General features: G+C 44.7%; 6 protein-coding genes and 1 long non-coding RNA gene across 8 annotated transcripts in view; 5 read left to right on the top strand and 2 right to left on the bottom strand.

Annotated features, from left to right (window-relative positions):
• The first annotated feature begins 6,565 nt into the window (after positions 1-6,565).
• Positions 6,566-16,408, top strand: LOC101803804 (von Willebrand factor A domain-containing protein 5A-like). Of its 2 annotated transcripts, XM_038172248.2 has the most exons (18): positions 6,566-6,803; positions 7,821-7,879; positions 8,289-8,536; positions 8,643-8,865; positions 9,219-9,361; positions 9,572-9,683; positions 10,129-10,256; positions 10,565-10,653; positions 11,067-11,211; positions 11,513-11,592; positions 12,075-12,186; positions 12,526-12,690; positions 12,835-12,938; positions 13,269-13,450; positions 13,629-13,835; positions 14,330-14,550; positions 14,731-14,857; positions 15,052-16,408. In XM_038172248.2, the coding sequence occupies exons 2-18, from the start codon at positions 7,831-7,833 to the stop codon at positions 15,186-15,188; spliced, it is 2,472 nt and encodes an 823-aa protein (XP_038028176.2). In that variant the 5' UTR covers positions 6,566-6,803; positions 7,821-7,830; the 3' UTR covers positions 15,189-16,408. The 2 variants fall into 2 exon arrangements, with proteins under 2 accessions (XP_038028176.2, XP_071884984.1); XM_072028883.1 differs by lacking the exon at positions 14,330-14,550 and having other exon boundaries at positions 15,052-15,193.
• An 8,138-nt stretch (positions 16,409-24,546) lies between these two features.
• LOC119715081 (olfactory receptor 6E1-like) lies at positions 24,547-25,488 on the top strand. Its single transcript, XM_038172247.1, has one exon. It carries the CDS (start codon positions 24,547-24,549, stop codon positions 25,486-25,488), a length of 942 nt encoding a protein of 313 aa, XP_038028175.1.
• A 1,050-nt stretch (positions 25,489-26,538) lies between these two features.
• LOC119714025 (epimerase family protein SDR39U1-like) lies at positions 26,539-30,658 on the top strand. The gene is made up of 6 exons (XM_038168581.2): positions 26,539-26,569; positions 27,519-27,625; positions 27,962-28,044; positions 28,718-28,839; positions 29,435-29,578; positions 29,777-30,658. Exons 1-6 carry the CDS (start codon positions 26,539-26,541, stop codon positions 30,190-30,192), a joined length of 903 nt encoding a protein of 300 aa, XP_038024509.2. The 3' UTR covers positions 30,193-30,658.
• Positions 30,659-34,854: 4,196 nt separating this feature from the next.
• Positions 34,855-35,826, bottom strand: LOC119714026 (olfactory receptor 4N2-like). The gene has a single exon (XM_072028648.1). It carries the CDS (start codon positions 35,824-35,826, stop codon positions 34,855-34,857), a length of 972 nt encoding a protein of 323 aa, XP_071884749.1.
• A 10,684-nt stretch (positions 35,827-46,510) lies between these two features.
• LOC119714027 (olfactory receptor 4D1-like) lies at positions 46,511-47,470 on the top strand. The gene has a single exon (XM_072028649.1). The coding sequence runs from the start codon at positions 46,511-46,513 to the stop codon at positions 47,468-47,470; it is 960 nt and encodes a 319-aa protein (XP_071884750.1).
• A 4,916-nt stretch (positions 47,471-52,386) lies between these two features.
• On the top strand, positions 52,387-53,337 carry LOC113840637 (olfactory receptor 10A7-like). Its single transcript, XM_072028781.1, has one exon. It carries the CDS (start codon positions 52,387-52,389, stop codon positions 53,335-53,337), a length of 951 nt encoding a protein of 316 aa, XP_071884882.1.
• Positions 53,338-58,132: 4,795 nt separating this feature from the next.
• Positions 58,133-63,013, bottom strand: part of LOC139999716 (uncharacterized) — a 6,080-nt gene continuing 1,199 nt past the window's right edge. Inside the window, exon 3 of the long non-coding RNA XR_011805220.1 lies at positions 58,133-58,532. This is a non-coding gene — a long non-coding RNA (uncharacterized lncRNA). The remainder of the gene's footprint in view (positions 58,533-63,013) is intronic.

A 63,013-nucleotide genomic window follows, 5' to 3' on the forward strand; every position in this document is an offset into this window, starting at 1 on the left:
ATGGGATGGCCATAAGGCCTTGCCTGGCTCAACTTGCTGCCTTTGGATGGGAGAGGGTACAGTCCAGAGGGCACCAATCTGTTGGTCGGGGACTCTTCCACTCCCAACAGCACCAGAGCGGTAAGCAACTCAATGGTGCAACACCAACCAGAGATGGGTGGGGGGCAGCAAGAGAGAAGGTAGTCATGGAAGGCTGAGTATTGACCCCATACAAGTGATGCTCCACCTGTTGTGCTTTGAAGTACACAGTGGGAACCCACAATAAACACATGCAGACATCTGACATCCAGTAAACTATCTTTACTGACAGGTGATCAGAGCTAAGTGCACAAGGAAAACCTTTTGAGAAATATGGGATCTAGCCAACATTGGGGGGATGTTTAAATCCAGTTGTGCACTTCCAAAATACCCCATAGAGTGAACTACTCACCCTACTTCTTCATCACTGTTTGTCCAGGGGTGAGCTTTTTCCTTGAAGGGTCAGTATTGAGATGCACACCTTCCCCCTGGGGTATCCCCACTTTCTTGTCGGCATTTGCCCACAGATGAGCATCTTCCTCGAGGATTCAGCCCTGAGAAGCACATGCTCTCAGGGGTACCCAGCTCAGGGGGAAATCAAGAGTGCAGCCCACTGTGGTTCCTGTGATGAAAGGCTAATGAATAAAATAAAACAAGAAGACCATAGTATGAGTCACCAAGAAAGAACAGTACGATCTTGGGCATGCACACAAATAAATAAATAAATAAAAATTACAGACAGACAGACTTAATTCCAAAAACCAGGAAACCTCACTTGGCTATATTCTATAAAGTTACCCAAGTCAGCTAGATGAACTTAATTCATTATAATGTGAAATACTTTGAAAATCACGCCTTCTGAAGGCAAGACCTCTCCTCACATTAGCCCCCTAGTCATAAAAAGACCACTCCTCGCTTAAGACCATTCCTTATATGCACAGGCATAGCAGATTAAAACATTACTGCATCTTTACATGTTATTTAGAAATATAGGAACTAACTTCTATTCATCAGTTGTAATAATTAAGCAATAATAAGGAAATAGACTAGTATAAAGAAACTACAATTGGGACAATCAGTGTGCTAGCCCTGTGGAGTTACCACTTAACACCCATCTTTGTGCAGACATGAAATAAACAAATATCTTGACTATGTGTGTTAACCAGCTCCTTGCATACCAGGTAAAGAGACCAGTTTTGGGACAACACCTGCAGATTTCAAGGGACTCTTCTCTTAGGACTACTAATTATAGAACCATGAGATGATTGACTATTACTTAGTACCATTCCATCCTGCCCATGATGGTATGATAAAGCAATTTTGGTATTTTCCACCAACCTTGCTATTCTGGTACCTTCCAGAATGCACAGTGCTGGTACTCCCCAGAACCCAGGCTGCAGGGTCTAAGATACAATCAAGGAGTGCCTGTTCATATTCACCTGATTCACTCATTGCTTGCTTCTCCAGTTACTTTCATCTGGTCTTGTTAAAAAGCACATGTGGAGAAGCAGTTTCTGGGGTTCTTCCTAAGAAGGAAACAGGAAATTCAGCTGCAGTTAAAAAGAATATTTTATGTACCAGGAAGCTGTGAATGAGCTGACTATAACAGAAAAAATCAAGGCCATTTTCAACACACCTTATTTCAACACCCTCATGTATCATACTGCATACTGGGATGTTGTTTGTGGTTCTGCTTTCCACATTCTTTACTTGGTCCCATTCACTTGGAAAAGCAAGTTCACAAATATCACACCCTACATTGCAAAGATTTTCTATTTTTTCATATACCACAGAGAATTGCTCAATACAGACAGTGGGGTCTGGAGAGTACACCATCTCTCTCAGAAGCAATTCCCTGGCAAGCTTAAGTGATCTTTATACACTGCTGAATCTAATGACAAAGGTCTAACTTCAGCCAGCCATATATACTGTTGATGCTACTTTATACACCCTAGGATGTCTCTCCTGTCATCCAGCTGTAACTCCAAAAGAAAAAAGTTTATCACTATACTCATAATCTTCAAAGACAGAAAAGGGGCTTTTCTAGAACATGTTCACAGAAAAGGCAAACAAGATTAGTTGCTAGAGCTGTCTAGCAACAGAAATTTCCAAATCTATAAAAAGAACATTTCTGGAAAACAAGTTAAAGTTTCTAAGCCTTCATTCCTTTTGCATACTTGCATACAAACAGAATTGAGGGTGAGAGAGGAAAGAAAGAGAGAGAGAGATCTAATTCATTTATCTCATGGGTGGGCCAGAGAAATCCCAAAGAAGGCCTAGAAAAAAATATATATATAAAGGAATTATATGAGCTTGTGGAAGAGGATCATTTTTCTCTATTTGTCACACAAATTACAGGATAGTTGAGGTTGTAAGGGACCTTTGGAGGTCATTTGCTGCAAACCCCTTGCTTAAACAGGGCTACCTATAGCCAGGACCATGTCCAGATGGCTTTTTAGTATCTCCAAGAAGAGAAACTCCACAACCTCTCTGAGAAATCTGTGCCAATACTTGGTCATCCATACACGAAAAAAAAATAATAAATCTTGATGTTCAGATGGATCCTCCTGTTTGTGTCTTCTGCCTCTTGTCCTGACAGTGGGCATGACTGCAAAGAGCCTGGCTCTAGCCTTTTTGCAACCTCCCTTCAGATATTTTTATACATGGATGAGATTCCACCTAAGCATTTTCTTGTCCAGCTCTCTCAGCCTTTACTCACAGGAGAGGTGCTCCAGTCCCTTAATCACATGTAGCCACTTGTTGCCCTATGTCCAGTAGCTCCATGTCCTTGTACTGGAGAACCCAGAACTGAATACATTATTTCAGGTGCTGCCTCATCAGTGCTGAATAGAGCAAAAGGATCACTTCCCTCGTCCTTCTGGCAACACTCTTCCTAATGCAGCCCAGGATACCATTACCCTCGCAGAGCAAGCGCTCCAGCCCCAGCAGTTTCAGTGGCATTCCACTGGACTTGCCCCAGTTTATCTATGTCTTTGAGAACAAAAATGGACATTAAATCCAGGTGTGGTCTGATGAGTCCTGAGGAGAGGGGGACAATCCATTGCCTTGATCTACAGGCTCTGCCCCTGTGGGGAGCTGGATACCCTCGCTGGACATTCTCTTCTGCATATGTATTAACCTCTTCTTAATTTCTTTCTGTTCATTCTTTTATTTAATTATTTTTCAGTCTAATTTCTCCTGAAAATTTCTATCACCTGTCCACCTCTCCATTGAGCCAGCTCTTTTCAGGGTTCATGTCCAGAAGAAACTGGATTTTGTCAGACCCACAGGAAAAAGGATGTCATTTAAATAAAAAAAAAAAAATAGACTTTCTTACTTTCACTAAAACAAGCCACAAGACTTGAAATTTTTGGGTAATGGTGATGAATATTCCTCCTGCTTCTGTGCATTGTTAGTACAACAAGTAAAGACGGGGTAATTAGAGCAGGCATAGACTCTGCAAATAGCTGTGGCCCTGCTGTGGGCTGCAGTAGCAAGAAAAGAGACTGTAACAAGAATTGCTTTATTCCCAGAACATGAACCAAAGGGTGTCTCTGGCCACCAAAAGATACTTTCTTCTTTCTGCCTAATTCCCACCAGGACATAAACCAGAATAATTTCCTGTCAAAATATCTTCATTTTCCATTCTTGCAATACATAGTTAAAACAAGTGACAAACAAAAGTGATGCTGTATTTATTCACTGAAACACATCTGAGAGCTCCCTAATTAGCTACACAATGTTTACAACTCTGAAGGAAGTGGCTGGAAACCACATGCAGAACTCATTAGAGCTGCCAGCATTTTAATGAGTCCCTTGAGGAATGTGGTGCTAAAGTCTTTGTTACTTTGCAGCTCTGGTAAAATCTGGCAAGGTGCCTTGACAAAATGACAGGCAGAAGCAGAAAGAAAAGTTAGTTGGACTTTTAATGGAGACCAGTGTTAGATGCAAGACTGGAAATGGAGTTGGACAATACGTTCCCACTGGAGCTCATCAGAGCAGAAATTCACAGGCTTTGATTACAGACAGAACAGAAAGTCATGGACTTCTGTATCAAACTTCCCTTACAGAAGTCAAACAGCTATCTCCAGGTGTTGGGAAACATGATCCTTTCAGTCAGTAATCCATCCCACACAGAATGTGGAGAGGAAATTCCATGGATCCACCTACGCAAACTCATGTTTCCAAGAGACTGGCAGATACACAGGACCTGCTCTCCAGGCCTCCATCATAGTGACCAGCCAAGACACTCTGATGGCAATACATGTGCCTGAGATGTTTATCCCAAGCCTGCTGACAGGCTCCATCCTAACTCACAGCTCCGTCCCCTCCATCGTGATCCAGGTCATCTCTGGATTTATGTACGGGCTTAAATGTTGCATCTCAGCCCCAGTCCACTGTTATATAAGCCTTTGAACACCCCTTTCTCTGCTCAGTGCAACCAAACCCATAGGCTTAATGGCTTTTCTTGATGTCCTTCTACTTCTGAGGATGTTCCAAGTAGGGAACTACAATATTTCACTTTATGACTGGTATGACAACATAGTGAACACAGTGTTCTTTATCTCCTGCCCCAGCCCTGAAAGCACTTAAGGTCAGGTTGGATGCGGCTTTGAGCTACCTGGTCTAGTGGAATGCTTCCCCCCTGGGGGGGGGGGGGAGGGGGAGAAGGGGAGAAGGGTGGGGGGTAGGGGGAATTCGATGATCTTTAAGGTCCCTTCCAACCCAAAACATACTCTGATTCTATCATTCCACAATTCCTCATTACAAAGGAGACGAAACAGACTAAACAAATGGCTCCTTGGCACTGACCCTCTACCTCACAAGTTCTTCTCCCTGCCACTTGCTGAGTACACTCACACATCACAATCCTCTGATCACCATTGTTTTATCAGCATTTGTTTATTCTTTTGGAGTGAAACCTCAAGTTTACCCTATAACAAAAATAGGATACAGGCTTGTATACAGTTTGAGATGCCCTTGAGTTCCCCACCTGGCCAATTCAGAAGAGTTTGGCTTTCTTATACTTTCTACATCATATTTACTGTTGATGCAGCCAAGGATGCCCTTGGCCTCCTGGACTACAAGTGCACACTGCTGGCTCATGTTAAGCTTTTCATCCACGAGAATCCCCAAGTTCTTTTCTGCATGGCTGCTCTCAATGAGTTTTTCTCCCAGTCCGTGCTCATATCTGGGATTGCCCCAACCCAGGTGCAGTACCTTGATGCAGGTGGAAGATAAGGTTTAATTTTTAAGAGTCCTGTGTGGAGCCAGGAATCGGACTTAATGATCCTTGTGAGTTCCTTCTAGCTCAGGATATTTTATATGATTCATTTGCACCAAGTCAATTGGAGACAACGTGAGGTGTTCAACCGGTACTTGAAGGTAGTAATCTCCCAATGGCATGTTCACCCATTTCATTAAAGGACTTGATCTCTATAAGTGTAATGAGGCTGGTCTCACTGTGGCACAATTTGAAAAAAGGGCAACTAGAATTGTCTGTGATGATCAAGGCTGTGACACCATCAGCATAGCCCTTGATGTCATCTTGTCTGAGGAGCACACCAATACATAGAGGCAGTTTTGAAGAAAACTGCCCATGTTTGGTTGACAATTGAGAGTTGTGCTGCGGGATCATCTGAAGTCAAGTGTAATTTGGCCTCCTAGGCATCCATAGACCACAAATGAGGTGTGTTGTCTCAAACTGCTGCCTGGGTGGTATAAGCATGGAGCTATATTATGAGAGGAAGGTGGAGTCAGAGTATTCCAATGCCGCAGAGGCAACATACCAGTGAAAAGGAGGTGTGTGAGTCTGAGCTTGTCTACCAATTCTCTCCCTTATTCAGCTAGCCAGAATGTTGGGTTTGAGGCTTCACAATCTCTAACCCAATTAAACAGCCTGCCACTAATCCATGTAAGGACTTGAGACAATCCTCCAAATCTGCAGCCAGTGCTGCAGGCCTGGCAGTGGGACAGGACTGTGGAGGGAGGAGTGCTGTCACACAAGACACCAGCCTGGCTGCACGAGGCCTTTGGCAGCTAATGCTCATTGCACCAGAAGTGAGGACTGAGCTGAAGAGCTGGGCAGTGTGGGGAGGTTTGGCAGACACTGCTTGGCCAGGAGCAGTTCTGCTGAGGGATTTGCAGCACTGTCCTTCGGGGCAGCGAGTGCTGGTCACAGCCTATACAAGCCTGCGGTGAGGGATGACGTTCCCTGCCCCGCTTACCCTTCCCGTTCAGGCGCTGTTGGGAACAAGGCGTGGAGGCTGCACTGGCTGCAGCAACGCAGTCTGTATGCAGACGCTTCCTTGCCCACCGCCACTTTCGCTTCCGAGGTGGGACTTGGCGGGAGAGGGGTCCCCAGGGACCCCCACTAAGTGCCGTCCACCTGGGGTGTCCCCGCGCCCCTCCTCGCCCCGCAGCCCCCCAGGCTTCCCGAGACGCACGGCCCCGCCCGTCCCCAGGGCAGCCAGACCCTCCGGCCGCACGGGAGGAGCTTGGCGTCCCCGACGGCCTCTCCCCGCCCCTGCCCGCCTTCCCCTGCCTGTCCATCCGCCCTTGCGTCCCTCCGACTCTCTCCACATCGCAGACGCTTCTCCATCTCCGTGGCCCTGCATCTTCCCGTTTGCCTGAACATCTCTTGCTCGGTCTCTCCATCTCTTCCTCTTCCGTCCCTTCCGTTTGCCTGTTGTTTGCCTCTTACTGCCTCTTCCCCTTCCTCTTCTATCTCTTCAGTGCATCTGATTGTCTGTCTCTCCCACCTGACGACCCCGGCTGTTATTCTGGTGAGTGCCTGCTTGTTTGTTCTACGTTTTGTTATTTTCTCCCTGTTGTCTGTTCATTGTCCTCCATCACTGGGAAGAGCTTGCTCCTGTTCAATCCATCCCTCTGCCCATCACTCAGCCCTACTTCCGCAAGGAAGAAGAAAGAAAACACCCTATTTGGTTTCTTTGTCCATACTGTCAGCATAATGGTGGGGTGGGGATTTTTCTGATGCTGCTGACCCTGCCACCCCAGAACAGGAGAAAGTGAGGCAAGTGTATTGTAATCAGAGAAACTTATATGGGTGACTTTGGGATACAGGTGGTGGAATCCCATTCACCTCTAGGCACTTGGGCAGAAGGCAACCAAACATAACTTACCTGCACACTCCCCCCAGTGCCTTTCTGGGATTTGCTCTGTCACCATGGAATACCTGACCCTGCCTTCATTTCTCTCTCTGCCATTTCCCCCCACATTGCCTGGCCTTTCAACCTGTCCTTGCAAGCTACTCCATGAATATATCCTCACAGGTGCTGTCTCTTGTGCAGCAGCATTCACACAATACTGCCTGTGGTGGGTTTGCACTCATCCCTTCTAAAATGGACTCTTCCACCTATCCATCCATTGTTCCATCTATTCATCTACTTCAACAAAAAATCTCATGTCTCTCTTTGTCCATCTCTTCATCTGTCTGTCCCAAAATGGATCCCATCTGCCATCCTGTTCATCCAGACATGGATTGTTCATCACAATAAAATTACAGACAGCTACACTTGCTTTCCTCTGTCTCCTGTTGCTATCCCTCAGTTCTCTTCAAGATTCTCCCATGATGGGAATGAGATGCAGACCTCTTCACTGCAGAGTCATTGCACAGTCTTTACAAACAGGGATTTCTGAATCCCTGGGTTTGCTCTGGCTGTACCTGGTGGGTTAGGGCCTTCAGCCACATACATAGGACTGGGGAAACAGCAAGGAATCTTCACCAGATAAAGGCTACCTGGTGGTATCTCCTCTTACAAGAGACCCCTTCCTGTCTACAGGTCTCCAGAAATGTGGCGTGAGAGCTTTGGACTTCTAGAAAAATCCTACGTCAGTGGCGGTGAGCTGTGGGTCAGACAGGGATATTTTGGGAATGCTCCCAAAGGAGGGTAAAGAAAGAGGGAGAATAGGCTGGATCTTCCCAGAGGGAAACACGGATTGGAATGGTCAAGGGGTCTACAGGATCAGGGTGGGGGACAGAGGTATGGAGGAAAAAGGAAGCTGAGATGTAGAAGTAGACACTGTTCTGTGGCAGGCTCATGCTAGACCTTCAACAATGTTAAACATGATCCATGGATAAAGACTTAGGATCCCCTTTTGCCATTAGGAGGGGAGAATCTGTCATTGTGTACTGTTCATTGGCCACCTAGTTTTAATTTCCTGGGTGGGAACACACACTTGAAGCAGCTCCAACTCTCTCCTTGTGTCATTCATGTGTTCTGATGGAAAGGTTGCATCTCTCCCAACAGCACCAGCATCCTTTTTGCTGGGGAAGGATCTCCATATACCCCTGTGCCCAGTACCCCTTTGTAGTGCAGTGGTGGATGTTGCCATCCAGGACTATGTGGCTGATGTGGCCTCTGAACTGATCTACCAGAACAAGAGTCGTACCTCCTCAGAAGTCATCTTTGTCTTCCCCCTCGCCCCCCACATGACCATCTACTCTTTCCAGGCCTTAAATGAGGATGCCAAGGTTCAGGCCTTGCTGCAGGATGAGGTACCAGCATTCAGGAAGGAATGGGGGCAAACACCAGAGGGGCATGGAATGAGCAGCCCATGGTCTGCCTGGGGATCAGCTTTTTGTCCCTCCCCTTTCCGTCCAGACCCAGCAGCTGCACAAGGCTACAAAGGGCCAGGAGAACTGGGAGTACCTTCAGCATCAGTCTGAGCGTTCAGGCGAGGTGTTTGCCTGCTTCCTGGGTTCCTTGTCCCCTGGCAAGGAGATGGTCGTGACCTTACGCTATGTCCAAGAGCTGCCACGGAAGCTAGGTGGAGCAGCCCAGTTTTTGTTGCCAGCCACGCTGCATCCTCACTGGAACTACTACAGTGAGTAACCCCATAAGGAACCTTCCCTCCCAGTCACACACTCTACAGAAGGACCAGAGCTTCCCCATATACTTTACAAGCAGATCTAATGCAAACTTTCTTTGTACCCACAAAGAAAGAGACACACATTTTCCCCCATGCAACCCATGAACAGATCCACTCTTCCTTCCTGTGTCCCTTGAAACGGATCCACACCTCCCCCACACATTTCACGTACACAGACAATGGAACCCCTCTGTACACTTTATCGACAATCCCTAGTTATTCCCATATGTCTTATATATAGATGCCAAATCCCACATGCACTCAAGAGAGAGACTGTGTCATTGTCAGTACCATGTTTCTCCCTGCAGCCTGGAATTGTCACAATAACAAGCCTTACTACAGCCTGCTGCTCACCGCCAGCCTGCAGTCACCCCGTGGTGTGGTCAATGCCGAGGCCAACTGTGCTCTTACTCCTTTGATCTACACTGCCCAGGACCACAGCGCTGCACAGGTATGGCCTCCTGAGGGCCAGGATCCTGGAGATACTGGGCAAGTGGCGTCATCACTGATGGCCTCCTGAGGGCCAGGATCCTGGGGATAGTGGGCAAGTGGCGTCATCACTGAGAAAAAGGAGATGCGCTGGGATTGGTGCTTGTGCTCCTGGCCTAATGCTGGGCCTGGGCCTCCTCCTCCTGTGTATGACCAGGCATCCCTTCTCTAGGTCTCACTGGCTGAGACCCCTCCAAGAGATGATTTTGAGCTGCTTGTGTATTATGGAGACCCCACTGAAGTCAGTGCTGTGGTGGAGAAGGGAGACCCTGGGGCCTCCGTTGGTGAGTTCATCTGGGGAGGGAACGTGGGGGCACCTCTGAGTAACAGGAGTCATTGAGGCACAGGAGGACACTGGGGATTGTGGGGTGAGAGGCTTCATTGGACAAAGATAGGAGGCATTCAGATGGGATAGTGTGTGTCCTAGGGTTCCACAGTGAGGTGCTGGGGACATTGTGATGAGGTATTAGATGTACCAGGATGGCTATGAGGACCCCTATATTAGGGCTTACTGGGTAACCTGTGTTGGAGCCACTGGGCTGGAGTACTGGGGGCAATGCGTTGTGCAGCTTGTGTACATTACAGTAGGGTAACAAGGCACCAGTGTGGGTTATCAGGAGCTCTGGGATGGTGTAAGCTGAGGGCACAATGAGGATCAGAACCAGGATGAGGAGAGGGGTCTCTAACTGGGCATAATTGGGCTTTATCCCCACCCTATACCTCCTCCAGGCTCCCTGCTTGGTGACCCCCTCGTGTTGGTGACTCTGTCACCCAGCATCCCTGATGCAATGCCTGGGCAGTGCCAGTCTGGGGAGTTCATCTTCCTTCTGGACACCACTTTCCTTGAGCGTGCACAGGTACCTCCACAGAACAGGGACCAAACTCGATTTGGGGAGCAAGCTGAGAGGGAACAAAGCCAGGGCAGGTGTTTGAGACACAGACATGGGGGGGGGAGGGGGGTGGAGACAGGGGGAAACAGGGTGGGTAGGGGCAATGGTGGGCTCTGAAAGGGTCCTGGAATATCTTGGGTGCCTGGGAGAGGTCAGGACACTGGCTGGGGTCATCCAGAGGAGTCCAGAGGCTTTAGCCAGACCAAGATAAGGGCAAGGGCATCTGTATCCACCACTGGTACCTCCTAAGACCTGCCTGCAGTTTCTTTCCACAGGAATCCCTGCTCTTCCTTCTCAAAAGCCTTCCCCTGGGCTGCTACTTCAACATCTACTGCTATGGAGCAACATCTGTGGGCATCTATCCGTGAGCAAACATGGGGCAGGCTGGGTGTTATGTGTCTGGATTAGATGCTGGCAAGTAGGGCTGGATGCTGTGGGGCTTGACTGGTTGCTGTGAGGCAGAGCAAGATCCTGGAGGATAGGTCTGGATTTTCTGAAATAGGCAGATTGGTATGGGGCAAGGCTGGGTACTGGAGTGCATGGCTGGGTGCTGGAGGGCAGGACTGGATTCTGGGGACAGGATCTTTGTGGCACCATGGGAGAGCATTTATTGGGGTTCTGTTGAGCAAAATCTTGTAGGAACTATGAGGCAAGGTCTCTTTAAGACCTCCTATGGGGCAGGATCTTGCAGAAGATATAGCTATGGGGGTGAGTCTTAGGGAGCACCACGGCCAGCACAGGGTGATGTGCTCTGCAAACATGTTGTGCCTGCTGCAGGCAAAGTGTTGAATATACCCAAGACAACCTGACCAAGGCAATGCAACGCATCCCGTCCACCAGCTCTTGTCTGGGTGATGCTGACCTGCTTGGAACTCTTCGCACAATCTACAATACGCCCCAGCCCCACGGACATGCACGACAGGTCTGGGCACAGGAGCATGGAGGAGTGGTGGGATAGGTGTCCCCGAGGAGCACAGAGTGTGTGGGGAAGGAGTGACACAAGGGGTGTCCTGGTCCAAGGTGAACAGACTATGTGGGGGAAAGGAAAAAAAGGTGGGTCCATATCTCGGGGGGGTTCTGTCCCCTGAGAGAATGGATATCTCTCCTTGGGGGTAGTATCTCTACAGGGTCTCTCTCACCTGGGTCCCTTTTGGGGACCTGCTGTCCCCATTTTGGGGTCTTGTGCAAGGTGTCACCATTCATTTATGTCTCCTATCTCCCAGCTCTTCATCTTCATGACTGGGCTACCTCCTGACAAGGAAGCCATTGCTGCTGAGGTCTGCCATCATCGCAACAGCCACCGGTAATTGGAACTCTCTGCCCCCAGTCCTTGATCCCCTCCCATCATTGATGAGGGCCCCTGTTCACCTGTCTGAATCCTTGAACCCCTTCAGTGTCCCAGAGACCCTTCCCACCCTGCGCAGCTCTGTCCTGTGTCAAGCCTCCACAGGGGAGTCTTTACTTAATACTCCCACACCCAAGGCACCCATCACAAAGTGAGGAGGGATTTGTACACCCTGATGTGCCCCCAAGCTCTGCCCCAGCCCCACCATACTGGTCCCAGCTCTGCCCCAAGCTCCAGCTCTTCCCTGCCACCTCCTGTCTAACCCCAGCTCCAACCCCAATTCCTCACTCCACTCCTTACTCTTCCTCCTGCCCCTTGTTCTGCACCCTAGGTTTGTTCCCCTGCCTAAAACTCCAGCCTGTCTTCTCCAACTCTTTTTCTACATGCGTGCATCCATCTCTGGCTCCTATTTCTGACACCTTTCCCTGCTTCCACCATAGGTGTTTCTCCTTCTGCTTCTCTGAGGACAGTGCTGCTCTGGCCATGACTCTGGCCAGGGAGACAAGGGGTGAAGCTACCTACGTCAAATCTGACAAAGAACTGGCAGTTGTGGTAGGAACCCAGGAGCCCTGGTTCGTTCCCTTCTTTCCACAGATACACTACTTTCCAGTAACCCTGGCACCTGGACTGCCCACCTGTGGTAGCCAAGACCCAGCTGCCCCAAGGAACCCAGGCACCCAGTCTTTCCCTAACTCTCTACCCCACTGCCCCACCCCACAGAAAACCCAGATGCCTGAACTTCTCCCCCCCATGGCACAGACCTGTCTGCTACCAGGGAAGCCATCTGGCACCCCACACATCCCCGTGCTATCCAAGGAATTCAGACAGAGGGGCCGTATGCTGAACTCTAATGGAGCTCCCAAAGTGTGGTGTCTTGCCCTTTCTACCCAGGTGCTGAACTGCTTGAAAAGAGCCCTTAAGCCAGCAGCTGAGGGAGTCTCTCTGAGCTGGACTCTGCCCCTTGGCCTGGAGGCTGAGGTGCTGGGAGGCACACCTCGGTCCATCTTTCAGGGTGAACACATCCATCTCTATGCAAAGATTCGTGGAGAAGCCCAGGTGAGAGCTGCCACTATGTTTTTTTCCAGTTGCTTCCTAATAACCTTGCATTAACTACTAGTAATCTTTGAGTAATTTCCCAGTACCTCCCAGCAGCAATCATGTATTTCCAGTAACCTCCAGTATCTTTCCATGTGTTACCAGGATAAGAAAGTGGCCACTGGTGTCTTGACTTTGCAGTTCAACCTGAATGGCCAGAATGTCGCTCACACGATCCCGTTCCCACTATGCCCACAGGGAGATGGCCGGTGAGAGCCTGTCCTACACATGGACTCCAGCTGAGAAAGGAAACAGATAGCTTGTTTATTCATTCCCACCTTCCACGTACCATCCCAAACTGGGAGAGAACCCAAGTGTCCAAGCATGCTCTCCTTCCCTGCTTTGAACCCACAGGGATAGGACTCATGCACCTGGACCTCATTTCACTGCAGACAGGGGACCCATGCATCCACATCTTCACTCTACCCATTCTTACCCCTGAAGGGAGAGAACCTAGGTGTCCAGGACCAATCTCTGTCCACCTTTCTCCAGCACGGAGAAAAGCCAGGTAGTTGGGCCTCACCCCACTCTGTCCCCAGGCTGGCAGGTCATCGTCTGGCTGCAAGGTGCTTGCTCAGGATGTTGTTGGCAGACGCTGTGAGTGGGTCAGGGGATGAACCAAGGCAACGTGCAGTCGAGATCAGCCTGACTTCAGGGATCATCTGCCCCTTCACCAGTTATGTGGGGGTTCGCACATCTCAGTGGGTTACCTGGTACCAAGGTAAGGAAAGATGCTTGGGGGAAAGATCTGGAGGGGTGTCTCCATGGGATGTTCTCATTCCACAGGAGCCAGAACCCCAACCACAGGGCACCCCCAGTCTCATGGGGTAGGCCCCATCACCACCAGGTACTCCGTTCCCATGGGCTTAATTCAGTCTCTTTCCCTGTTTCCTTCAAAGGGCCCCTGGCACTGCTGCCACCCCACCAGTCACTGGTTGCCTGCCAGATCCTTCAACTACGTGGCTCTATTTGCAGCTCTTCTTGCTTTCCTAAGAGCATCTTCATCCCACCTGGCTGGCTGACTGCAGTACAGGAGTCATGGTTTGCCATCCAGCGTCTAACCCATGACATTGCTGCCTTGGCTCAGAATGGGGCTCACTCAAAAGGTATGGGATCTTGATCCAGACAGGAGATTTAGGGATTAATTAAATGTCTGACAAGAGGGTTATGTTGTCACTCTCCATGTTTGCTCTTGGTCTGAAAACTAATGAATTTTGCCTTTAACCTTTCCGCTAATCATGCTTAAAGCTTAAAGTCCTTCAGCAATTATGGGACCCAGGTCAGGGACACCCAGAGACAGGTCAGGACCAGTGCTGCATCATGAATGCACATTTGGATGAGATATGTTCTAAGGATATCAAGAGAGGGTTTGGGGACATGGCTGGACAGGAAAGCTAGGAGAATAAGGATGAATTAGGGACGTTCAGAAAGGGTTGATGATAGGAATATTTTGGAGATATGCAGGGAGGTCCTCAGCCTGCAGGTAATTGCCCAAAGAAGATCACAGTGTTCTGGGCATTTTCTCAGAGCACAGGGGAGTAGAGAGGGGCCAGCTTTCCTGTGATTCCTCAAACCCTCCAGTTTACATTTTTTCCCACAACACCTAAACCACCGCCACCATCTATTTATTCTCTCGAGAGTGTGGATCCCAATTTTGTTTTGTCCTCTCAAATTTTTTGGCCATGGGTCAGCAAAGCCATTGATGAGTGTCAGGAGCTGGTTGCACTGCAGAATGTAGATGGCTCTTGGACCCTCAGCTCAAGCTTAGCTTCTGCACTGCAAGTCGATGAGGCTGAAATCAAGGGAAAGATGCCTGGTGAGGTAAGGAGATAATCCTTTGTGGTGCCAGGGTGTAGACTTGGGGCAGTGGGAACACCTTGGCTGGTGGAACCCCTTGGAATCCCAGGGCACCCAGAGGTGAGTGGAGGGGTCAGGAACCAGAATCACAAAGGAAGAGGTGCTCAACAATGTCAGCGGGTCTGAGTCATTGTTCTTCTACAGGTCACAGAGCCAAGCATCTGGGCCACAGTACTGGCTGTGACCTGGCTGCAGAAGAAAAACAGGTATTATCAAGGCCTATGTGAGTTGCTGGAGGCCAAGGCTGTGACCTGGCTGTGCAGCCGAGCTGGTGAGTCTCGTTTTCCAGATCTCCACAGAACGGCTTCCTCCCTGCTCTCTCCAGTGAGGCCTACTAGAGGCCTAATAGTGGACCTCTTCAGGACCACTGTTTCCTGGGAGTCCTGTGTCCCCTTTCTTCTTTCTGCCTGTGGACCTTTCTTCCTGCCTTACTCCCATGGTGCCCCTATCTCTCCCTCATTGCAGCGTCCCAGCTGGACAAATGCCTGGAGGCAGCCAACACCCTCCTCGAGAGCAGCGTGGAGCTTGTTGCAGGAAAAGCGGCCGAAAACTTGACAGACACTAGTATGGTCAGATCATGCTCCATTTTATTACCCGAATAGCCTGACTTTTATAGTGAACTTAACAGGGGCGGATAGTGTCTCACACAAGATTATTGGTCAAAAGCACTCAGACAAACAACTACAAGAAAACAACCCCCTTGTGATTAGCAGTCACGTAGACCTTGTCCTTGAAGCCAACTACTGGCAACAATATTTTTCTAAATTCCTCAGCTGGGTGATGTGGGAACACTGTCATGGGAACTTCTCTTAGTCATCCTGGTAGCTTGGTTTGCTCAGATGCAGCAAGCCATGGGATCTTTGCTGTTTCAAAAATCCCTCAACAGGAGCTGAGTGTTTTTAGGCTCTGAGCTCAACACATGCCTTGTGCTTCAGACCATCAGCATTCGTGTAATAAAACAGGACCACAAAACACAGCTTAAATTTACCTGCCATGCTGGGATCCCACTGCTGCTGTCAGTTGGGGTTTTACATAACAGATGAACCCTCACTGCTTTTCAGATATCTTCTACTAGGTGAGCTGCATTTGTAGCATGCTGAACTCCTGAACAGTTCACAGCCTCCGGCATGTTTGGTTTGGGTGGGAGTGAGAGTTGGAGATAGCCTCTTCTAATTGTGCCTGTCATCAGCATCTCCAGACACGGTCCATCGTGGCCTAACAGAAACATGTTAGAGTGTGGGTGAATCACCATTTTGAGTCGCCTATCCATCCCAGGATTTCTATGGACCACCTAGGTGTTTTCCTTCGTCTTCATTTCCCTCTAAAGTCTTTACAGTCATGGGGAGGGAATCATCAGGGTTATTATTATGCTCATCTGCAATGCTGGGAAAACCCTAGGAAGGGGCCCGTTTCTGTGTCCTTGTGTCGACTGGGACAGAGTAAATGTTCTTCATATGGTATGGTGTTGTGTTTTGAATTTAGGATGAGAATAATGTTGATAAAACAACAATGGTTTAGTTGTTGTGGAACAGTGCTTATACTAAGACAAGGACTTTTCAGCTTCTCACTCTAGCCTGCCATTGAGGAGGCTGGGGGTGCACAAGAAACTGGGCTGGGAGTGGACAGAATTAGGACAGCTAACCCAAACAGCCAAAAGGGTATTCCATACCGTATGATGTCACGCTGAATAATAAATATGGGATGGCTGGCCAGAGTGAGGGCTGGGGCCGCTGCTTGGGGATGGCATGGGAAGGGCATCAGTCAGCAGGTAATGAGTGATGCATTGTGCATCACTTGCTTTCCATATCCTCTTATCATTATTATTTATATTTGTTAATACTATTTTTACTACTATTACTATTATTATTAGTTTTCCTTCATTTTCTCTCCTATTAAACTGTCTTTATCTCAACCAACAAGCTTTTATCATTTTTTTCCCCAATTCTACCCCCCATCCTCCTGTGTGTGTGTTTGGTGTGCGTTTTTGGAAGGGGGGTGGGGTGGGAGGAGGGTGGTGAGTGAACATCTGTGTGGTCCTTACCTGCCTGCTGGGTTAAACCACAACACTCCACACATGGACTTTCCCTGGGCAGACAGTGAGGCACATTCTGGGTATTTACTACAAGAATGCGCTAGGTGATGCTCCTTGCCCACTTAACCATCACTCAGCCACCTACTGGCAATCCTGAACATAGAGCCCCAAACCTACAGGACAAAACAGACGATAAATGCAGCGCCAATTCTTCTACTGATACGAAAAAGGACATCAGTTATGATATGACATCACTTGGGGAGCATGTGAAGCATTTACTGTTACTGGAAAGTGTGAAGCGTTAGCTAGTGAGGAAAGAAACTTGGGACTCTATGAAGAACATACTTAATGATCTTTAACAGCTTACGTAAATCATGGCACATAGGTATGATAATCACAGCAATAGCAAATACATTCAGGACAGTTATGTTTGTTGAAATTTGTTAGCATGTGACTACAATATAACTGTACTGCGATTAATTCTGATAATTGTCAGTAAATGCCTACCAGAAATGTAGCTGCACACAAGCATGGTTAGTGATAGCAGTATAATGTTGTTTGTCATGTCCCCCTTAACATATTTGCACTGAAAAGCACTGAAAAGATCAGGTAACCCTACTGAACACACCTTCCAAATACCTTTGCAGTCAGCACTTCCAGACACTTTGCTTAGCAGCTGCGTTTTTTAAGCAACACCTTCATGTCATGTCCCCAGAGACACTGTGTAACTTTGGTTTGAATTGACTGCTAATTCCCCCTTTCATGTAGTTCTTTCAGCAGGCTGGGCAGTCAGATGAATCCTCCCAACTGGACCAAGGACAGGGAATCCTTTCTATTGTCCTTTCCACTTGAAAGACACAAATCTTCACTCTGCTCCTGATGATTTAGCTGTTCACTCACCTGGGGAGCATGGTCATCATTTCCACAACCATTTGACCACCAGTTCCACACTTCAAAAGTATTTCTTCTTCAGCAACTTGCCCTTCTTTGATATTCTTCTTTGATATTTCTTCTTTGATATTCACCTTGGTGAATTCCCCAAAAATCTGTGTCAGCCTTATATTGGAAATGAAGATGGGGTGGCTGCTCATGATTCTCAACCTTCTCCTTCATCCGGATTCTGCAGCTGGGACAGGGCAACCCTGGATATTCATACAGCCTAGGGGATGGGAGGCTGAAGAGCAGCCCCATGGAAAGGTATCTGGAGAGTTTGGTTGATAGTAAGTTGAATATGAGTTAACAGTGTGCCCTGTCATCCAAAAGGGCCAATCATATCCTGGGGTGCATCAAGGACAGCATTACTAGCTAGTCAAGAGAAGCGATTGTCCTGCTCTGCTCTGCACTGGTGCAACCTCACCTTGAGGACTGTGTGCAGCTTTGCATGCCACAATACAAGAAAGACATTAAAAAAAAGACATACCTGCTATCCTAAAAAATAATCCACTTTCTGTCCATGTAGATCATTCTATCGCTCTGTGCTTTCTGCAACACTATCTAGAACAGAACATTAATAGTGTGTGGTGGTTTTACTCGGGTGAGCAGCCAAGCTCCACCACAACTGCTCTCTCATTCCCCTTCCACAAAGGGAAAGGGGGAGAAAATACATTGTAAAGGGCTCATGGTTTGAGATATGGATGAGGAGATTGCTCAGCAATTATTTTGATGGGCAAAAACAGACTCAGAGTAGGGAGATTAGTAAGTTTTTTTGCCTATTACTAATAAGCTAGAGAAGTGAGAAACAAAGGAAAGAAACCAAAACCACCTTCCCCTCATCCATCCTCTTTGACTTCCTCTCCCCAAGTGGCACAGGGGAATGGGGGTTGCGGTCTGACTATAGCACCTGGTCTCTGCTGCTCCTTCATGGTCACTCTCTGCCCCTGCTCTACATGGGGTCCCTCCCATGGGATGCAGTCCTTCCCAAACTGATCCTGCGGCAGCTGCTCACAGGCAGCAGCTCTTCAAGAACTGCTTCAGATATGGGCCTGTACCACAGGGTCCATCCATCAGGAACAGACTGCTCCAGCCTGGGCCCCCCATGAGCAGCACCTTCTGCTAAGTCACCTGCTCCTGTGTGGGCTCCTCTCCATGGGCTACAGGTCCGGCCTTAGAATCTGCTCCAGTGGGGGCTCTCCATGGGCTACAGCCTCCTTCAGGTCAGATCCACCTGCTCCACCATGGGGTCCTCCATGGGGTGCAGCATGGAAATGTGTTCTACCATGGTACACCATGGGCTTCAGAGGGACAACCTGCTTTACCATAGTCCTTTCCACAGGCTGCGGGGGAACTTCTGCTCTGGCTCTTGGAGCACCTCCTACCCCCTCCTTCTTCATTGACCTTGGTGCCGGCAGGGCTGTTTCTCACTCCTCACTCTCCCAGCTGCTGTTGTGCAGCAGTTTTGTTATGTTTTGTTTCTTAAATATGCTTTCACAGAGGTGCAAACAACATTGCTTATTGGCTCAACTCTGACCAGGGGTGGGACCCTCATAGGGCAACTTTTGGATTCTTCTCACAGAAGCCACCCCCGCAGCCCCTTGCTACCAAAGTCTTGCCACATAAACCCACTACATAGAGTTATCAGAGAGTGTCCAAAGGAGGGCAACAAATATGTTATACAGTCTAGAGGGGAAGACATATGAGAAGTGGCTGAGGTCACTCGGTTTGTTCAGCCTAGAGAAGAGGAGTCTGAAGGGAGGCCTCATGGGGAGGCCTGCAGCTGCAGCTTCCTCATGAGGGGAGCGGAGGGGCAGGAGATATCTCTGCTCTCTGGGGACAGTGACAGGACCCAAGGGAATGGCATGGAGCTGTGAGAGGGGAGGTTCAGATTGGGTATTAGGAAACGGTTCTTCACTAAGAGAGTGGTCGGGCATTGAAGCAGACTCCCCAAGGAAGTGATCATGACACCAAGCCTGCCAGAGTTCAAGAAGTGTTTGGACAATGTTGTCAGAATTATGATTTCATTTTTGTGTGGTCCTGTGTGGAGCCAGGAGGTGGACTCAAAGATTCTTTTGGGTCCCTTCCAATTCAGGATGTTCTGTGAGTATATGATCTTCATGGACATCCTTCAGCTGCCTTCATACGACTTCCATTGATGTATTTTAATTGTTAGTGGTCACTTGCAACCTGTTGCACTACACTGTCAATTTGAATGGCTGATCATTCTCCACATTCCTCCTTAACTGAATGATGACATATCAGTCTGCACTCAGACCCACCATCATGTAAACCAAGCTAAACTTCTGTTCACAAGAGACACAGCATTTCATCTACAACATGATATATTTTGGAGCAGAGATCAGTCCATGTATGCATCAGTCAGCTTGTGTTGAAAATAAATAAATCAATATGTATATGTACACACACTAAGGAATTATTGACCACTGTCATTGGAGTGTTTAGACGACAGATAAATTAGGCCTGTTTTAAACTTCAAAACAAAGCATAACTTGGTTCATGTTCATTAATAAAACAGAGAGACAATGGTAAATTTTTAATCATTCTCATTCAATATCAGCATATATGAAGGCCTTAACAAAGTTATTCTATACCTGTTAGAGTATGACACAACCAAAGCTGCTCCCTGGAATTGAGGAAAGTTACTGCTGCTCAGATGACACTGATAATAATTTTCCTCAGCTCTTCCATCAACCGTATGTGGAGAAATTCCTGGAATAAGCTTTCAAGGGGACATTTTTTCCTCAATAGACAGACTCCTGATGTAATCTACACATTTTTTAAAAGGAAGGTAGGAAGAAATCCATGGATTGATGATGTTATTGATCCAGAGACATTTGATACGTTTTTCTTCCTGAAGAGACTTTTAGGTGTACTCCTTATCACTCTTTCCCAAGGATATTTCTGCTTTTGATTTATTGTTTTTTTCCTGGGTATTTGGCTAGGATAGAGTTAATTTTCCTCCTAGTGGCTGGTAAGGTGCTGTGTTTTGGACTTAGGATGAGAATAATGTTGATAATACACTGACAGTTTAATTGTTGCAGAACGATGTTTTGTAGACATTCATAGTAGTAGTGCTATTATCACTATTATTTTCCTTTCTTTTCTGTCCTAATAAACTATCTCACACAACACACGACACACAACTCAACACACAAGCATTCATTTTAATTTATTTTTTTTAATTCTCTCCCCCATCCCATGGGGCGTGGTGCTGTGTGGTGCTTAGCTTCTAGCTGGGTTAAACCACAACCAAACTTTGGTGCTTCACTCTCCTTCTTCACTGTCCAGAAGGTGCCATGGTCCTTCTGCATGACTTGTGTGGCAAAGTGCTTAATGACAACTAGTTTCAGCCACAACGAATAATTATCTTTTACAGCTAAAGGAGGAAACGGCCTGTAGTATCCTTACTGCATAAAAGTGTAAGGCCTATGCTGCTTCCTACTGACATCTCTCCAAGTTTGAGAGAGAAATGCTACTGTGACTCTGACCTGAAAGGAACCTTGTAAAAATGCATTTAGGCATTATGGTACCCAGAACTGCAGCATGCAAAAGTGTCATTGCCTGAAACTAAAGTTCACAATGCTAAGATATGTCTGCCCCCTGTTTTGATAATAAACTGCATACATTCCCAATGAATGGTATATATATAAACTGAAAAGCTAAGGTCAAATGAAGCACAGTGCAGGTAATGGAAATCCTACACAAATTTGTATTTAATTCAGATGTTGACAGAATTCCAGATCCCTCCTTCTGTATTTTTTTGATACGCAGTGCTATGAGAAGGCATGTTAAATCTACTACTTCCATTTTAACGTGTTCACCTGGGGAGCACAAGGCAACTAATCCCATTCTTGTTTCATTGCGGTCATTTGGGAACTCTTCTCTAGCATGTTCATAGGCAGGTCTACTGTGTACAGTTAGCTGAAATCGTTAAGTTGTTCTGTCCAACTCTTCCTTTTGTTCCAAGGAATAAAGACATTATCCACTATCTTACTATACGCATTAATGATGCTTAAAGAGAGACTCCATCTCTTGCCTTCCTCTATACCATACCACCTTGATTCCACCTATTCATTCATCCACCTAGTAAGTCTGATGCTTCAGTTTCTGTTGTATACTCTATTATATTATAAACCACAAGGAAATCATTCCAGTGATCTTATTTCAAAGCCACCAGACAGCCATGCTAGCAGTCGAAATACCTACATCATGGTGTCATGGATGCATCCATCCCTCCTAAATTTCCTTAAAATACTTAAATATAGGCAGGAGAGATGAGGATGCAATTCATCTCTCCCTGAACACCAAAAACACATTAGATAAACCTTTCCTAAGACATTAATTCATAATCTCAACACCTATATAGTCTGCTTTAGCCATCTCCATCAGGACAGGCATGGTAAACAACATTAGATGTGAAGACTTTCTACTTGCATGATGTTTCTCCCTATCATCACGTACACCCATCATCACAAATGTTAGTCTAGCTAAACATGACAGACAATGAGATGAGGTTCAACAGGTCTAAGTGCCAAGTGCTGCACTTTGGTCACAACAACCCTATGCAAAGCTACAGGCCTGGAGCAGAATAGCTGGAAAGCTGTGCAGAGGAAAAGGATCTGGGTGTGCTGGTCAATGCTCGCCTGAACTTGAGCTGCCATTGTGCCCACGCATCCTGGCATCGTGGCTTGTGTCATGAATCACCCCAGCCAGCAGGACCAGGGAGGTGATCGTCGCCCTGTACTCTGCTGTGGTGAGGCCACACCTTGAGTACTGTATTCAGTGCACAGATGCCTGTGCACAGTGCACAGTGAAAGAACAAGAGTCACGGCTGAAACAAGGAAACCTCCACTGGACAGAAGGAAATTACACCTCACAATGAAAATGGTGAAGCACAGGCAGTGCCCAGAGAAGCTGGGGGATCCCCATACTTGAAGGTATCCAAGCTTATGTAGATAAAGTCGTGACCAACCTTGTCCATCTTGGAAGTTAGCTTGCTTTTAGCAGGAGACTGGACCTCCAGGGGTGCTTTCCAACCTCATTTTCTCTATGGTACGACTATGTTCTTGCTGCTCTTTAAACTCTCAGAAGTGTTTTCCCAGAAGGTATTTGGCAGATTTCGATACCAAATTGGTCCCTGAGGTTTGACTCAGTGAGGAAGTACAACAGTGTAAAATACTGACAGCATTATAAGAAGGAGCTCAGAAGTGGAAATTTCTTTGCTGAAAGTCAGACTACACAGAGGAGAAACATCAGAATTAGACTTCTTTTTGAAGCATCCTGGCTTGCTGTGGATATATTGGTAACTCTTTGGAGCACTTCTTAGAGACTGGGTGTGATTGTTTTGGAGATAGGGAAAGAAGAAATGGATAAGGGCTTGGAAAACTGACTGGCTCATTTTTAAAACTCAAGTAAAAGCTTTAAGATGTTACTGAGGGAGTCTCTGGTTTTAAGAGACCAAGCTCAGCTTCCAGATAATGTCTGTCCATCTGTGGTATTAAAAAAGGATGTCCTGTACTTCATGTGATAATGTGGGGGAAGAGGGTGTTCTATTTGCATGTGTGTTTTGTTTTTGTTTTTGTTTTTGTTTTTGTTTTTGTTGTGTGTGTGTGTGTGTTTTGTGTCTTTTTTTGTTTGTTTGGAGAAACAGCCATGAGATGCAGCTAATAAACGCCCATGTTTTGCTGACACCAAGTGCACCAAAGGAGAAAGAACTGATGGGAGTAGTGTGATCAGGATAGTCATAGTGTTCTCACTCAGATTTACCATTTTCTTGAATATTTTGTAAGTTGCACTTGAAAAGAGAAAATCAGATGGCAAGTTTGGTATGGGCTATGTGTTGTCTAAGATGTGCTTGCCTTCCCCGGAAACTCATGTTGGTACTCCTTTTAATCATTCAGAAATAGCTGAAGTGAGTCTGAAATGAGTGTGAAACCAGATTCAAAGACACAAGATAAAATCTGGGAGATCTGAGTGCAAAACTAGCTCCACATCTCTTTTTAGGGCTAACAGGCTTGGTATCTGGGAGAGAAGGGAGGGAGAGTGCAGCTGAAATACCATAAATATTATCTGGTAAGCCTGCAAGAAAACAGCGTGGTTGAGTTGAAGGGCATCATCCAAGGTTTTGAGGCTCCCCTTCACTTCCACAGAGTAATGGCAACCACAGTGGTGACTGCTCCAGTAATATAGTACAGTAGTGCATTAGACACAGTGCATTGGACAAAGTACCTGTCTGAGTTTAGGGCAGGATGGTGTAGTGTGGCAGGATACTTGGAGACAGGTGCCACAAAGAAGAAACCATCAGCATCAGAGTTGATCCACTGGAGCTATAGTGCTGAGGTTAAATGAAAAGTAAACAGAATTTCTTCCCTTACTTTCCCCCTTTCTCCCTCTTTTACTTTTGCTTAGTGTGGTATCCATCCATTCCTTGGTGCATTTTCCCTTTGCTCGGTGGTAACCAGCTCTACAAACCTGTCTTTGGAGCACTGCTCCCATCTATCCAGCCTTTTCTTTGTAAAGTCTCTTTCCCTCTCTCTTTGTCGTTTTAGCTCCTTTAAACTGCAGCAAGTTCATTTTCTGCAATACTACTTTATCCATCAGTAGTGTGTCTAATCTGCTTCAGCCTCTGTCTATTGTTGATGGGGAATAAACACTGTCATTACCATTCAGACAGTCACAGTCCCAAGGTCGAAAACAGTTCCCACACATGTAGCCCTCTCAGCTGTCCTGAGAGGGGACCCCTATGTGTTGCCTGAACTGGAATGAGGACTAGGCATTACAAAAGGTGCTTGAGACCCTATTTACCTGGAAAAGATTGCTTAAATGTAGTTACTGCGGCTGCTCCAGTCTCTCTCAGGGGGTTACATACAGGTATCTCCCCTATATGTTAACAAAACCATATTGACTTGTGTCCTGTTGTTTTCCACTAGTTCTCAAAACAGGTCTTTTCTTGTTCCGCTAGCAATGAAGATTCAATGAACCACACAACAGTAGTGGAATTTGTCCTCTTGGGACTGACCAACAGCCGCCATTTGGAGATCATCCTCTTTCTGATTCTGGTGATTGCCTACTTCTTGATCCTGTTTGGAAACATTACTGTCATCAGCGTCACTCTAGTGGACCATTTTCTTCAGACTCCAATGTACTTCTTCCTCAGGAATTTTGCCATTTTGGAAATCACATTCACCTCCACATTCATTCCTAGCACCCTCTACAGCCTTCTGACAGAGAGGAAAATAATTTCCCTGCCTGGCTGTTTTCTTCAGATGCTGCTTTTCTTTTGCTTGGGTACCTGCACTTTTTTCCACGTGGCGGCAATGTCCTTTGATCGGTATGTTGCCATCTGCCGCCCCTTGCACTACACGACTATTATGAACAACAGATTTTGCTTCCAATTGGTCCTGGCTTGCTGGGCAGTGAGTTTTCTCCTGATGTCTCCTCCCATCATTATGATTGCCCAGTTGCCTTTCTGTGGTCCCAATGTTCTGAACCACTTTTACTGTGATACTTCACAGTTGTTGCAGCTGTCCTGCACAGACACGTGGTTCATCGAAGGACTGCTGTTTATCCTATCGATTATCATTGTGCCAGGCACCTTAACAATAACTGTCATTTCATATGGTTGCATTATTATCACCATCCTACATATGCCATCTTCCTCAGGAAGGAAGAAAACGTTTTCCACTTGCTCAGCTCACCTTGTGGTGGTGACTGTATTTTACAGCACGTCTATTTATAGGTATAACCGCACAGCGCAACGGGGTGGGCAGGGCTCTGACAAAGTTCTTTCTTTCTTCTTCTCCGTGGTGACTCAGATGCTTAACCCATACATCTATTCACTCAGGAACAATCAAGTCAAACGAGCGTTGAAGGAGAGCATGTCAAAGGCATTTTCTAGCTCCCGGAGGCACCCATGAGAGCTGGAGTAGACCTTCCAAGTGACTGAATTGTTGCCCAGATGCATCAGCATTGTGCAAATGAATGAATGACTCTGAATTCAAATGGTTTATGCTTTATAAATGTTACATAGTACCTTTTTCTATCAGAAGCCCAGACATTCCAACACAGGCAGGGTCGTCTAGTCCACCAGTACCTGCACTTGGGTTTGCCTGTGCGTTCTTTCCACTCGGTTCTGGTGGGCTAACAACCTTGGCTAACAACCAAATTCGCTCCCAGCTGCCCAGTGTAGGGCAGAAGAATTTCTTCCTTATATCTAATCTAAACCTAGCCTCTTTTGCTTTAAAGCCACTCCCCCGTGTTTTTTGTCTGCACTTGCTGATAAAGAGATCATAACAATGTGTAACAACCACTGTGATGTAACATATAGACAAGTTAACACCATGTGTTTTTTGTATGATTGAGTGTTGTTGTTGTTGTGTTTTTTTTTTTTTTTTTTTTTTATTGTTTGTTTTTTCTTTGTTTGTTTGTTCTTTCTTGTTGTTTGTTTTTCTTTTTTTTTTTTTTTCTGTTTGTTTGTTTTTTGGTGGTGGAAGTGGTGATGGCACTTTTTTGTTTGTTTATTTGTTTTTTGAGATATTTTTCCTGTTTCGTTCTTTAAATACAGCTAGGTGAGAAGGTAGATTTATGTTTGCCCTAACAAGAGCTGAATCCTTTTGGACTGGTAACATCAGTAATTTCTCCTGTAAAGCTTGTTTACTGTCTTTACATTTCTTAGCCAGTGGATTTGGTTATCTTTACTGACTTTGATATCTCTTCTTTTTCTTTGTATATTTCTTCTATGGATAAGGATAAAGGGATGGCCAACAGGGCAGACATCCTACTGGGGGTCTGTTAAAGACCAACAAGAGCCAAACAAGGATGAAGAGACAGATGAGGTGTTCTATAAGCAGCTGGCAGATGTTGTGCAATCACCAGCACTTCTTCTCATGGGAGAATTTAACTCCTCATACATATGCTGGAAATACAATACAGCCCTGAGGAAGCAGTCTAGAAGGTTCCTGGAGTGCATGGAAGATAGCTTCCTGACTCAGGTGGCTAGTGAGCCTAACAGAGAGGTTTCCCAGCTAGACCTACTGTTCACAAACATAGAAGGACTTCTGTAGTCAGACCAATTATCCTTGGGGTATTAAGCCTCCTGACCTGGAAGTCTGGGACAAGGAATAGAAGAACCCCCACACACAGTACAGTTGGAAACAGTTACAGAATCACACAGAATCACAGAATTGTAGGAGTTGGAAGGGACCTCAAGAAATCATTGGCTCTGTTATTTGGTATCAAAGAATAACATAATCACAGAATTTCTAGGTTGGAAAAGACCTCAAGATCATTGAGTCCAACCTCTGACCTAACATTAACAATTCCTCCACTAAACCATATCACTAAACTCTACATCTAAATGTCTTTTAAAGACCTCCAGGGATGGTGACTCCACCACTTCCCTGGGCAGCCCATTCCAGTGCCTAACAACCCTTTCGGTAAATAAGTTTTTCCTGCTACCCAACCTAAACCTCCCCTGGTGAAACTTTAGACCGTTCCCGCTCGTCCTGTCACCAGGCACGTGGGAGAATAGACCAATCCCCACCTCGCTACAGCCTCCTTTAATGTACCTATAGAGAGCAATAAGGTTGCCCCTGAGCCTCCTCTTATCCAGGCTGAACAAGCCTAGCTCACTCAGCCGCTCCTCATAAGACTTGCCCTCCAGACCCCTCACCAGCTTCAATGCCTTTTTCTGGACATGCTCGAGCACCTCAATGTCCTGTGTGATTCAGCATAATGTGGGTAGCAGTTGGGATCCAGGCACCCTGAGGGGTAGGATGCAGTGTGTGGAGCCAGGGTATAGGGAGTGGTGGAGGTCTGCAGTGGGAGGGCTGGGGAGAGGGTGATCAGGGCCCCGTGGTGTACCCTAGGAGGATGGCCATGGTAACAGGAACTCCTGCGTTAGCTTTGCAAGCTGCTTCTGGTCTCTAATATCTTGTCTTTTTCACAGGTGGTGGGACTGGATTTGTGGGCAGAGCCCTGACCCATTTGCTTCAGAGCCATGGTCATGAGGTGACCCATGTCTCTCGACAAGGGGGCAAGAATCGCATCAGCTGGGTACGAAATAAGAGTGATTACAGAAGGGAGACATGTCAAGGCTGAGGAACTAGCCTACCTGGCATGGCATGCAGGGAATTTGCAGTGAGGAAACTGTTTCCCACTGATGTACCCTGCATCTCCTAGGTGCTGTACTGGTTGTGGTCCGTTGGGGTGGGTACTGCTGCAGCTCCAAGGAGCAAAATGTTCTCCATTCATGCTTGTGCGACAGGCAGTATTTTACAAAGGTCAGGAAGTAGCTGGCTGGATGTCTTGGGAGCTCATCCTGCTTGGTTGTTGGGAAGGCTTGAGAAGAGGGAAGGCTGGGTGTGTGATGTCTCTGTTACCCCTGCCTAGGAAGAGTTGTCCCGCCTTGGACTGCCCCAGTGTGATGCAGTGGTGAACTTGGCTGGTGAGAATGTCCTCAACACTTTCCACAGGTAATGTAGTGTTGTAACTTAGTGTTCCATAGTGTTGGGGGACAAGGTGAAGGCAAGACAGCCCAATGTTGTCAGAAAATGTGGAGTGGGTCTGGCAAGGGAGTAGGGTGTCCAGAAAGGACAACCTGGATTCCCTGGCTGTTGAAATCTGGGTCTTCAGGTAGCCAAAACATTTCTGTAGGCCTGTTAAGTCCCCTGAGAATTTTAAAAGATGCATTTCCTTCTGGACTGACAGGTGGAGGCCAGGCAAAGTAGTTGCATGTGTCCAAAAAGGCACCAGATGCCTATGCATAGATAATACTTAATAACATGCTTACATAAAGTCAGAACCAAAATGGACTGCAGAAGTTGTTCTTGTATTGATGAGGGTGTTTTTGGAAATGTCTCTTCCAGGTGCTTGAGAATTCACACAGCTTTGGTGCCCACATTTTCTGATGTGTTTGCCCTAAGGGCATCCAAAACCTATAGCCTTTTTTTGGGAAATGGTGAGCTGTGTTCTCCCACAGTTACCATATATTTAGGTAGCAATATTCTATGTCCTCCTTCTACTCTGGGGTGGGGGGAATTTATGTGACATCTCTTGTGCTTGTGAGGTGACCGTGGGGGCTCCCCATGGGGCTATTGTTTCCTGGGATATCCTGGTGGGAAGTATGAGTGGCTCTCCTTTTTCCAGATGGGGTGATGCTTTCTGCAAGGAAGTTATCAGCAGCCAAGTTGAAACCACCAGGACCTTGGCCAAAACCATTGCTGATGCTGACCAGCCACCCAATGCTTGGGTCGTCGTCACCGGCGTAGGTATTGGTTGGGTCCAGCGTGCCTCATGCTGATGAGGAGAGGTGTACCTCCAGACAGAAGCATGCTTCTGGGGAAAATATGTCTTGCCTTGAAATGCCACCTTTATTGCCATCAGTATCGCTGCAACTAGGCAAGGCTTGGTCAGCTTTTTTTTGTACTGGAGTGGAACTTGGATTCTCATGCTTTCACTTGGTAGCATTAGGACAGGACCTAATGCTTTTCCCTGTGAAAGCCTTAAGGCATCTGTAGAACCAAGTTGTCTAAGCAAGGATTCAGCTGAATCCCCCCATACATCTCCAGCTTTGCATTTCTGCTTCCTACAGGGTTTGAAGCTGCTGCGGATTAGCATTTATGACAGACAGGAAGCTCCTTTCTATGCAGCCAGCTCAGTGCCTTGTTTGCTGGTGCATTTGATTCATGGCGTTGCCATCTCAGCTGGAATACTAGCACATGCTGTTGAACCTCTAGAGTGCATTTGTAGTTCGAAACCTAGTGCTGTTCATATGAGGATGTCCCTGGAGACAGGTTTGGGGAGAAGAGGGCCAGCTGATGTTGGGATTCAACCCCAACCCACTTTTTGCTGTTATACCCACAGGCTATTACCGCCCTAGCCCCACAGCTGAGTATACTGAGGATAGCCCTGGAGGGAATTTTGACTTCTTCTCACGCCTGGTGAGCTCCTGGGAAGCTGCAGCTGTCATCCCTGATGGTCAAACTCGTGGTGTTCTGGTGAGATCTGGTAAGACAGGACATCATGCGTGTCTGGAGTGGCTCTGTTTTGGAGCTGGGGCAGTAGGGGAAGGGGTGGGAGAAGTGCATCAGATTATGTATCTTGTCTTGTTGGGGTGTGGTCCCAGGTCCATCCCTCTAAGGATTGTCTCCTGGCTGTAGGTCTGGGGCTGGAGAGGGTCCCTGTCTCACTCTGTTCTTTCCACAGGTGTAGTTCTGGGCCGAGGTGGTGGCGTAATCTCTCAGATGCTCTGGCCATTCTGGCTAGGACTGGGAGGCCCCATAGGGTCTGGGCACCAGCCATTCCCGTGGATCCACATTCAGGACCTGGCTGGGATCATATGTCATGCCCTGGAGAATGAGTGCCTGCAAGGGGTCTTTAATGGTGTCTCCCCATCTTCTCCTGCCACCTCCAACAGCACATTCACTCAGGAGTTTGCTGCAGCCCTGGGACGCCCAGCCCTACTGCCAGTGCCTGCCTGGGCCGTGCGAGCTGTCTTTGGGGTCGAGCGGGCTATTATGTTGTTGGAGGGCCAGAAAGTGGTACCAAAGCGCACCCTGGAGAGCGGCTACCATTTCATCTTTCCTGACCTTTCTGCAGCTTTGAAGGACATTGTGGCTTGAGCATTCCTTGTTCAGGCTGTTTAGGGCCTTGTTTTTGTGGTTCCCTGGCTCATATACCTTCCCTTGGGTGAAAGAGGGTGTCTTTTCCTGTTCTGTCTTCTTTTGTGCATCTCCAGTTTAGGAGACATCCTTCCTATTTCCAACTGCAATCTCCACATCACCTGCTTTTGGTGAAGGGCACGGACCTCTAAGGATTGTGACCACTGAATCTGCCATCTCTTTTCCACAGCATTTATGTGAGCTGCTCACAGAGCACCTTGGGGGAAGGATGTCTCTGCCCCCTGCAAAAGAGGTATGGTAGCAGGGAAGATTTTCAGGTGTTGTAATTCTTCTCTATGTTACTGGAAGTCCCTCTTCCTGTTTTTCCCAATGTCTTTCACCATGTGATCACAAGAGACTTAGTTACGCTCTTCTGTTTTGCTTGTCTCAATCTGATAGGAAATTCTAATTAATTAATTGTATGCTTGTAATTGTGTATTTGTATGTGTTTATATATAAAAAGTCAATAGCAGTAGTCAGTAATAAAGCAGTAAGCATATATACTAATATTACAGTTTATTACAAACAATGCTAGTGAAATTACAAAGAATGCTAGTGAAATAGCAAACATTCTCATTATTGATTACCTATAGGCACATACATACATTCAAAACATAACCAGTACCACCAGGTATGCCTTCTTTGCCTCAGTCTTTAGCGGCAATACCGGTTGTTCTCTGGATACCCAGTACCCTGAGCTGGTGGAAGGGGACGGGGAGCAGGATGTGGCCCTCACCATCCACGAAGAACTGGTTGGTGACCTGCTACGGCACTTGGATGTGCACAAGTCGATGGGGCCGGATGGGATCCACCCAAGGGTACTGAGAGAACTGGCAGAGGAGCTGGCCAAACCCCTATCCATCATTTATCAGCAGTCCTGGCTATCGGGGGAGGTCCCAGCTGACTGGCGGCTAGCAAACGTGACGCCCATCTACAAGAAGGGCCGGAGGGCAGACCCAGGGAACTACAGGCCGGTCAGTTTGACCTCAGTGCCAGGGAAGCTCATGGAGCAGATCCTCTTGGGAGTCATCATGCGGCACTTGAAGGGCAAGCAGGCGATCAGGCCCAGTCAGCATGGGTTTATGGAAGGCAGATCCTGCTTGACGAACCTGATCTCCTTCTACGACAAAGTGACGCACTGGGTGGATGAGGGAAAGGCTGTGGATGTGGTCTACCTTGACTTCACCAAGGCTTTTGACACCGTCTCCCACAGCATTCTCCTCAAGAAACTGGCTGCTCTTGGCTTGGACTGGCGCACACTTCGTTGGGTTAGAAACTGGCTGGATAGCCGGGCCCAAAGAGTCGTGGTGAATGGAGCCAAGTCCAGTTGGAGGCCAGTCACTAGTGGCATTCCACAGGGCTCGGTGCTGGGGCCGGTGCTCTTTAACATCTTCATCAATGATCTGGATGATGGCATTGAGTGCACCCTCAGTAAGTTCGCTGACGACACCAAGTTAGGTGCGTGTGTCGATCTTCTTGAGGGTAGGAAGGCTCTGCAGGAGGATCTGGATAGGCTGCACCGATGGGCTGAGGTCAACTGCATGAAGTTTAACAAGGTCAAGTGCCGGGTCCTGCACCTGGGGCGCAATAACCCCAAGCAGAGCTACAGGCTGGGAGAGGAGTGGTTGGAGAGCTGCCAGGCAGAGAAGGACCTGGGAGTGATGGTGGACAGTCGGCTGAATATGAGCCAGCAGTGTGCTCAGGTGGCCAAGAAGGCCAACGGCATCCTGGCTTGTATCAGAAACAGTGTGACCAGCAGGGCTAGGGAGGTGATCGTCCCCCTGTACTCGGCTCTGGTGAGGCCGCACCTCGAGTACTGTGTTCAGTTTTGGGCCCCTCGCTACAAGAAGGACATCGAGGTGCTTGAGTGGGTCCAAAGAAGGGCGACGAAGCTGGTGAGGGGCCTGGAGAACAAGTCCTATGAGGAGCGGCTGAAGGAGCTGGGCTTGTTCAGCCTAGAGAAGAGGAGGCTCAGGGGTGACCTTATTGCTCTGTATAAGTACATTAAAGGAGGCTGTAGCGAGGTGGGGGTTGGCCTGTTCTCCCATGTGCCTGGTGACAGGACGAGGGGGAATGGGCTAAAGTTGTGCCAGGGGAGTTTTAGGTTAGGTGTTAGAAAGAATTTCTTTACTGAAAGGGTTGTTAGGCACTGGAATAGGCTGCCCAGGGAGGTGGTGGAGTCACCATCCCTGGAAGTCTTCAAAAGACGTTTAGATGTAGAACTTAGGGATATGGTTTAGTGGGGACTGTTAGTGTTAGGTTAGAGGTTGGACTCGATGATCTTGAGGTCTCTTCCAACCTAGAAATTCTGTGATTCTGTGATTCTGTAACAAATCAATCCCCAAAGTGGGGATCAAGCTGTCTTCAAAGTGGTCTAACTAGGAAGACCACCCTCAGAAAGGGGTTAGTAAAGAAAGCTGACCTTAGAAAAGTCCATTTTCAACTTGACAGTTTTATTTTGCCAAATGGTATGCAGAAGATAGTTAAATGAGGGGATAAACAGCAACAACAAAGTAAATCCTACTTCACAGGTAACTATATTTGTTTATTTAGAGCATGCTACAAAGGGTGTTATGTAAGGACTGAGGACACTGTGACCTGTACAAGCACACGGAGGAGAAGAAAATGGTCAGGTAGTCATAGGTTCACCAAGGGAACATCACACTTGACTAAGCCAATAGACTTCTATGATGGAATGACTAGCTGGGTGGATGAGTGGAGAGCAGTGGATGATGTCTACCTTGATATCAATAAGGCTTTTGACTCTCTCCCATAACGTACTTGTAGGCAAGCTCAGGAAGTATGGGGTGGATGAGTGGACAGTGAGGTACACTGGCTGGATGGAAGAGCTCAGAGGGTTGTGATCAGTGACACTGAGTCTAGTTGGAGGCCTGTAGCTAGTGGTGTCCTCCAGGGGTCCGTATCAAGTCCAGTCCTGTTCAATTTATTCATCAATGACCCGGTTGGTGGAATAGAGTGCACCTCAGCGAGGTGCAGCTGTTGTCAGCGAGTTTGCTGACAACACAAAGTTCAGAAGAGTGGCTGATATCCCAGAGAACTGTGCTGCCATTCAGAGGGACCTTGGCAGGCTGGAGCCTGTCAAGGTGAACATCATGAAGTTCAACAAGGGCAAGTTCAGGGTCCTGCACCAATGGAGGAATAACCCAAGGTGCCAGTACAGGTTGGGAGCTGACCTGCTAGAAAACAGGCCTGCGGAGAAGGATCTGGGAGTCCTGGTAGACAGCAAGTTAACTGAGCCAGCTATGTGCCCTTGTGGCCAAGAAGGCCAACGGTATCCTGGGGTGCATTAGGAAGAGTGTTGCTAGCAGGTTGATGGAGGTGATCCTCTTCCTCTACTCAGCCCTGGTGAGGCCTCACCTGGAGTACTGCATTCAGTTATAGAAGGGGGACATAGAGCTCCTGGAGCAAGTCCAGCAGAAGGCTACAAAGATGATGAGGGGAGTGGAGTACCTCTCATACGAGGAGAGGCTGAGAGAGCTGTGTCTCTTTAGCTTGGAGAAGACTGAGAGTGGGTCTTATTTCAATGAGTACAAATACCGGAAGGGAGGGTGTCAAGAGCATGGGGTCAGACTCTTTTCAGTGGTGCCTAGCAACAGGACAAGAGACAACGGGCACAAGTTGAAACACAGACATTTCCAGCTATTGAGGAATATTTTTTTACTGTGAGGGTGACAGACCACTAGAACAGGTTGCCCAGAGAGGTTGTGGACTCTCTTTCTTTGGATATATTCAAAACCTGCCTAGATGCCATCCCATGCAATGTGCTCTAGGTGATCCTACTTGGCAGGGCGGGCAGATGATCTCAAGAGGTCCCTTCCAACGCTGCGGTGCAGTGCCTTCTTGGATATTAGTGGAGACTTTGTGGATGGAGCTATATTTAGCATATTCTGCATCTACATTGTCTATGAAGTACACACTCCAGTAAGAAAACCATGTTCTCTGAAATCCTGTTTTTTCAACAAAAGGAATTAATATTTCTCAACAAGGAATTATTTGGCCAATTCTACTTGAGAGGCAAAACAAGAGGTAAATTACAGGGCAAGTAAGGGCCAAGACAGAAAAAACGGCACAGTTTATTTCAACTCAAAGTAGAAATTGTGTTAGTTGAATCTCTCCCTAGAAATGCCTTTTGCAGGAATCCTTAGGAATCCATAGGATTCTATGTTGCAGATGCCTATAACTGTATAGAGAAACACTACAATCAATGTGTGGTGAGGTACTAGAAGAGGTTGCCCTGGAAAGTTGTGGATTTCCCATCTCTGGAAGTGATCAAGGACAAGCTGGATGGGGCTTTGAGTAACTTGGTCTAGAGGGTGGCATCCCTGCCCATGGCAGAGGGTTTGAAGTTAGATCATCTTTAAGGTCTCTTCCAGTCCAAATATATGATTCTATGCCTCCCATAAGACCATAACCACATTGCCTTTGATTTTCACTTAACAATTTCAGTGGACTAGCTATGTTGGATGAGAAGCAAAAGCTTGCCTACAAACTAGAGAAAACTTCTTAAAGATTATTGATTATATATTATGCTCTTACATAATGTACATCATGGAGTTGCTCCTAAGAGAACTTTATTAACAAACAAAACAACAACAGTTTAATTTACTTTAAAATACTTGTTTGTTTGTTTGTTTGTTTTATTTTTCCACACGTAAGAATGTATTTGGTGACCAGCTTCCACACTGAGCTTCTGATCTCCTTGTTACACAGGGTATAGATCATGGGATTAGTCAGGGGGAAGATGACTGTATGGAAAAGAGCAACAACCTTTTCCATTGGGACAGCTCGGAAGGGTAAGACATAGATATACATAGCTGGGCCACACATGACAAAAACCACAATGATGTGGGAAACACAGGTGGAGGCAATTTTGCTCTTTGTCTTGGAGGACTGTGTCCGGAGCTTCAGCAGCAGGACAGTGTAGGAGATGAGCAGAAGTGAAAAGCACATGACAATGACAACTCCATTGTTGAGAAACATCAAAAGTTCCACTGTGTGAGTATCAGCACAGGCCAATTTAACCAGCTGATGGACATCACAGAAGAAGTTGTCCAGGATGTTCGGGCCACAGAAGGGGAGAGCAATGGTAAGAGCAAATAGAGTGATGCCATGGATGAAGCCCCCTGCCCATGAAGCTCCAACCAGGACATAGCATACTGCCCTGTTCACAAGCCTGGTGTAGTGAAAAGGTTTGCAAATGGCTACATAACGGTCATAGGCCATGGCCATGAGCAGGAAAGCTTCAGCTGCTCCCAGGAAGTGGAGGAAGAAAAGCTGGGCCATGCAAGCATTGTAGCAGATTGTCTTCTGGTGTGAGAAAAAGTCAGCCAACATTTTAGGTGGGGTCACGCAACAGTAACAGATGTCCAAGAATGCCAAATTGGCCAGGAAAAAATACATGGGTGTTCCCAGTTGGGACTCTCCTTGAATTGTGAGAATGATAAGGACGTTGCCTGGGAGAATTATCATATAGAACAGCAGGAAGAAGAAGAAGAGAATCATCTGGACTTTGTGGGTTTGAGAAAATCCTAACAGAACAAACTCTTTAACTACTGTGTTGTTCTCATACTCCATTTGGACTCTGTAAATCCCTGAAAAACAGTAATCAAAGAAAAATGAACAAATACCAGTGTAAATATACTAAAATATTTAATCAACTTCAGGTATACTTAGACTGCCTAATAAGCACATGCTTTGACCATTGCCTAGTTTTAAGGCACTTCTTATGGTGAAATACTTGAAAGCTAGTGATTTAGATTCCCATTAACCTGGGCATTGTACTGGAAATATAAACTGAAAACATCCACACGTCATCAGGTGTTCCACATTTTCTCTACACCCCATGAATGGGCACCAGGATTAAGTGTAAGTCATAAAGTATCAGTCCAGTCTCCTATAGTAAGCTATTTTTTGTGGTTTACAGTGTAACTGTCTATCTGAACTACTCCTGTATACATCCTTTCCAAATGACAAAAGTAGGCCCTTCCAGGGTACTATACAATTCATTCTAATGTAGACAGTCAAACAAGTCTAGATGAATTGCACTCCAATAACTCAGTAAACCTAACAATCACATCCACGGATTATGAAAGAAAGCTAAGTATAGATCACTCATATCTGAAGTGTATTACAATTGAACAATTTAAAATCACTTTACAGTCAATGATATCTGTACAACCAGCCCAAGGAATAAAGAATTCCACCATAATTTTTTTCAATTCAAGCACTTTTTAAAAGAATATATTTTCCTCAATTGTCTTTCAAGGGAGCCGAGATCACATACTGACTTCCATCTTTCCTCAAAGAAATCCCTCAGCAGTGTCTAATTTTCCAAAGAAATCATCAGACCATTGGAACCATGAAGAAAATTCAATTATCTAAATATCTCTCTGAAATTAATCCACCAAGAATTGACTTGAAGAGAGATTTTGAAAACATATTGAGCTTTTCCATGGAATGTGTCAAGTCATTTAAATTTGCATACATTTTGAATGGAATTGTGGATTTTATCTCCTCTCTCACAAAGACAGACATTAAAAAAAAAAAAAGAAAGAAAAAAAAAAAGAAAACAAGAACAGTCAACTTTAGTTAAATAGAAAGACTTGTAAAATAAGTTCTGTCATTCCTCCCAATTCCAGTTCTGTTTCTTCTGAGTCAGAAGAAAGTTACATGAAATTTTGTCTCCCTTTCTTCTCTAATATCTTTCTTTCATTTTGCTGCAAAGATGGTATATTTGTATGCATGACTATGTCTGCCTGTTACTGCATTAATTAAAATAAAATAATGAAATAAAGGAATATAAGGAAGGAAAAAAGAGAGAAAAATACCCTTTAAGACACTTTTTGATGTTTCTGTCAAATATCAAAATTTCTCATCATGCCTTGAAATAAACAAACCAAAACAACAACAACAACAACAACAACAACAAACACATTATTGACATTTTGTGTTTTCTTTATTTCCTCTTTTACTACATGGACAGTTGAAAGGCTCATTGTGCTAGATGTGTGTATAAATAGGTCCATAATTGTCCACTATTTAATTTCTCAGCTACCTGCAAATCCATGCCGACAGGCATCTGGAGCTAAGTGTCTCTTTGCCTCACTTTAAATTTCCTCTCATTGATTTGGTCGGCTCTGGAACTAACCTAACAACCCTTCCCATCCCATCACATGTCAGGAAGATTCCTGTAGGAATCTATTGCTTCACACTGCCGTCCTTTATCTGACCCCACACACCCATCCAATGCAGTAACACTCACCTCTGCTTGCCTATAGATACATTTGTGGTTGCACTTTCATGACTTCACATCTCTATCACCTAGGTTGCTCATCCCTAACTGGTGTAGAAGCAACTGAAGCTACATCTTCTTGTGCCATTTTATGTGCTCTGCTCTACAGTTTGAGATCTAACAGAACTGACAGCACTGAATACTATGTTCAACTGTTTGAATTCTGCTTTACATGTCTACCTCAGACTTGCATTTTTTTCTTTGGACAGATCAAAATTATATATAATCTCTGAATTTATTCCTTGGTTCTGACTGGCATTCTTGAACCTAAATGTCTGTGAAACTGCAGTTCTCACCCTTCTTGTCATCCACCGTTCAAAGCAGAATGTCCTTCCTCCTCAGGCAAGGTTAGCAGTCAACATCCCCATACTGGGAGGAGAACAGTATTGCCTGTAATTCTTTTCTTCCTTATTGGTTGTGATAGTTCATTGATTTGGGGTAATTCTCACTGACATCAATTTTATGCAAGACAGCTAAAACCTGAACACCCCTAATTCTTCTGTCTCTTATCTACTGTTTTCCCAAGTGCTTCCCAGGTACCAACAGATCTCCAGCTACCAAATTCTTAGCTTCTCTCCAAGCCGTGACTTTATTTCTGAAGCAATCCCAGCTTTAAAATCCTACAAAAGCTAAAATGCATAAAAGCTTCAATACATATCTCACTTTCAGGATCTCTGTTGGTAGTCCATCATCTCCGCTTGAAGCTTCTTTCTCTTCCTCTCCCCCACACTCCTATGTTTAGCACTGCTTTGCATGCACCACAGGTTTGGTTCTGTTAAATTCCATGCCCATTTTCAGTGATTTTTTCCCTGTCTGCTTGTCAGCAATAGCACGACAGAATGCAACTGGATTGCCCATGACCTTTGATGCTTCACTCACCTCCTGCTGATAAAGGATGAGTGGTGCATGCCAGAGGATGAAGAAGATTTTGTTTCTTTGCATCCTCTGTATGTTACTTTCTTTGTCTCTTTAAGAGACAACTGGGACTGCAGGTGGTTTCTTGTTCCAAGTGTGGAGGTTACACAATTATAGAAAGCAGCCATTCTTCCAGAGTGCTAACTGAGATGCCCAGGGGTCTTAATAAAAGCCCTAAGGTATGTGATTATTTAAGAGCAGGAACGAGTGATAGTCCTCTGGCTTGACCAAGCTCAGTAGCCTCTCTGTGATGTCGTGAATGTGGGTTCAAGGTAGGCAGCAAACCTCTTGAGAGATTGTGTGGGTGGCAAATAGGTCCCTCAGTGCCTCTCAGAGAGGAATCTCCAATTACCAAGAGCTAAACTTAGCGAGGGATTCAAAGAATAATACGAAGAGGTTCTATAGGTACATTGGCCACAGAAGAAAGACTAAGGGGAGTGTACCACCTCTGACAAATGAAGACAGAGATCTGGTAATGACAGATGTGGAGAAGGCAGAGATACTTGACAATTTCTTTGCCTCGGTGTCTTTACTAATGGTCAGGCTTCTCATATCTCTTGAGTCCCGAATCTCTAGGCAGGGGCTGGGAATTTTCCTGAGGGAATTGGCTGATGTAGTTGTCAAGCCTGTCTCCGTCATATTTGAAAAATCAAGGCACTCAGGCCAAAGTTCCCGGTGACTGGAAAAAGGGAAATATCACTCTCATTTTTATAAAGGGTATAAAGGAAGAGCTGGGGAACTATAGACCAGTAGTTGCTCTCCTCTCCTACTTTTGTAGCCCTTCTCTGGACATGCTCCAAGGTCTCAATGTCCTTCTTGTAGTGAGGAGCCCAACACTGAACACTATTCAAGGTGTGGCCTCACCAGAGCAGAATACAGATCACGTCCCTGGTCCCGCTGGCTACACTATTCCTGATACAAGTGAGGATGCCAGTGGCCTTCTTGGCCACCTGGGCACACTGCTGGCTCATGGTCAAGCAAGCATCAATCAGCACCCTCAGATCCTATTCCTCTGCACATCTTTTGAGCCACTTTGCCCCAAGCCTGTAGCGTTACATTAGGTTGTTGGGACCAAAGTGCAGGACCCGCCACTTAGACTTGTTGAGCCTCATCCCATTGGCCTCTGCCCATTGATCCAACCTGTTCAGGTCCCTCTGCAGGGCCATCCCGCCCTCCAGCAGATTGACATTTCCCCCCAGCTTGGTGTTGTCTACAAACTTACTTGGGGGTGCACTCAATTCCCTCTTCCAAATCATCAGTAAGATATTAAAGACATAATCTGGGTGACTCTTACTGTAATACTGCTGATGTGGCATATAGCAACCATAGTAGTGATGGCATATTGTATTATATAGCAATTAACATAATACAATTCAAATCATTGTTTTTTCTCAACTGAAATTAAATCCCTTTGAGCAAAATATGGGGCTTCCCCATGCTTACGCATTACCATCAAGAGCACCCAGGTACTTGAGCAAAAGCAGTCCCACAAATGGGTTTGCCTTTACCTGAGGCAGGAATAACCCAGACTGTTTTCCCCAGTAAGTTTTTTATACAGGGATATTATCTCCTTCTACGCTGCATAAGAGTTTTGAGTGTGCAAAGACAGTTTGGTTGGCAGATACCCTAGTGTTGAGTAACCAGGTGGCCTTTCCAAGTGTCCATGGTCAGGCCTACCCCTCAAGCAGCCTATCCACGTGCTGGCCTGTATATTCCTGACTCCAAAACTCTAGGGGATGACTTGGGGTCTCCCTTGGTACTTTCTGAAAGATGTCGCAGGTGGGGACATTCTTCCCCAGCTGCAGTGTAGAGCATGTTTTTTAGATTTTTGTCCTTCCTGGACTGGCCCAATGGCTACAGCATGATGAATATCCTGATTAATTTGTACTAAGACTTGTTGTTGGTCAGGGCCCAATTTGAAATTGTTCTTCTTCTGGGTCACTTGATAGAGACAACATACAATCAGACTGTAGTTTGGAATTTGCGTTCTCCAAAAACCCACAAAGTCTAAGAAAGCTTTTCTTAGGCCAAAAAAATCCTAAGAAAGCTGTTTCCTTTTTGCTAGCTGGTGGAGACATAGCTGTTATTTTGTTGATCACATCCACTGGAATTTGACCATATCCAATTTGCCATTTATTTCTAAAAACCGGATCTGCTTTGCAGGTCCCTTGATATCACTTTGGTCTATAGCAAAACCAGCTTTCAGAAGGACTTGGGAGTATTTTCTTCCCTTTCTCAAATACTCCTTCTGCTGTACCGTCCCACTTGATGATGTCATCAATGTATTGCAGGTGCTCTGGAGCTTCCCCCTGTTCCAGTGCAGCCTGGATCAGTCTATGGCAAATGGTAGGGCTGTATTTCCACCCTGGGGCAGTTGATTCCAGGTGTACTAGACACCACTCCAAGTGAAAGCCAAGTGTGGCCTGCACTCTGCTGCCAAAGGGATTGCAAAAAATGTATTAACAATATCAGCTGTTCTTCAGCCCTCTTCAGTCCCACAACAGAAGGGTCTTCTGAGAGACTGGGCAAGGTAGACAGCTGTTTAATTTCCTCTGTCTCCAAGGCAGCTATGCCAAAAGCCCACTAGTACCCTTTGGCATCCTTAAAATACCATACCATGAGGTAGTCTATGACAAAGATGCACCAGAGCCTCCAGACTTGTCACCAAGTGCTTTTGCCACTCAATTCCTGTTAGACTCACCTCAGCCTCCAATGCAACCAGCTGTCCCTGTCACTCCAGTAACAAAGATGGGTTCTGCCCCTTTCTAACTTGATGGCATTAAGTCCATCTAGTGGACACGTGTATTAGTGTCCACTAGAGCCTAATACTTCTGTGGGTCTGATGTGCCAAGCCTTTGTATCCACACAGTCCAATAAACCTGATTGCTCCTTTCCTCTGCCTGGCTGGAGGCAGGGCCCTTCCAATCAGTTGTGGTCACTGTGTTGAAATTCATTACTCACGTCATGTAAATGTGGATCAAATGTCCCTTCATTGAAGCCAGGAGTAAACTCAACTCATCTGTTCTGGAGATCTGCTCACTGGATACTGGAGCAGTCATTTTCTTAGCAGTCCCTTTTTCAGTCCCTTTTTCCATTGTTTTTCCTTGTAATTTGTGTATCTATGTGTTAGTGTTGAGGTAGATTTTCCATTCCACTTCTTCATGTCCTCCCTGTGGTTGCACAGGTAAAACCACAGCATGGCACATGGTGTGTACCCGCTATGTCCTCTCTTGGGCAGAGGAGCACTTGCTCCTAACAGGTGAGACACTGGTTCATATAGATAAGGATTAGGGCATAACTCTTTGATTTGCTGGACCTCTTGGGAAAGTTTCCTCACAGCTGAGACACAGGCCCATAGAGCGGAAGAGAGGCTTTCTTCATACTTCTAAAGTTGGACAGACAATGCATCCACCTTGTGTTCCTCTCCATCTTTCCAGGTTATTAATGCCAATGAGTTGGCGTACAAAAAGAAATGAAAAAGAAGGAAACAAACAAACAAACAAACAAAACCCCATCATTTGGACATGTTGGAATCAATAGTTCATGTATGGGAGTTAGAGACATGAATCCAACCATAAGCTGCTGCCTAGGTCTATTTTGGCTACATCCTGTGAAGCTATGATCTACTAAATGGCACAATTTGACCAGAACGTCTGTACTTTATGAAGGAGACAGGATGGCATGTGTGAGTGAGGTAGACTGTAGCAAAATCAATAGCTGTGTTTCTTAGACACCAAAACCCAGTATTTATTATTAGAGGTGAAATTCTGATTTACGCTAGCTGAAGACCAATCTCACTATCAACCACATAAGTTCCTGTTTGTGTGAGCTATTCATCTGGGTTTGTTTCATGCACATGTGGCATATAGAAACAAGGAGCAGAACAGGTGAATTCAGGGAACATGATATATTGCTGGTAGAGTCTGATGGGTGGGCTCATATAAACAATGTTTAGAATTAATGGATGAATTATTTTGAATGTTTATTTCCTCTTGGAGTGCAATCTGAATCATCTTTAAAAGAGGCAAAAGTAAAATCTGTAGCCATTTGAAAGGCATGTTCCGTTGAAGTGATTCAGGCGGATCACTCTAGTGTTACTGTATTAGAGTAAATAATCTTTTTACAAAATAAAACAAAAAGTCACTTTAGATCTTACCTTGCCAGTTTTGGAAATAAAATTAAAAAAAAAAAAATCAAATTTTCTAACTCATTTCATAGAGGTAAAAGTAGATCAGCTCTCAGAAGCAAAGTTAGCTGAAGCTTAAATGAAGTTTCCTTAACTTTGTTTCTCCAGCGTTTTAATTAGGCTTCCAGTGTTGCACAGGGAAGTTAATTTCCCTGGGCACATCGAAACAACAACAACAAAAAAATGCTAAATATAATTAACCATTTTGCCATTAGTTAGTTGTTGTGAAGATTCTGAAGTCAGGCAAACAATGTACCCTGAGATGGCTTATGTTACCTTTCTCTTTAAAAAGCAAACTAAAAAATTAAAATTTTGTAGGCCAGTCAGCAGAGTTTGCATTTCATTCTGTCAGTGTTCCTCATCCAATTCTTTCTTCCTTCCTTCTTTTCTTCCTTCTCTTCTCTTCTCTTCTCTTCTCTTCTCTTCTCTTCTCTTCTCTTCTCTTCTCTTCTCTTCTCTTCTCTTCTCTTCTCTTCTCTTCTCTTCTCTTCTCTTCTCTTCTCTTCTCTTCTCTTCTCTTCTCTTCTCTTCTCTTCTCTTCTCTTCTCTTCTCTTCTCTTCTCTTCTCTTCTCTTCTCTTCTCTTCTCTTCTCTTCTCTTCTCTTCTCTTCTCTTCTCTTCTCTTCTCTTCTCTTCTCTTCTCTTCTCTTCTCTTCTCTTCTCTTCTCTCTTTCCTTTTCTTTCCTTTTCTTTTTTCTTTTCTTTTCTTTTCTTTTCTTCTCTTTTCTTTTCTTTTCTTTTCTTTTCTTTTCTTTTCTTTTCTTTTCTTTTCTTTTCTTTTCTTTTCTTTTCTTTTCTTTTCTTTTCTTTTCTTTTCTTTTCTTTTCTTTTCTTTTCTTTTCTTTTCTTTTCTTTTCTTTTCTTTTCTTTTCTTTTCTTTTCTTTTCTTTTCTTTTCTTTTCTTTTCTTTTCTTTTCTTTTCTTTTTCAAGGGTGCTCTGTGTTCTAGCCATGTATGTATATTTGTACATATGTATGGTGTGTAGGTTTGCTCTGTGTGTGTGTGCCAACTGGAGATAGATGTTCAGCCTTGGTTCTGGCTGGTCCTGGAGACATGGAGCTGCATCAGCCTCATCTTCATTGCTAACATGATGTATTTATCTGTAATACAAAGAGGTGTCCTATGGAGTTATTTTTTTTTCCCTTCTAAAAAACATCTTGCAGTGCAGCTCAAGCTCACTGCTTAAGACTGGCTGTGTTTATGTTACGATCAGTTAAGCTAGACCTCTCTCAGAGACCAATAAAGCATCTTAAAATGTAATTGTTATTATTACATGCTGAAGTGCCTGAACCATTACCCAGAAGAAGGTTTGAAACATGAATGCCAAAGTGCCATTGTTACATGCAATAAGGTAAGGTCATCTAGGAGTGTTTGAGAGTGCAGCAAAAGCCGGGATAGCTTTACAAATTATTTCTGGTGAAAAAAAAGTCAAAGTTTATGTGGTGTCAACCTTACTGCCAATAGAAAAGAGAAAATGGAGTGAGCTCTCCTCAGAACTGCACCAGTCTTCAGAACATCCTAAAGAGGTTGGATTTGAAGCAAGAGTAATCCCAGATGAGTAATCACAGGAGGTACCGAGGGCAAATTGTACAGGTAACTTAATTGGCAAAGTGAAGATATTTCCTAAGGAGGCAAAAATTTAAAAAAAATCAAGGCGGTGAAGTAACAATAGAAACAACCCTTTCCATTCCCGTACACTAGACAAAGAATAGCTTGTCTCCTAGACTAGGCCTGGAAAAACATGAGCACCAGCTCCCTTACTCCTTTTCTGGTAAATGGATATTACTCCCCTTTTGAAATTGTATCAGCAGCTGTGGTGATTCATCTGACCAGTTTGGGACAACAATAATGAGATAAATTCTGCTTATAGATAACTATCTTGTCCCACTGCTTACAGATAGGAACTGGATGATATGTGTAGACTTAGTCAATTAAATTTTAGGCAGCTATGTTTAAGTGAGATGAATCCTATTATCCTATCTGTCTACATTATGCTACCTAGCAGATCTCATTGCCTGGAAAAAAAAAAAATCTTATTTGTTTGCTTGCATGCTTGCACGCTTGCTCACTCCTAATTAAAGTGTCTAAATGCTTAAATTTATGTGGAATACATCCCCTTCACTCATGCGTTAAAGCAGCCAATCACATACTCAATTATGACAGTTTTACTAAGCAACTACCTGTTGCAGTGCTGCAATCATTGACAAGCCCTTAGCTGAAATTATTCAGAAACTCATCGGAGATAGACATTAAGACATTGTATAGTCTAAGGAGAAAGCAATACTACTGAACTTGATTTCGTTTACTTTGGGGTAAACACCTAAAAGGTCTTTTTAAAGCTGTGCTGTGAAAAGAATTGTTTCGTTGTGTTTAGTGTGAAATCAGTGTAGACAACTAGCTAAGGTGAATCTTGTAAATTTCAACTATCAAAATTTGGATAGACAATTTGCATCTTTAAAGAGAAGGGTAAAACCCTGAGACTAGCTCTTTTATACTGAGCATGCAGACTGAAGAAACACTTCTGGTTTTCCAAAAGGTACAAGTAACACTGAGAACACATACCTTGCAGATTCTACAATATTTTAAAGCCCCTGAAGATTTTTTTTTTTTTTTTTTTATTTTAGTGTATGTCACATGAAAGCGAAGTGTTATCTGCAACAATCTTTTTACCCACTAGCAGGAAGCTTGAGCCTCCACCAAACTGCACAAGGAATAACAGACATGTTTAGAATACAACTGGCTCTTGTGTATTTGAAGAATCCATACCTCACGTCATCTTTGCTGATTTCAAAGTTAGCTATCCCAAGAAGTTTCCCATCACAGCTCTTCATCATCCATACCACAGACAAGGATTCAGGCCACTTTTGGAGAAGAAGAAACTCCAGAATCTGCTAGGTATGTCATGTTACCTGCCTCTTGACATGTGAAAAAGGATCAAATTATTTCTCTAACTTTTCTGAGGTCTTCTTGGTGTGATTAAAAAAGTAGCTATATTGCAATATGGGAAATAAATACAGCAGGTCTGCAGTTGCATGCAGAGTCATTAGAATGAGGGAATAAATGAGGAAGATGAAGAAGGGAGGAAGGGAAAAAGGGAGGAAGGGAAGAAGGGAGGAAGGAAGGGAGGGAGGAAGGAAAAAAGGAATGAAGGAGGAAAGGAGGGAAAGAAGGAAGGAGGACACATCTGTAGAAATTCAACTTGAATCCCACACATAGACTGAACATTTGGAACATGGACAGCTGAAGGAATAAGTTTTCTTTTACGGAGAGTATTTTGATACTCTAGTTTTTGTTTGAATTTACTGACCAAAGCCCAACGATGGAATTCAGCTGACTAAACACCTATATCTATGCTATATGAGATCTCCTGGTGATACACAGCAGCTGTCTCTAGAACAGCAGGATGCCAAGGTTTTACATAGATACTATGTCACATCTCCCAGTTCTGTGATTATATCTGGATTACCTAGGGATATCTAAAATGACACTGAGCACTTACATTTAGTCAAATCATGCCCACCTACTTTAACTATAGCGAAAGCTTAGAAGTGTAGTTTACATGAAGATGGATAAAATGCAGATATGCAAATTTAGGTGCCAAAATTCCGAATTGAAACCTGCATTTAGAGTCAAATGACATGAATCCTATGGCTGATCATTTTCAAGGATGTACTGGAAGACTTTGTAGGAAGAGGACTTCTAGAGATTAAAACTGCAGTGCAAGAAAAGCTAAAGAAATACAATGGCCTATCACATTTGAGGCAGAACAATAGAATAGCTAATAGACTACTCTTAGTAAGTATATTTATGAATAATAACTACTTCACCTAATCTTCTCTCTGTTGGTTGCATCCTATAGGGTAGTAATGGAGCTGGAGAATTGCACCACCACTGTGAAAAATATTTTCTTTGTTGGTTTTACTGAAAGTGCCATGTTACAGTATGTACTTTTTGCAACTTTCCTCATAATTTACACAATGACTTGGCTTGGAAATGTCACTATCATCACCACAGTAATCATAGATCAAGAGCTTCACAAGCCTATGTACTTTTTTCTAGGAAATTTAGCCCTCATAGACCTCAGTGAATCCTCAGTGACTCTGCCCAAGATGCTATGGGACTTCCTGTCTGAGTATAAGTCCATTAGTTTTGGAGGATGCATTGCACAGATTTTCTTCTTCCATTTCACAGGAGGTGCTGTGGTTGTCATCCTCACAGTGATGACTCTGGATCGGTATGTGGCTGTTCATAAACCTTTGCAGTACTTAAATATCATGAATCACAATGTTTGCCTTGGCCTGGTTGCAGGAGCATGGATAGGGGGATTTGTTCATTCTATTGTGCAGGTAGCACTGATCATTCAGTTGCCATTCTGTGGACCAAATTTACTAGACAATTTCTACTGCGATTTCCCACAGGTAATCAAACTAGCCTGTACAGATATCTATGCGGTTGAGTTGCTCATGGTTTCCAACAGCGGACTGCTTATGATCCTCATATTTATTGTCCTGATTGTGTCACATGTTGTCATCTTGGTCAAAATCAGGGCACATATCACACAAGGGAAGCACAAAGCCTTTTCCACTTGTGGAGCCCAAGTTGCAGTGGTGAGCATCCATTTTGTACCCTGCATCTTCATCTATGCATGGCCATTCAAAAAGTTTGTGGCGGACAAAGCCATGTCGTCTCTTTATACTATCATCACCCCAATGCTGAATCCCATAATCTACACATTAAGGAACACAGAGATGAAGAATGCCATCAAGAAATTTCTCAACAATGTCTTTCTCAGAATGAGAAATTCACAACTGTCATTCCTTTCTTAGATGGTTGTTTTCTTTTACAGAGAAATGTAAAAGCGAAGTTAGATAATGTGTTAATAACTGATTTTTGCTTTAGAAGAAGAATCATAGAATCATAGAAAGAAATTTAAATAATTGATGCAAGACTAAGATGCTGTCTCTGAAGGTAACAGCTGCTTGGAAATCAAAGTGGTTGTAGACTAATAAAGCAATGAACCTGTATGAAAACAGAAAATCAACAACACCAATTAAACCACTGAAAACATCCCTTGTCCATTACAGTAGTTCATTTTACTAAGGGTCCAGTTATTTTTTAAGTTTCTATTTTTTAAAAAATTCTAGGGAACTTATATACGGTTGTTCCAGATTTATTTTTGTTTGTTTCTTTTTTTTCGTTTTGATTTTCTTTTCATATGGACAGTTGTGATCAGGTGAAAAAATGCAGAACATAAGACTTGACAATAAGCATGAAAATATTTTTGATTGTTTTTGAAAGCATATTCTATTTCAAAATTTTCAAAATCTCCAAACTTTCTTTTAAGAAATATTCTTTGTTCAGATCAATGCATTGCATGAAATATTGGTAATTTATCGTTATCAGAATAATATAGTAGTCCAGGAAATTAAGGAGTGATGAACACAGAACAAAGCTATTGCATAAGAATGGGAAAGTCTTACTCATTTAATATACAGGTATTTACCGCAATTTAGTTTAGTTTAATTTAGTTTATGCCACTGTGTTCCATCACAGAAGAGGCAAAGGTTCATCACAGACTTATTCAGATTTTAGGATTTTTCGCTGGGTACTTGGAGACCTGGACAGCCAGTGTGCTGTGGTTTAACCCAGCCAGCAGCTAAGTACCACACAGATAAAACTCATGGGTTGAGATAAAGACAGTTTAATAGGAAAGAAAATGGGGGAGAGGGGGAAGAATACAAAAAACAAGTGATACGCAACACAGTTTCTCGCTAACACCCAACTCATGCCAAACCTGTCCCCAGATAATGGTAGCCCCCTTGGTCAACTCCCTGCAGTTTTATTGCTCAGTGTGGTGTCATATGGTATGGAACACTCCTCTGCTCAGTTTGGGTCAGCTGTCCTGGCTGCGTCCCCTCACAATTTCTTGTGGATTCTAAACTTCCTCACTACCAGGGCAGTATGAGAAGCTGAAAAGCCCTTGGCTTAGGGTAAGAACTGCTTAGCCACAACTGAAACACCAGTGTCTTACCAGCATTATTTTCCTCCTACATCCAAAACATGGCACCATAGCAGCCACTATGAAGAAAATTAATTCTGTCCTAGCCAAAACCAGGGCAATATCCACCTCTTATTCTATACCATTTATGTCATGGTCAGGTGTCACAGTTTCCAAAACATTCTCATTAATCATCACTGCCTTTCCAGCCTTTTGATATATACACACAGATATCCCTTGGTCTACGACCTATCCCTCTGTGGTTCAGCCCTCTATGCAAGGGCTGTAGCTTTCATGACTTTGGGCTCCATCAGACATAATGGTCTTTCAGGGTAGAAGAGGTGGTGTGTGGTGTTAAATTTTTGCATGCAGAGACCAGCTCTGGTGCAATACTACGATACTTCTCCAGCTGTATCATTGCTGCACTTTACTTCCATCAAAATTCATTCTTCTTTGGTTTGCTCTTGCCTGAGGCAGGAATAACCAAGACTGTCTTTGGCAGCATGTAGTTTGTTGTTGTTGTTTGTTTGCTTGTTTTGTTTTTATGTGCATTACAGGGACTTTATCCCATTCTACGTTAAATAAAACTTTGACTGGGCAGGGTCAGATCAACCGGCAGATTTCCTAGCGTTGACTGAGCAGGTGGCTTTTTCCAAATGCATATTCCAGTGTCTGAATGTCCCAGCACCCATTGCTCTTAGTGTAGTCTTTAACAGTCCATTGTATTTTTCCATTTTTTCCAGAGGCTTGTGCATGACAGGGGATGTGATATACCCACTCAATGCCGTAATCTTTGATACTGGTGTCTTTGAGGTTGTTTCAGAAATGAATTCTGATGTCTCAGTTCTTTCTGGGGGTAACATGTCATTGTAAAACTTGCCTTTCAAGTTTTTTTTTGCCTGGGAAGGGAAGGGAAGGGAAGGGAAGGGAAGGGAAGGGAAGGGAAGGGAAGGGAAGGGAAGGGAAGGGAAGGGAAGGGAAGGGAAGGGAAGGGAAGGGAAGGGAAGGGAAGGGAAGGGAAGGGAAGGGAAGGGAAGGGAAGGGAAGGGAAGGGAAGGGAAGGGAAGGGAAGGGAAGGGAAGGGAAGGGAGGGGAGGGGAGGGGAGGGGAGGGGAGGGGAGGGGACGGGAGGGGAGGATTCAAAGCTAAAAAGTAGGTAAGACTGAAGATTCAAAATAATTAGCTAGAAATGAATGAAATGTCAGCTACAGCCCCTAAAAGCATCCAGTCCAAATAGACAAAGACAGCAGACTAGATCAGTGGTTAAGGTAGGGCTAAAACAAAGCTTTCTCTCCCATAGTTATATCACTTGAATCACACATCTTTTGATGTTTTCAGCTATTTTTCACACCCTCTTGGTTAACAATGATCATCAACTCTTTCAGGATGCACAATTCATAGCATTAAACATGTAAAACATGATATGCTTAAGTCTGAAGAAGTCACTCTGATCCCCCTTTACAGACAAGTAAGAGAAGTTTGCCACTCAAAATAGCATTTAATCTACTATTAGAAGTATGGAATTGGCTCGCTCCCTCCCATTGTCTACAGAGGGAGCCTCAAGTTCAGATCAACCAACTTCTACAGTTCCAAAGTTATCTGAAATAGATCCCACCCAAAAGGGAAATAGGGATTTCAAGAGAGTCTACTTAAACTCGGAGTAAATGATGACTCAGAGGTAGTTCAGATGTTCTCTTGGCCAAGAAACAAACCAAACCAAACCAAACCAAACCAACAGCTTTGTGAGGGGACACTGCAATGTAAGCTGGCTGTAGGTATCATCGGTCCAATGCTGTCTGTAACGTAAGAAGAAAAAAAAAAAGGAAATTCTTCTAGTGAAAATCACCTAACCCGTTTTGGAGACACTGTACGGCAGGGCTGCCGAAGGTAAGACACTTACTTCAAAATGCCTATTGTTATTATACAAAGGAAGTACTAAGGAAGTACTAAGACCAAAAAGAAGTATTAAGACCAAAACTTTTAAGTCCTCATAGTTACTAAAAAAGAAGTACACAAAGTAAGAATTGTTCTTCACAGGTGTTTTTCATCAGGTAATAAAACACTAACCTATCAGTAAAGCAATGACTGCCATGAATTTAATTAACTTTAATTAAAAGCTAAACCAAGGCAATAGGTTAAAACTTTGTACCAAGGCAATAGGTTAAAACTTTGTAAATGATCAAAGAGCTTAGGCAGATTCTACTTCAGCTACTTGGACCTCAAAAGTTAAGAAAAGTATTGTAAATACGAGTCCTTACAGTCTAAGGGTAACTTTTAATGTTCTTCTCTATTCTGAGTAGGCTATATTGAGGTCTCTCTCAAAACTGGAACTTCAGTAATGTACTATTCTTTCATTTCCATGCCAATAGAAACAATGAAAACCACAAAGATTCCCTTCAAATACATTAGATTTTTAAATGCCTGAAGATGTTAAGAGTTCCCTTATTTTATATATAAATTAAAATCATCTGTGGCTCCCACGTCCACAACTTTGACTTCCTTGTTCATGTTAGAAAACCCACAGACAAAAGGGCAGCAAAAGGGTAAGATACAGCAGACAGAGAAATTGGATTAAGTATTTACAAAAGGTGGCTGAATCATGACAGGGTTGTGAGCATTGCTCTTGTTTTGATAATGTATTATTCCCTTTTGTTGTGATCTCTTGACAAGGTCCCTATATGTATTGTGGAAAATGTACTTCCGCACCACTCTCTCCATATAAGGATACACTTCTGCCACCAAAGAACATTTTGTGCCTTGAGATTCACTAGTGTAGTCCAATGTTGGGTTCCCCCCTAGGTAACAGAACTTGAGCCTGGAGAATGCAGAGTTAATGACCATTTGTTCTGCTGTGGCAGTCTTATCTCTTCTCTCTCTTTCTCTCAGTTTCCCCTTCTGGGCAGTAACAAAACATGAAGCTGCCACAATTGGCACAGTGCTGCATAGTGCTCCATCTGCATCACACACATAGAGGCACTCTTCAGGATAATGAATCAATGTGACTAATGAGGCAGACAGCACTGAACTTCACTCTTTATGCCGTATTGGTGTTCTCTGTGGGTATCTTTATTATCCCTTCTTTCGTTAACAGAAAAAATAGACAAAGGCTACTTGGTTTTGCTTTGTTGTATTCATTTTCTTTCTTTCTTTCTTTCTTTCTTTCTTTCTTTCTTTCTTTCTTTCTTTCTTTCTTTCTTTCTTTCTTTCTTTCTTTCTTTCTTTCTTTCTTTCTTTCTTTCTTTCTTTCTTTCTTTCTTTCTTTCTTTCTTTCTTTCTTTCTCTCTTTCTTTCTTTCTTTCTTTCTTTCTTTCTTTCTTTCTTTCTTTCTTTCTTTCTTTCTTTCTTTCGTCAGTGTTTTCGTTGCCAGCTGGGCTTTGTCTTTAGTGCAGGGAATTCCCATGGAACCATTTGGGACCACTAACCTGACATCTGGGGGAGCACATGTTCTTGGCAATTAACCCTACGCCTGTAATGAAGCAAACCCTTAAATACCGACTACTAATAGTTGTATGTTTGGGTCAGCCTCCCACGCTATGAAACTTAGTGAACACCAGTGTTACACTCTTACAGCACACACAGCAATTGCCTTCTTTGTTCAGCAAAGCCATCTCCAGAGTGGTAACCCTCAATCCAATGCCTCCCCAGGGATTCCCAGAGGCTCCTTGCTTCAGTAACTGGCTGAAATGCTCTGATCTCATTGCAGTGACTACTCCTCTGACACCCTGTCCATTTGATTCCTCCCAGATGAAGTCAGCAGAAAGACCAGAACTAGGAAACCATACTCTTCTGACAGAATTTGTCCTCTCTGGATTGTCTAACCACCCAGAACTGCAGAACCTGCTGTTCTTCACATTCTGCTTGATTTATACATTCACTATCACTGGAAATCTTCTCTTCTTCATTGCCACAGTGCATCCCAACCTCCACATGCCCATGTACTTCTTCCTCCGGGTCTTATCCTTCCTGGATGTTTCTACAGCATCCATTGTTGTTCCCAAGATGTTAGTAAACTTCCTGTCAGAGGAGAGGAGAATTTCCTACATGGGCTGTGCCACACAACTCTACTTTGTGATTTTCTTAGGAGCTACCGAATGCTACCTGTTGGCAGCCATGGCCTATGACCGCTATGTGGCCATATGCAACCCCCTTAGATATGCAATCATCATGAACAGCAGAGCTTGTTTTTTCCTAGTCCTGCTGTCATGTGCTAGTGGTAATGTTGTGTCTGTGGTGCAGACAGTTTGGGTGTTCACATTGCCATTTTGTGGGCCCAACAAGATTAACTACTTCTTCTGTGATATTCCACCAATCATTATGCTCTCCTGCACTGACACCTCCTTCTATGAGAAGCAGATAATTACAGCCACAGTGCTGGTCATCTTTACACCATTTTGTCTCATCCTGGTATCCTATGCCTGCATCATCTCCAGCATTCTGAAGATTTCCTCTGCAGAGGGAAGATGCAAGACTTTCTCCACCTGCTTTTCACACCTTATTGTAGTAACACTATATTATGGTAGTGGGACCTTGATTTACTTACAGCCCAAGTCCAGTAATTCACAAGAAACTAAGAAAATCGTAGCTCTCTTTTACACAGTCATAATTCCTACATTAAATCCCTTCATTTACAGCCTGAGGAACAAAGAAGTGAAAGGAGCACTAGTCAAAATTATAGCTGAGCTGAGTAAGATATAAACTTATGCTGCTTGAAAGGAATCTTTCTTCTCCTCTGCATATTTGGATTGTATGTTTCTTTTATGTTCAACTGTTTTTAAATGTCCTGACAACTTGAAACACTAGGAAATTGGATGTATCTCAAAGTGCACTTAGGAACTTTTTGTTTCTTTTGTCCAGTATGAGTATATATGAAACTTACTAATTCAGTATTCATAATGCATCACCTTGTATCAGATGCTAGAGATGAAGATTTCTCTCTCTCTCTTTTTTTTTTTTTTTTTTTTTTTTGAAATTTATGCCTTGCTTTATGAAAGAAATATTCTTTATTTCATAGACAAACAAAAATTCTCCACCCCCCACATGCTCCCAACATCTTGTAATAGATCATACAATCATTCAGGTTGGAAAAGACCTCTAAGATCATCTAGTCCAACCTTTAACTTAGTACTAAAGTCCACCACTAAACCATGCTACTGAGGTTTGTATCTACACTTTTCTTGAAGACCTCCAAGGATGGTGACTCAACCACTTTCCTGGGTAGCCTATTCCAATGATGCACAACCCTTGCAGTAGGTAAATTTCTCCTAATATCCAATGTAAACCTTCCCTAGCACAGCTTGAGTTCATTTCCCCTCATCTTACCACTTGGGGCTTGGGTAATGAGCATTGCATTATTTGACAGGGGAGGAAAGGGAAGAGAAGAAGAAAAAACAATACTTGTTTTGAGAAGAGAAAAGAGAAGAGAAGAGAAGAGAAGAGAAGAGAAGAGAAGAGAAGAGAAGAGAAGAGAAGAGAAGAGAAGAGAAGAGAAGAGAAGAGAAGAGAAGAGAAGAGAAGAGAAGAGAAGAGAAGAGAAGAGAAGAGAAGAGAAGAGAAGAGAAGAGAAGAGAAGAGAAGAAACACAGTAAAGTCACTGTAGCAGAGACTGCAATGCGTCTTAGACAATTATCTTGCTACCCAGGCCATACCGTCATTTGTATTTTGCATCTTGCTACCCAGGCCATACTGTCATTTGTATTTTGCATCTCTCTGCTGCTTGTTCTTTATGCCATGGATAATAGCTTTTGGCAAAGTGACTGAGAGGTTTGTAGAAGCAATTGCAGATATGTGACTCCAGGACATTAGAGTATTCATTCAGGAGGAGGGAAGAAAACAGCCCTAGCTTTCTCAGAGGGGGAAGGAAACTGGAATCAGTCTCATCCATGGTCAATGAATGCTCTAAGTCCATAAGTGATGACTGTATATGCCATTTTACCTGGTAAATCAGGGCATCTTGGCCAGATTTCCCATAATTCTTCTGCCTCATATTTTTGTACAGCACACAAAGTTTCTCTTTGAACAAACTCCAGAAACCAAGACACATCGTTTAGTCTTCCAAGAGTAAGTAATGTGTTATTTCCAAGAGCAAAATGTATTATTTGATTGATTTACCTAAGCACAAAAAGTACCGTAACGGGAAAGAAGAAACCTCTGTTGGGATTCATCTCCTCTGAGCTTTGTGTGTTGCCTTGTAGGGACGAATATTAGAGACAAGCATGATTGTAGGTCTATAAGCTGCCACGTTTAGCAGTACAGATATTGTTGATCACCTGGTCAAAGCTAAGGGTTTTAAACTGACCCTAACTCATGGGACTGCATGGGGAAGCTGATGTGTCAGAGCTGATGTGTGGAGACATTACAGATTGCCACTCCGCAGAGGCAGCTGCCAGAAACTCCAACAAATGGAATAGAACCTTACATGCTCCTCCCAGGTGGGTCACAGATTTGAGTTGTTATATTACCTTATATACACCTTATCAGCTTATTCTACCAATATCTGGCCCACCAATAATCATAGGATCTTGTCATGGTCCTCTTCTTGGGTCACTTTTTTCAGGTATATTTAGCCAGTGTTGAGAGTCTGCTAGCAAAAAGATGTTGTTTAAAAGAATAAAACAATTGTTTATTGTTTATTGTTTAATGCATACAAAAGATTACTGGAATGTACCAAGCTCTAAGGCTAAGCATTTGTGTGTTTTTCACGTCTGGCAAAGCACCCAAAGAGCCTTGGATGGCCAAGCAGGAATCCGTCAGGAAGGGAAGTAGAAGTCCCATAAATCCTGATGGCAGCTGCAAAGGTGTCTGAGTCATCAAGAGATGTGTGGGACTGCAATGCTTACTAGCATTTAAACAGAGAATTACTGAAGTTGGAAGGAAGCTCTTAAGATCTCTAGTCCAACTCACTCACTCAAAGCAAGTCAACTACAGCAGTATGCTGAGGGTCTTGCCTAGTTCAGTTCTGAACATCTTCAAGGATGGAGACACCACAGCACCTCTTGGCAACCTGTTCCATTGTTTGACTACCTCTGAAGTTAGAATGTTTTTCTTACATGTAATCAGAATTTCCTGTATTTTACCTTGTTCCCATTGCCTCTCATCCTGTCACTGGATGCCAATGAGTAGAGTACAGCTCCATCTGCTATGATCCATATTATTTACTTTTTTGTCATTCAGTTGTATGCACTCAACATAGCCCAAATGCTCGATCATGGATGAAGTTCATACATTGCAACTGCAAGCCCAGCAGCAGAACTTCTGTATGGTGCATCTAGTGGGGAATTAAAATCTCTTTCCCACAGCTCAGAAACAGAAAGCCAACAGAAAGTATGGTACAAACACCATCTTAAAATGATGAACCCTGTCCGTCATTTTCAGTGCCAACTTACTATTTCCTTGGCAGCAAGAATCCACTGCTGCAGGATGGGAGCAACTTAGCGCACTTTGGTGACTCCAGCCCTCAATTAAAATAGACTTTGCCTTGGGGAACAACGAGGCCTAAGTGGTCCTCAAAACAGTACCCCACCTCTGGATATAGGCTCACCCATTACCGAACCATTTCCAGCTTTGGCAATCAATTCTCTGTGGGTGTGTGCCTTCAAGCAAGCTCAGCAATGTCTACAAGAAAGATCCAAGATGCCCATGTCTTCTTCAAGGCTTCTTCACTGCTCCAAAATTGGCTCCCTACCTGTATCCTGTTGGACCCAATGAGGCATGTTGGCAAAGCAAAAGGTGTAGTGGGTTTAGGTGGCAAGGTTTTGGTAGCAGGGGGGCCATAGGAGTGGTTTCTGTGAGAAGGATCTAGAAGCTGCCCCATGTTTGGTAAGGGCCCCACTGCTGACCAGAGCTGAGTCAATAAGTGATGTTGTTTTGCATCTCTGTGAGAGCATATATAAGACAGGGAAAAAAAAAAAAAACACTGCACCACACAGCAGCTGGGAGAGTGAGAGGAATGAGGAACAGCCTTGCAGGCACCAAGGTCAGTGAAGAAGGAGGGGGAGAGGTGCTCCAGGTGCCGGAGCAGAAGTCCCCTGTGGCCTGTGGTGAAGACCATGGTGAAGCAGGATGTCCCCCTGCAGTCCATGGAGTACCACGGTGGAGCAGGGTTCCAAGCTGCAGCCCATGGAGGAGACCATGGTGGAGCAGGTGGACCTGCACCAATGGAGGCTGCCACCCGTGGAAGACCCCTGTTGGAGCAGATTCCGGGCCGGACCTGTAGCCCGTGGAGAGGAGACCACGCAGGAGCAGGTGACCTGGCAGGAGCTGCTGCCCGTAGGGGAGCCAGGTTGGAGCAGTTTTCTTCCGAGGGATGGACCCCGTGGTGCGGACCCATATTTGGAGCACTTCTGGAAGAGCTGCTGCCTATCGGAAGCCCATGCTGGATCAGTTCATCAAGGACTGTATCCCGTGGGTGGGACCCCACAGTACAGGGGACGAGAGTGACCGAGAAGGAGCGGCAGAGAAGTGCTGTAGACTGACCATAACCCTCATTCCCCCGTTCCCCTGCGCCGCTTGGGGGAAGGAGGTGGAAGGGGGGGGGGGGGGGGGGGGGAAGGTGCTTTTGGTTTCTTTCCTTTGTTTCTCACTTCTCTAGCTTGTTAGTAATAGGCAAAAAATCTTACTATCTCCTTATGCCAAGTCTGTTTTGCCCGTTACAATAATTATTGAGTGATTTTCTCATCCTTATCTCAACCTTTGAGCTCTTTTCACATATTTTCTTCCCATTCCTCTTTGAGGAGTGGGAGTGGGAGAGCGGCTGTGGTGGAGCTCGGCTGCCCACTCGAGCGGAGCCATGACAAATATGCAGTTCCATTGCAAAACAGCACTGAAGATGTTTAGCATGTCAGTTATCAAATGCATAAGGATTTGCAAAATGGTTCTCTGTTGTGGCAAGCTGCGCATCTGCCTGTCTCTGTGTGTGTGTTGACAACAAAACCTTTGTTTTCATAGTGTTTGGATACTCCTTACCACTGATCTGGCAAGCAAACATGCGTAAGCCAAAATCCATGGAGTACTAGCTTAAGCACATCTACATACCACAACGAAGATGCCTGAATTCCAACTGGAACTCGTTCAAAAGAAATTATTCTGAGTTTAATGAAATAGCATTTTTCCTGTAGTGCTATTCTTGATTTACCAACCTGGTTACACATAATCACACAGAATTGTTTATGTTTGACAGGCTCTCTTGAGATCATGTAATCCAACCCACTGCATAAACGGGGTCAGCTCAAACAAGCTGTCCAGAACCTTGTCTGATTGGGGTTTCAGTATCTCCACAGATGGAGAGTCCACAGGTTGTCTGGGCAACCTGTTTCCGTGTCTGACCAACCTCTCACTAAAACATTTTTTCTTGAGCTCAGATTCAATTTCCTAATTCTTTAAACTCGGTCTGAACACGAGAAAACACAGGAAAACACTAGTAAATTAAACACAGGACAGCTCTGAGGACTTTGACATTTTTTAATATCACAGGCATACTCGCCTAATGCCAGGATGTTATAGGCAATATTATTTGACTGGGACTATTCAGTGCACCATGGGACAAAGTCAAATACTTCTGCTATTGTGAACAACCTATAGGTCAGATATTTAATATTTGATCAGTTTTAAATTTTATACACAAGAAATGCAGAAAAATGAGCAGGTGAGAAATACGGAGTCATAAATTCATTATTCTGCACAGAAGAGAAAACAATCAAACAAACACAAAAACTACCTTTGCATTCAGAACTTGTTTGTATGAGAGGAAGATAGAAGCCGTTGTATCTCTTGCAAAATTCTCTTACTATTATTGGACACATTCAGCTTTGCTTTTGCAAGGAGATCTTTGATTTTAGTCTCGGAGTAGGACATGTTAAAAGTAGAGAAATTACTTCTGTATTCTTCAATTTTATCTAGAAAACAGAAAACACTGTGTAAGTAAATGCCAAATATAAAGCTACAAGATCATCGAAGAAAAGCATGGACTTGTGGAAAATATTAATCCCTGAAGACCCACAAGTTTCACATAAAAATTTTTTATCACATTAAGATAATGCTGGAGCCAGCAACATGAGAAAGCAGAAGTTCAATCACAATTTCAGAGGTACTTATTCGATCACCAGCTTTATCAGTTATCTAAGAGAGAGAGATAAATCTGCAACAACCTGTTCCTCATCAGTAACTATAAGGGAAACAGTAATAAATATCCCCAATTTGGATAGTCTAGCTTCTAAATGTGATATCTCCTCAACTTCTTTTTAATGGGAGGTCCGCAATTTAATTAAAATGATCACAGAATCACAGAGTGGCCGAGGTTGCAATGAACCTCTGAAGACCATTTAGTCCAACCCCCCTGCTGAGCAAGATCACCTAGAGCACACTGCACAGGATGGCATCCAGGTAGTTTTTAAATATTTCCAGAGAAGGAGATTCCACAACCTCTCTGGGCAACCTGTTCCAACGCTCTCTCACCTTCACAGTAAAGAAGTGCCCCCTCATATTCAGACGGAACCTCCTGTTCTTCAGTTTGTGCCTGTTGCCTCTTGTCCTGTCACTGGGCACAACTGAAAAGAGACCGTCTCCATCCTCATTAAACCCTTTCCTCAGGTATTTATATACGTTATTGAGGTCTCCTCTCAGTCTTCTCTTTTCCAGGCTAAGCAAGCCACATTCTCTCAGCCTGTCCTCATATGACAGGTACTCCAGTCCTCTAATCATCTTTGTAGCCCTTCTCTGAACTCACTTCAGTAGTTCTATGTTCCTTTTGTACTGGGGAGCCCAGAACTGGACATAATATTCCAGGTTTGGCCTCACCAGGGCTGAGTAGAGGGGGACGATCACCTCCCTTGACCTGTTGGCAACACTTCTGAATGCAGCCCAGGATAGCATTGGCCTTCTTGGCCACAAGGGCGCATTACAGAATCACAGAATCACAGAATTTCTAGGTTGGAAGAGACCTCAAGATCATCGAGTCCAACCTCTGACCTAACACTAGCAGTCCCCACTAAACCATATCCCTAAGCTCTATATCTAAACATCTTTTGAAGACTTCCAGGGATGGTGACTCCACCACCTCCCTGGGCAGCCTGTTCCAATGTCTAACAACCCTTTCGGTAAAGAAGTTCTTCCTAACATCCAACCTAAACCTCCCCTGGCGCAACTTTAGCCCATTCCCCCTCGTCCTGTCTCCAGGCACGTGGGAGAACAGGCCAACCCCCACCTCACTACAGCCTCCTTTAAGGTATCTGTAGAGAGCAATAAGGTCACCCCTGAGCCTCCTCTTCTCCAGGCTGAACAAGCCCAGCTCCTTCAGCCGCTCCTCATAGGACTTGTTCTCCAGGCCCCTCACCAGCTTCGTTGCCCTTCTCTGGACCCGCTCAAGCACCTCGATGTCCTTCTTGTAGCGAGGGGCCCAAAACTGAACACAGTACTCGAGGTGCGGCCTCACCAGAGCCGAGTACAGGGGGACGATCACCTCCCTAGCCCTGCTGGTCACACTGTTTCTGATACAAGCCAGGATGCCGTTGGCCTTCTTGGCCACCTGAGCACACTGCTGGCTCATATTCAGCCAGCTATCAACCATCACTCCCAGGTCCTTCTCTGCCTGGCAGCTCTCCAACCACTCCTCTCCCAGCCTGTAGCTCTGCTTGGGGTTATTGCACCCCAGGTGGAGGACCCGGCACTTGGCCTTGTTAAACTTCATGCAGTTGACCTCAGCCCATCGGTGCAGCCTATCCAGATCCTCCTGCAGAGCCTTCCTACCCTTGAGCAGATTGACACAAGCACCTAACTTGGTGTCATCTGCAAACTTACTGAGGGTGCACTCAATGCCCTCATCCAGATCATTGATGAAGATATTAAAGGGCACCGGCCCCAGCACCGAGCCCCGGGGAATGCCACTAGTGACTGGCCTCCAGCTGGACTTGAGTCCATTTACCACAACTCTTTGGGCCCGGCCATCCAGCCAGTTTCTAACCCAACAAAGCGTGCGCCAGTCCAAGCAAAGAGCAGTCAGTTTCTTGAGGAGAATGCTGTGGGAGATGGTGTTAAAAGCCTTGCTGAAGTCAAGGTAGACCACATCCACAGCCTTTCCCTCATCCACCCAGTGTGTCACTTTGTCATATAAGGAGATCAGGTTCATCAAGCAGGACCTGCCTTTCATAAACCCATGCTGACTGGGCCTGATCGCCTGCTTGCCCTGCAAGTGCTGCGTGATGACTCTCAAGAGAATCTGCTCCATGAGCTTCCCTGGCACTGAGGTCAAACTGACAGGCCTGTAGTTTCCCCAATCTGCCCTCCGGCCCTTCTTGTAGATGGGCGTCACATTTGCTAGCCGCCAGTCAACTGGGACCTCCCCCGATAGCCAGGGCTGTTGGTAAATGATGGTAAGCGACTTGGCCAGCTCCTCTGCCAGTTCTCTCAGTACTCTTGGGTGAATCCCATCCTGCCCCATCAACTTGTATGCATCCAAGTGCTGTAGTAGGTCAACAACCAGTTCTTCGTGGATAGTGAGGGCCACATCCTGCTCCCCATCCCCTTCCACCAGCTCAGGGTACTGGGTATCCAGAGAACAACCGGTATTGCCGCTAAAGACTGAGGCAAAGAAGGCATTAAGCACCTCCACCTTTTCCTCATCTCTTGTAACTAAGTTTCCCCCCCGCATCCAGTAAAGGATGGAGATTCTCCTTAGTCCTCCTTTTTGTGTTGATGTATTTATAAAAACATTTTTTGTTATCTTTAACGGCAGTAGCCAGATTGATCTCCAGATGATCTTTGGCCTTTCTAATTTTGTCCCTGCACAGCCTCACAACATCCTTATAGTCCTCCTGAGTTGCCTGCTCTCTTTTCCAAAGATTATAAACCCTCTTTTTTCTCCTAAGCTCCTATGTATATATTGATCAAAGTGGAAGGATAAAGTGGAAGGATAGCTACGGATTTAAATGAAATTTGGAAACAGATGTAGATTTTACAAAGAGTACAAAGGAACAACACTTCTTTAGGTTTCTCCAAGGTCTGGAAATGGCTTACTTTCTGGTTTCCAGACTTGGGAATTTGGTTCTGAAAAGTGATTGAGTTAGTGGTAACCAGGGAAATTCTGTTTGTATGTATATATGTCATAATCCAATGTTGTGTAAGCTGCTGTAGCCAAATACTCAGAAAAAGGGATAGACAGTCATTTGAAACTCTAGTGGAGATGAAGGGGAAATCCAACATGACAAACAAAGAAGATTTCCTGAGAACTCTTGAACAATTAAGAAGAAACAGAAATAAGAAGTGAGACTTGAATAAAATAGAAGCTAATACTCTTCATTCTGGTCTCAAATAGAAGTATAGTGATAGTGAATTATATAAGTAAGAGTTGGTGGAATTTCACAGAGAAGGAAGCATGATGATCAAAGGTTAGTCACAGAACGTTAGGCCCTAAATATGCAACCAAGGATATCCTGGCTCAAGGAAGGGGAGAAAGGGGAGGATTCCATGGTAAATTCAGAAATAAAGAACATAGGAAAATGAGTTCTGACTAAACACATAAATTGACACTTGTCAACAATAAGGAGATAAGAAATAGCTGAAAGAGCAAGATGACTTGTTGGTCGAACTTTGGGTGAACTATCTTCATTTACATCTAAAAACCACACCTCCTGATCAGAAATAGCCCCTTCCTCACTTTTAACCCACTCCTCATATGGTATTTGCAGGGAATTTAAGTGTCATTGTGTCTTTAAACCAACACAAGACAGGGAATTAACCAATTAGAAGTTGTCATTCTCATTTAGCCACCAATTGTATTAAGTTTGTGTCTAATTGATTTGTGTAAAGATGTGTTTGCAGCATTGAAAAATGTGCTAGTTTTGTGGAACTACCACCTAAGTACCCAACTCTGTACAGATATGAAATAAACAAATATCTCAACTCTGTGTGTTAATCATCTCTTTGCACACTGGGTAGAGAACCCAGCTGTGGGACAACAATTTAGTGACCCAGATGGGATGGCCATAAGGCCTTGCCTGGCTCAACTTGCTGCCTTTGGATGGGAGAGGGTACAGTCCAGAGGGCACCAATCTGTTGGTCGGGGACTCTTCCACTCCCAACAGCACCAGAGCGGTAAGCAACTCAATGGTGCAACACCAACCAGAGATGGGTGGGGGGCAGCAAGAGAGAAGGTAGTCATGGAAGGCTGAGTATTGACCCCATACAAGTGATGCTCCACCTGTTGTGCTTTGAAGTACACAGTGGGAACCCACAATAAACACATGCAGACATCTGACATCCAGTAAACTATCTTTACTGACAGGTGATCAGAGCTAAGTGCACAAGGAAAACCTTTTGAGAAATATGGGATCTAGCCAACATTGGGGGGATGTTTAAATCCAGTTGTGCACTTCCAAAATAC

The sequence above is a fragment of the Anas platyrhynchos genome, chromosome 28 (genome assembly GCF_047663525.1).
Source record: "Anas platyrhynchos isolate ZD024472 breed Pekin duck chromosome 28, IASCAAS_PekinDuck_T2T, whole genome shotgun sequence".
Lineage (NCBI taxonomy): Eukaryota > Metazoa > Chordata > Aves > Anseriformes > Anatidae > Anas > Anas platyrhynchos.

Coding starts and splice junctions, on each gene's coding strand:
- LOC101803804 (XM_038172248.2), top strand. CDS start 7,831: ATGTGGCGTGAGAGCTTTGGACTTCTAGAAAAATCCTACGTCAGTGGC. Junction 8,537..8,642: donor AGGCCTTGCTGCAGGATGAG/GTACCAGCATTC, acceptor CTTTCCGTCCAG/ACCCAGCAGCTGCACAAGGC. Junction 12,939..13,268: donor TGCCCACAGGGAGATGGCCG/GTGAGAGCCTGT, acceptor CTCTGTCCCCAG/GCTGGCAGGTCATCGTCTGG.
- LOC119715081 (XM_038172247.1), top strand. CDS start 24,547: ATGAACCACACAACAGTAGTGGAATTTGTCCTCTTGGGACTGACCAAC.
- LOC119714025 (XM_038168581.2), top strand. CDS start 26,539: ATGGAAGATAGCTTCCTGACTCAGGTGGCTA. Junction 26,570..27,518: donor CTTCCTGACTCAGGTGGCTA/GTGAGCCTAACA, acceptor TCTTTTTCACAG/GTGGTGGGACTGGATTTGTG. Junction 29,579..29,776: donor TGGTGTTCTGGTGAGATCTG/GTAAGACAGGAC, acceptor TTCTTTCCACAG/GTGTAGTTCTGGGCCGAGGT.
- LOC119714026 (XM_072028648.1), bottom strand. CDS start 35,826: ATGGAGTATGAGAACAACACAGTAGTTAAAGAGTTTGTTCTGTTAGGA.
- LOC119714027 (XM_072028649.1), top strand. CDS start 46,511: ATGGAGCTGGAGAATTGCACCACCACTGTGAAAAATATTTTCTTTGTT.
- LOC113840637 (XM_072028781.1), top strand. CDS start 52,387: ATGAAGTCAGCAGAAAGACCAGAACTAGGAAACCATACTCTTCTGACA.